Source organism: Myxine glutinosa, chromosome 8, assembly GCF_964187855.1.
Source record: "Myxine glutinosa chromosome 8, kmMyxGlut1.1, whole genome shotgun sequence".
NCBI lineage: Eukaryota > Metazoa > Chordata > Myxini > Myxiniformes > Myxinidae > Myxine > Myxine glutinosa.
Window position 1 is genome coordinate 20,997,239 of NC_136268.1, and position 56,515 is coordinate 21,053,753.

At 43.8% G+C, this 56,515-nt stretch overlaps 1 protein-coding gene across 1 annotated transcript; it reads right to left on the reverse strand.

The window, feature by feature from the left end:
* Nucleotides 1-1,045: 1,045 nt before the first annotated feature.
* LOC144893360 (uncharacterized) lies at nt 1,046-44,194 on the reverse strand. The gene is made up of 9 exons (XM_078783936.1): nt 44,169-44,194; nt 37,680-38,250; nt 32,479-32,615; nt 31,486-31,631; nt 22,940-23,094; nt 19,888-19,964; nt 13,834-14,117; nt 1,181-2,849; nt 1,046-1,095 (listed from the first exon to the last, which is right to left on the reverse strand). The coding sequence occupies exons 2-9, from the start codon at nt 38,237-38,239 to the stop codon at nt 1,046-1,048; spliced, it is 3,078 nt and encodes a 1,025-aa protein (XP_078640062.1). The 5' UTR covers nt 38,240-38,250; nt 44,169-44,194.
* Nucleotides 44,195-56,515: the final 12,321 nt, after the last annotated feature.

A 56,515-nucleotide genomic window follows, 5' to 3' on the forward strand; every position in this document is an offset into this window, starting at 1 on the left:
CGTAGGGCAGCTGTGCCCAGAAATGGCACTCATTGTGGATGGCGGTGACCTGAAGATATATCCAGTCTCCAGCACATGGTAGGTCCAAGGAATGTGTCTCTCCAAATACGTCCTCAGCCACTCCATCGAGGCCTGTAAATAACATCTTCTGTGACAGAGGTAGGTCTCTGTGTAGCAGAGGTTCTCCGAAACAATATATTTTAAACTATATCCTATATTTACAAGCAACCCAAATCATCTTGAACACCGCTTCAAAATAATGGGACGAACACTAAATGAAGAGTAAATGAACAGGTGAAAAGGTAACGCAAAACAAACTTGCAACAACAAGATCAGGCAACACTCAAACTAGATGTAGACCGAGTCCAGGATAATGGTGACCTTTCAGCATTTAAAAAGCCTGTTCAGGCAGGCGAAGAGCCTGAATGTTGAGGAGAACCTGCACCTCCAGCGAATAAACTTTGCCCCAGAAATTTCATTGGAAATCCCATTCAGCAGCTATGGCAGTAAACTCAATCATACTGAAAGAACAAATCATTCAGTGTGTGTGACAGACCGCATGTAATTGTACACCGGACATCCTGCAGAAATCAGAAACAATACAGGCCTTTTGATGGCTATACGTCAAAGACCATCCACAGATAATTAATTAATAAGCTTCACACCATATAAGCAGGGGTTTTCCTATAGTATTAACCCTACAGATAAACCATGTGAAATAAACCATGTTTCTCAGTGAAAACATCCTTTAGTGAGGTTAAGATAAACACACCTGTCCGGTGAGGTAACAAATGCTCATAGCGACAAGCTGCTCCACTCCAGCACCGTCCACATCTCCACAGACTGCAAACGTTTTTCTTGTCTGGCATCACAGAGGCAGCCGCAACAGGCACGCCCAACGGCTTCACAATTCCCTCATAGCATAAATCTTGGTGCGTGGGATTCCAATGTCTAAGGTTATCGTTTGGATGTAAGTCAAGCGCTCGACATGCTGGCTGGACTCCTGCTGTCGTGCAATCATTCCTCACCCTCCCAGGCTGTGATGCTATTGGAGTGGCATCATGTAACATCCTTTGTAACTGCCATTTTGCTGCCCTGTCATCGTGAAGGGTTTCTCTCAGCAGTGCAACTGCCGCTGCAATATTGCACTGCATCGTTTTAGGTCGCAACTTTTCTGCACCGAAATCGTGCTGTGCCAGCGTTGGGGCAAAGTCGCACGGCGTCCAATATGGCTGCGTCACTGGCACATCATGGAACGATTTATCTTTCTGTATTACTGCTGATCCGACATTGCGAGGCACAATTCCCGGATGCAAAGCAACTTCTCTGACATCATGTGGATTACGTTCTGGCTGTGTTGGTGGTGCTCCCGCGTTGCTTGCTATCTTCTCTTGCCGCACTACCGTTCCGACATTGCAGGACGTTCCACCCGGCTGCGTTATGTCTGCTCGGGTGAAGTGCTGCACGCATCCAGACTTTAGGCCTGTGGCACCAAGTTCCCATAACGAGGTGCTTGGCTGAACCGCTGTTGCTTCAACACCAAACAATGTCTTATCCATCTGCATTACTTTAGTTTTGTCACAACGTGACATTTCCAATGGTTGTTTTATTGTTGCTTTGACATTGCATCTCGTACTTCTTGCCTGTAGTTCTGCTGCTTCAATGCTAAACTGCCTCCTTTGTTGTTGCACTGTTGCTCCAACATTACACCATGGAACTTCAGGGTGCATTTGTAATACTCCTACATCACACCACATTGGTTCTGGACTCATTGTCCCAATATAGGAAGATGTACTCATTGGCTCGTTTACTAATGTGTCCATGTCATGGGGCATCCTTCCTGACTCCAATGCTGCTATCCCATAGTCGCATGGCATCTTGTTTTGTTGCACTGCCGCCATGATGTAGCTTGGCATACTTTCCAGTTGTGTTGTGGCTGACGCTACAGTGGTCCTTATGTTGTTTCCTGACTCCATTATGCTTTCTTTGACATAGTCTGCCGGTCTTTGTGGCCGCATCAATGATGCTTCAACCGCATGTGTAATCCAATCTTCTTGTCCTGCTGCTGCATCCACTTCACAACGCATACCTTTTGGTTGCACTTTTGCTCTTTGCATGATACATGGTAAGTATACTGTCTGTTCACCTGCTGCTTTATCATCACAGTACATCCTTCCAGGATTCATCATTGGGGTTGCATAATGCCACGGTGCCCTTCCAGGCTGCATGTCAGATGGCCTGCTCTCTAGTTCCATCGTTGCTACTCCAGCATTGCAAGACATCATTTCTGCATGCAGGGCGCCTACTCCAACATTCAATGGCGTCTTCTCGAGATGCGTATCCACTACTTTCTTGCTCAATGATATCGAATCAGGATGGCTTAATGGCACTTCAACATGATGTGGGCAACTTCCTGGATGCATTGCTACTGCAGCTTCTACATCATGCAGCACACTTCCAGACTTCTCCATTGATCTGTTGTCACATGGAACATTGCTGGGTTTCACAGCCACATCTGCGGCACAACTGTTTCTCTCTACCTGTGCTGCTGCTTCTGAATCATTTGGCATCTTTCTTGGCTTCTCAGCTGCTGATTTCCAATCCTGCTGTGTCAATCTCGGCTGCATTACTGGAGGTCCAACATTCCATGGCATTCTGGAGAGTTTCACTGATGCTGCTTTGGTATTACAGTGGATTATTTCCGATGGCACTGCTGTACCTCCAACATCGCAGTGAATTCGTTCAGGCTGTGTTGATGCTGCTTCAGCATCTTCATTCAGAAAGTATTTTTGTTCCAATTCACCACTTCGGGAAACTTCCACACCCCCAGTACGTGTTGTCTGGATCATCTGTAAGACAGGCATCTATTGGTTTATGTTACTAGACACATAGCCAGGTGAAAAATGCTCGCAAAAGGTAATAATTAAGAGGAAAATAATGAGTGAGAGTGAGAGTGAGTGAGAGTGAGAGTGAGAGTGAGAGTGAGAGAGAGAGAGAGAGAGAGAGAGTGAGTGAGAGAGAGAGAGAGAGAGAGAGAGAGAGAGACACTGAGAGAGAGACACTGAGAGAGAGACACTGAGAGAGAGAGAGACACTGTGAGAGAGAGAGAGAGAGAGAGAGAGAGAGAGAGAGAGAGAGAGAGAGAGAGAGAGAGAAGGTTCGTATCTTGTTGGGTGGTGTGAAAGTTTGAAGGAGCTGAGTCAGGGATGATGAGAGGTGAAGCATGAAAAGGGGACTGGACATCAATTGATTAGTGATGAAAGCGATGAAAGTTCATGAGTGATTAAAGTGAGATGACAAGCTTATCAAATTGTTGTATATTGCTTCATCATCTAGGCAAGAGTAGATAAGGGATGGGCCAGCAGGAGAGAGGTTATATGTAGGAGGTAAGGAAAGGCTGTTGGTGGAGTTTCGGATAGGACAGCAAGAAGTAAGGAGACATCCAGAAAACCTAAGACAAGGTAAAGCACCAGGGCAAGATCACATGCTTCTAAGAGTGTTACTGGACGTCAGAGAGCAGATGAATTGGATAATCGTTGATCTCTTTAATATCTCACTTTAGACAAAACAAACAGCAGAGGATTTAAGTGTAGCAAGTGTAAGGAAATTTTAAAAAAATCGAGAGAAGCATTGGAGAACTAGAATGGCACTCGGTTGAGCATATACCTCCTTCCGCCAGGCTGAACAGTTTACGTTTTGTATCCATCAATCAAAATTGAATTGGCTTGCTTTTGTCACCGACCACAATCATCCACAAAGTTTTGTCATAATCCATCCCCAACCTTTTGAAATATCATGCTTCATATCGTTTTGCCCCATCTCTCAATTGTGAAGATTCATTGAAAACAAACAAACAAGTAGAGCTACATTGAAAGTACACCACCCCCATGCCAAATAAATAAATACCATATCCTCCAGCACGCAACAGTGCCGGGCACCTACTTCGCCTTTGGCGCCCAGCAATGCCACAGTGCAGCACATTGAGATGGAATTGGGAGGAAGCGGTGTACAATAAATGGATTAATTGTGTAATTAAAATAAATAAATAATAACCGTAAAATAATAAATTTCTTAATCCTAAACCTAATTGCATACCTAAACTATCACTGTTTTATCCGAATCTGTAACTTTTTGAAAATTAAATAATAAATTCATTGATTAATTAATAAATCCAAAATACTTTTTATAGCCAAATCACTTGGTCACTGTCATGTCCAAATGTCAGCTTTCAAGCTCGAAAGGTGCCTGAGATTACCCAGCTGAGAAAGAAAATAAATAACTGAACTGAGTTGATAATTCGCAACTGAAAAACAATTAAGTAAAACAAATAAATTATAATAATAAAATAATTAATTTCTTAATCAATTGGCTAATTGCATCCCTAAACCACCACTGCTTCATCCAAATCTGTAACTTTTTGAAAATTAATTGAATAATCAATCGAAAAAATTAAATAATCGATTAATAGATTCATTAAGAATTGATTGATTAATTGTGTAATTAAAATAAATAAATAATAATCGTAATATAAATAATCTCTTAATCAATTGGCAAATAGTATCCCTAAACGACCACTGCTTCATCCGAATCTGTAATTTTTTGAAAATTAATTAGATAATTAAACAAAAAAATAATATTATTTATTTAATTATCAATAAATCAAAAACACCCTTTATATCCACATCACTTGGTCACTGTCGTGTCCGAATATCAGATTCCTAGCTCAAAAGATGCTCGAAATATTGCCTAGATGAGAAAGAAAATAAATAAGTGATTAATAAATCAAGCAATTGATTAATCCCAAAAAAACCTTTTTGCCAAAGCATCAAAATGGATTATTTTTTTTTAGAAATGTTTACAAAATAATTAAAAATGAAAAACAGAAATATGTAATATACATAAGTATTCAACCTCCTGAGTCACTACTTTGTAGAAGCATCTTTGGCAGCGATTACAGCTTCAAGTCTTCTTGGGTATGTCTATCAGCTTCACATATCTGAATTTGGGGAGTTTCTCCCATTCTTCCTTGCAGATTTGCTAAAGCTCTGTAAAGTTGGATCTTCTCAAGAAGTTCCAGCTCAAGCTCTGTAAAGTTGGAGCGTCGGTGAACAGCAATCTTCAAAGTTTTCCACAAATTCTCAATGGGATTCAAGTTTGGGCTTTGGCTGGCTTCTGTCTGGCCACTCTCCCGTGAAGCCTAGATGTGAAGTGCTGCAGAGACTGTTGTCCTTCCGGCAGGTTCTCCCATCTCACCCAAGGAACTTTGTAGTTCTGTCAGAGTGGTCTGAGTTTTTGGTCAACTCCCTGACCAAGGTCCTTCTTGCCCGGTTGCTCAGTTTGGTTGGATAGCCGGCTCTAGGAAGAGTCTGGGTTGTTCCATATTCTTTCCATTTCCCAATAATGGACCTCACTGTGCTCTTGGGAACTTTCAACACTCTATGAATTGTTTTTTATATCCTTCCCCAGATCTATGCTTCTTCACAATTCTATCTCGGGGTTCTACAAACAATTCCTTGGACTTCATGGTGGAGTTACTGCTCTGACATGCACTGTCAACTGTGGGACCATATGTAGAAAGGTGCGTTTCTGTCTAAATCATGTCCAATCAATTGAATTGGCTACAGGTGGACTCTAATCAAGTTGTGGAGACATCTCAAGGATGATCAAAGGAAATTGGATACACCTGAGTTCAATTTGGAGTGTCATAGCAAAGGGTTTGAATATTTATTCAGACAAGACATTTCAGCTTTTCATTTTTAATTATTTTGTAAAAATTATCTTTAAAAAAGATTCTACTGTGACATTATGGGGTGTTATGTGTAGATCAGTGACAAAATTCCTCAGTTTAATCCATTTTAAATTCAGTATGTAACACAACAAAATGTGAAAAAAGTCAAGGGGTTTGAATACTTTCTGAAGGCACTGTATCTCAGGAGGCAAAGAGGATAGGAATTGGGCAGTTCGCCGATGTGCATTAAGAATCTTTGAGGATAGATGCAATCCTCTGGAGAGGTATGACAATATCAAATTTGTGTGCCTTTGCCTTCATCTTCATCCTTCTCCAGAGTTCTCAGAGGTCCCTGGCAGAGGATTTTGGGCACTCTGGGAAATGGGCCACCTTCCTTTTTACAACGTCTTCCCAAGCGAGCTGCTTTTTAGCTCACCTGGAACTAAGTTCAGGGGAGCTTATGCGATGGCGCGTCGTCCGTCCGTAAACACTTGAAACTTCTTCTCTGAAACCGCTGATGGGATTGCAACCAAATTTGGCACAAATGATATTTGTTGTGTTGTGATTAAAAAAAAATTCGCAGCATTAAAAATATTGGAGTTTAAGGGGTCTACTGTGGGTCAAAGTGGATCCAGGTTTGACCCCCCAAATAGGAATTTGCTTTTTCCTCTGAAACTACACACACTATTTCGATGAAACTTTACCACAACCTTCATCACCCGTGATGTACCCATGTTTGTTCAAGGCATTGGAAACATTAGGGTCGAAGGAGGTACATGGGGTTGGAGGTGGGATTGCCTCCAAAATAGGTATTTTTTTGTTTGTTTGTATAAAGTCTTATGATTATGTTAGTATGATTCTACATACTGCCCTGTCTTCTAGCAAGCATTGAAATTGGTTTAAAATACCTTTGGTCAGTGAAGTATACTGTTTATTCCACCAGGTGGGCACCAGGGGTATTGCCCCTATGTTTCTTGCTTGCACCCATGTCTCTTCTCCTGCATTGGATTGTTTCTTGGTGAACCATGATTACTTCGATTAAACCCATTTGTTACTCCAATGAAAAATTGTCCCATCTTTTCTCTCCCTAGATGTCATTGTTGGAACACACAAACTAAAAATTGACGTAAGCAGGGCCAATGCAGAGTCATTACGGTGAATTGTTTAAGTAACTTCTTACATGGCGCAATGAACAAAATAAATGTTTAAAAAGCACTGAATCATAACTTAGGTGCAGGTAATTAATCGGCTGTTTCGGCTTTTACAACTAATTGGCTGTTTATCTCCCTTTGTAAATTGCTATCTCAACGGGCGATTAGCTGCGTGCGTACAACGAGGTTTTTTGTCACCATTTAAGGGTTAGGCATGTGTCAGCAAGACACTCGCTAAGCGCCTTTCGTAAATTCGGCCTTTTAGGTTTTGAATCCCACTAATAGGCCGGGTCTGGATCCGGACCTGAACCAAAATCAAATTGGCCTGTTCTTGTCACCTAACTAACTCATCTACCTAGTTTTGTCATAACTCATCCGCAACCTTTTGAAATATCGTGCTATACAGGTATATCATTTTGGCCCCATCTCTCAATGGTGAAGAATCACTTGAAAAATAAAAAAACTGTCGTATCCGGATCCGATTCTTCAACAGAATCGAATCTATGTGTCCTTATCACACACCCAACCAGTCCACCAAATTTCGTCCGAATCCGTCTACAACTTTTTCAGGTATCCTGCACACAGACAAACAGACAGGGGTGAAAACATAACCACTGTCCACCTTCGTTGGCGCAGGTAATTACTCAACAATGAGTTCAACTTCGATAGTGGACGGAAGATATTTGAAACATCGATTAGGGATCAGATGGTGGTGGAGTATCATGGCTGAGGCAGGGCAGCAGCTTGGTGTCATTGGACCTCACCCATTATAAAGGGAAGATGAGGAGAAGTTTTTTTTTTTTTTTTTTTGGATACTGAATCGAGGCTCGTGAAAGAGCTAGCATTTATTTCACAAACAAATCAACCAGACAAACAAAATATACAAAAAGAGGGAGCGGAAGACAAGATGGGGAGAGAAGGGGAAGCACACAACCACAACATTTGAGAGCAGGGAGAAGTGTGGGAGGGAGAGGGCTTGGGGGCAGGAGGCGTGGGAGGGGGGGGGGGGGGGGAAAGGTATAAAACACAAAGGGACCGAAATTAGCAGGGGTAGAAAAGATCAAGGTTTTGGATGGGGGAGGATAAGAGATGGTGGTGAACAGCTGTTTTAAAGACCTGGAGGGTGAAGTGGGATTGAAGAGAGTGAGGGAGTTTGTTCCAGAGGCGGGAGAAAAGAGGAATGAAGGAGTGAAGGTGAGCAGAAAGTCTTGATTTTGGCAGTTTAACCATAAGAGGGTTGCAGGCAGATCTTGTGCGACCTGTAGGAGTATTTGGGGGACAGAGCCCAGAGAGAGCTGGGGGGGCAAGGCCAGAGAGGAGTCGGTAGAAGACGGAAAGACCACCAACCTGCCTGCGGTGAGTGAGTGAAAGGCCCTTGGAGATAGCTTCATCGCGGGAGATTCCAATGATTCTGAACGCTTTGGTTTCAACAGCGTGAAGATGAGCTAGGTGTGAGGCAGGAGCACCAGACCAGAGGGGAGAGCAGTATTCCATAGAGCTGCGGATGAAAGCCTTGTATGTGGTGAGGAGCTCAGGTGTGCCAAGGAAGGACTTCGCACGACGGAGGATGCCCAGTCGGCGACTGGCTTTGGAGGCCAGATTTGAAATGTGGTTTTACCAGGAAAGATCATGGCAAATAGTGAGACCCAAAAGCTTGAGTGACAGAACTTCTTGGAGAGGATTATTCAGAAAGTGGATGGGAGGGTTTTCCAGTCGGTCTTTTCGGAGAGACATCGTAAGAGTGTGAGATTTATCAGGATTGAAAGACATGTTCCATTTGTTTGCCCAGTCTGTGATTTTGTCCAGGTCTGCAGAGAGTGAGGAGGCTGCAGACTGCCGATCTGAGGGATGAGGAATGGAGCGACAGCGAGTAGAGTCGTCAGCAAAGAGATAGAGAGGATTTTCAAGAGAGTCAGAGAGATCATTGATGAAGACCAGAAAAAGCACAGGGCCCAGAACACTACCTTGGGGAACTCCAGCCTGAACAGGAAGAGGAGATGAGAGAAACCCATTCAGGGCCACACGTTGACTACGACCAGAGAGGAAGTCCGCCAGCCATGTGTGGAGATTTCCATGGATACCAAAGGAGGAGTTTGGTGAGCAGAGCAGGGTGCCAGACCGTATCGAAGGCACGTGAAATGTCAAGGGAGACAGCTCTAATTTCCTGTTTGGCGTTGAGGACCTCCATCCATTGTTGAGAAAGCAGAAGCAGCATGTCCAGAGTAGAGTGACCAGGTCTGAAACCAAATTGATGATCAGAGATCAAGCCATTGGAGAAGAGGAAAGATTTCATATCTGAAGCAATGATGGATTCCATGACTTTGCTGATAATTGGGAGAAGGCTGATTGGTCTGTAGTTGCTAGGATCTGTTTTTGCACCTTTTTTGTGCAAAGCGGTGATGTTGGCTGATTTCCAAGCAGATGGCAGATGACCTTGAGCAAAAGAGAGGGTGAAGAGAACAGAAAGAGGGAGTGAAAGAGCGGAATAACATGATTTTAGGACCCGTGGGCTGATGCCGTCAGGACCAGTTGCAGAATCAGAGTCGAGGGTTGACAGAAACTTTTCAACCTTGTCAGGAGGAAAGGATACAGAGTCCAGGAGCAGCTGGGTACGACTAGGGACGGTGGGTACAGAGAGGGATGGGTTTGGGACACAAGATTTAGAGGCAAACACAGAGTTGAGGCATTCAACTTTTTCACGTGCGGAGTCAGCCGTTAAGCCGTTTGAGGTGAGGGAGGGGATGGAGGGGGAACAAACACCAGAAACAGATTTGACCAGACGCCACCAGGATTTGGAAGAGGGAGACAGATAAGAGAGTTCGGTCTTGAGAACGGTGAGATATTGTTTCCTGGCTCTCCTGAGGGAGGACACACACTTGTTTCGGGCTTTGTGAAAGGAAATGAGATTTCCTTCCGTTGGATTTGCTTTCCAGGAGACGAAAGCAAGTTGTTTCAGGGCAACAGCCTCACCACAAGTTTCCGTGTACCATGGACGGGAGGAAGGGTATGACAACTGAAGACGAGATGGGATAAATCTGTGCATGAGAGAGAGCAATTTACTTTGAAAGAATTCCCAGGATGAGTTGATGTCAGAGGCGGTAGAGATGGGAGACCAGTCCAGATGATTGATGGCTGCTTGAAGACCGTGCCAGTTGGCCTGAGTGAAATGCCAGACTCGTCGACGCTGAGGAGGCTCTCTGAGAATGGTCGGAGAGATGTCCACTTTGACAAGCACATGATCAGATGAGCCGATTGGAGCAGAAGAAGAGCAGCAGACATTTTCAGGGAAGTTAGTCATAACCAAATCCAGAAGAGAAGATGCTCCGTTGACTGAGATCCGGGTCGGGAAATTGACAGATTGTGTCAGTCCCAGTGAGTCGCAGAAGTCCTTTGCTGAAGAGCCATGGCTGGTGAGAGAGGTACCCACACCCAGCCAACTGGCATGGTGACAATTGAAATCACCACATATGAGGAAGAGAGAGTTGGGATGGGTAGATAGAAGTTGGTCCATATTATCAGACAGCGAGATGTAGATGGAGTCATCACTGTTTGGTGGACGGTACAACACACATATGAACAAAAGGTGGGAGCGAAGGGGAAGCCGTAGCCAAAGGTATTCCTGGGGGTGAGGTGGAGAGAGGGCAGTGGAGGGCAAGTGAGGAAGAGAGTTTTTTATAAAGATAGCAACCCCACCTCCAGGACGAGGCTCAGGTCTATCATACCGGAGGAGGGAGTAACCTGGGAGAGATACCAAGGCATCAGAGACATCATGAAGGAGGAAAGTTTCTGTTAAGCAGATCACATCTGGTTTGTCAGAAGCAACCTGTATGGAGAGATCAGTCAAGTTTGAGCGAAGGCCCCGGATGTTTGAGGTCCATACCGTTAATGAAGAGGAAGGGGGAGCATCGGGTACAGAACAGGGGGGGGGGGGGGGAGGGGTAGGGTAAGATGTGGAAGAGGAGGAAGAGGTAGGGAGAGCTGTTGAAGGTGTGTCAGAGATTTCAGAGATTTCAGAATAGCTTGGAGAAAGGGAAGAATGGGGCGGACAAAAGGTTTGATGGAGATTGGGTGAGGCACAGTGAGGTGTTATTTGAGGAGGGGGAAGAGCGAGGCAGAAGGTTGGGGGAGATGAAGGTGAAAGTTGGAAGGGGGAAGAAGCAGGGAGGATGCTTTGAGGAGGAGGGGTCGGAGGGGAGTCTCGGAGGGGAGGAGCGAGGGAGAGTCTCGGAGGGGAGGGGTGTGGGGGGAGTTTAGGAGGGAGGGGAGGGAAGGGGCAGGGGGAGAGATTTGAAAGGGATAGGTGATGGGGAAGTGTTGGAGGGAAGGGGGGATGGGGAAGATTTGGAGGGGAGGGGTGAGATTGGATTTTGAAAAGTGTACGATTCATGGGAAACTAACATTTTTTGCAAAATGAGTTTGAGACCTTCGAGTCAAAAATACGTTTGAGGACACTGAAGGAGGGGTGGAGTTCTGGATAGTTTAGGGAAAGTAGAAAGGAGGAACTGTAAGAGATGGTATTATTATTCTTTTTTGGAATGAATAGATTTGGTGAGCAAGACGAAAGCATCCTTTTGTAGGAGAAGAAGAAAAAGGTGTTATAATATATGAGAGAAAATAGTTGTTCAGGGGAGAGATTATACATTTCTAACCACGTGATCGCGTACAACGTGAACGAAGAACGAACGAACAAGTAAGAACAACAAATAAACGAATAACACTTGAGAAGGAAATATTTTTTGGGTTTTTTTTTTTTTTTGAGTAGAGATATTAAACAGGGAGGTATGGGGTGAACGACTGGGACGAAACAGAGAACGAAAATAAATGCAGCGCATTCGACGAACCACTGAGAGAAAAACAAAACCACAAGGTCGGAGACGGTACGGTAGCCGAAGCCTACGAGTACTAGGCCTCAGAATACTCGATACGCATTAACCGACGATTGTGTATACATGTACGAAAAATTAGCACCGAAAATTTTCCAAAAGATACGCTATAGGTACATACACTGAAAGGTAGATACAGTCTCGACAAAAACACAATTGTGAAAGATCACTTAGCTTCGAAAGCGTGAGCGCATGGAACAGCTTCGAAAAGACGTGACCTCGCCGTGATCTCGCGAGATCCTGTCAAGATGAGAAACCATTCAGATAAATGTAATCATTTAAACTAAATAGGGTTTACGGGTTTACTAAATCAATATCTTGTTTAACAAATGTGTTGTCATTCTCCAAGTCACTCTAAGTACATGAAGGAAGTGCATTTAATCTATCTATAATTCCAGTAATCTCTGTACGTCTGTACGTCTGTACGTTTGTCTGTGACCGCTGTTTCTCGACAACCACGGGTCCGATATACTTTTAACTTGCCAGGTATATTGCTGGGGACCCGAGGATGTGCCTTTTCAAGGTTTCATATTAATCGGACAATTACTTACCGAGCTATGTCCAAAAAACGATTCAACCAATCAGAGAGCAGCGAACGATCGCGTGTGCCGAACGTGGCGGGCACACTCTGCCTCGGATGGCACATTTGAGAGCGTATTCATTTATTTCACGTTTGCAAACTATGTTGGCGTTAAACTATGTTTTACAACTAATAAAAACGAATTTGCGATTCATTCGCTTTCCTGCGCGTTTGTGCACGCGATGGCGATTTCTTTACCAAACTCCGGAAGCCGTTCGCTTTGGACCAAACCATTGCATGTAAATAGAGGGGGGGGTTCTGTGGTCGTTGCGAATGGACCAAACCATTCATGTAAATAGAGGGGGGGGATTGTCACTGTACTCGCAAGCCGTTCGCCGTTCGCTTTGGCGTTGCGAATGGACCAAACCATTTCATGTAAATAGAGGGGGGGGATATAATTTTAGATATAGATATAGTACGGGCAATGCCCTAGTTGATATAATACACCGAGACTTGCAGCGTTTGACAAGGTAACCACCAAATGGCGACCAGTTAAGGTGTGGCCTTAACTCTAAACCTGAAAGAGAACTGGGGAAGGGGCTATGAATTGAAGAGTGGTCATCACTGGGAGAATGTCACATTGATCTGAGAACTTTTAAAGTGATTCTTCACCATTGAGAAATAGGGCAAAAAAACTATATACTGAATAGCATAATTATCTCAGAACTGTGTACGGATACGGACGAAACCTGGTGGACAGGTTGGGTGTGTGACCAGAAAGAATTGATTAAATTTTGGTGAAGATCCGGATACGAGAATTTTTTTTAAATTGATTTTATTCACCATTGATCGGGCCAAAAACGATATGTAGCATATTTCAAAAGGTTGTGGATGACTTATGACAAAACTTGGTGGATGAGTTGGGTAAGTGACAAGAACATCCGATTAGATTTTGGTTCCGGTCGGATCCAGATCTGACCTATCAGTGGGATACAAAACAAACTGTTGAGCATGGTGGAGGTATGCTCTCTACCCGAGTGCCATTCTAGTTTTACCCTCTATTCAACCTTGAGCCTCGATCTTGTACTGAAAAAAAAAACATGCCAGTCATTCTCAGAATCTTGTTCAACATACCAAAGCAAGTTATACTTTTGATAATTACGACAATAAAAAAAAATCTTAGCAATGTGATACAATCTAAAGTGACATTTCATTGACCATTGTCTATTTGTAAAACTAAACTGCATCACTTGGACTTGCAAATAATCTACCTCAGCCTTCATGATTTCTGAAAACACACAAGTTTGGGATGCCAAATCTGATGAAAAATGACAACATCCTTGGTTCCTTTACATTCGCAACACAAATGTTTCGGCCCGAGAATCATTTTGAAGCAAAATTTCTCTGCTGAGCTTTCCATGTACTTCTTAAGGGGCTTCAAACCTTTGAATAACTGAAAATATGCCTCGGTCATTGCATTTCCTCAAAATGGTACAACAAACAAACAAACAAAAAAGGGATGGTGTACTGGTGCCCTTTTATGACACTTACCATGACAGGAGCACTCGGTGAAGTGTGCCCAACTTTGATCCCATCATCACCGTTTTGAACTAAGCAGTCCTGTCCCCATGATGACGAAGTTTCACTTTCCTGAAAACTTTCACCACCTGCCAGGGATGCCATAACATGACCCTCAAGAGATGTGTGATCGTCATTGTGCCGTAGACATTCTTGCAATTCACTTTCTTGCTTTACAAAGATCCACAACCAGCAAGGGTTTTTGGAGATTGAATCTGAGTGTTCTTCTTTTGTAAAACTCCTATGCCAGGAAGAGCCTATACACATTAGATTGAACAGTTACCATCATGATAAAATTCATCTTCAAACAACAAAAACAAAAATTTATCTTCAGACTAGGCCTGTGCATATCCAAGTATTTTGATAAATGTGTACACGGTCCCTTTGTCCCTTTGTCCCTTTGTTGACGTGGTGCAAGTCACTATAAAAAACATTTTAGTCCAACCTCAGTTTAAAGATTTCTCTAACAGTAATTGCGTTACATTAAACAACATCAACAACAACCGGTAAATGTAGTAATTGTTTCATTTATTTTGCAGCTTTAGCTGACGAATTAATCTGCTATGAGATGAAAGAAAAAGAAAGATGAACTGATTATATAATATATTTCTTATGTATAAAATGTATTTTATTATACATATTAAAATGGTAACATACCTTTTATTATGCATAAAATACATTATACTGTTCTGTCGGTGGGTAGGGCATATATAGATTTAGGTAGATCTGTATAGATATTATGCTCCGGTTGTCGTGGGTAGCTAGAACCATCTCGATGTAAATAAGTAGAGGACCTGTCTAGACCGGATGTCGGATAAGTTGGGCATGTGTCCCCGCCATGAGGAGGCGGGGCTTGTTAACTACCGTAGGGATTATGCCAATTCCATTGTGTGTCGTTCCCTCTGTGAACATCCCGGTGTCCCTTATGGCAATACATCCCATAGACATTAGATAGGCCCATTAGCACAACACATTAATTTATCCCTCGCCGCCACAATGATCGAAAAGACCAACAGGAAGCGGCCGCGTACAACGGCGCCATGGCAGGCAGACATCGTGCAAGGCAGGTTGAGGCCACGCCCACCGCGCGATGGATTGACACCGAGGGTTTGGTGGGCGGATCGCACGGCTGTTGGGAGGGGACTCGTGGATTGGGAAAAGGCCCGGATTACGTCAGAGCAGCCCGGACAAGATACTTGGAGCGGCGGACATTTTGTCTCTTTGGTCCAGACTTTGGTGGTGAACGGTTGTGTGCCGACATTTTCCAGCTTCCCGTCCCTGGATTGATCCTGCCCGGACCTCTGTCTCAACCTTTCTTCTTGCCCTTGTTCTCCTACCCTTGCCTCGTCCCTGCTCGTTGAAGAGACGTGAGTGCCTGGACCTTGTTCGCTCCTACCCTTACGCGTTCCTTCACCTCGACTCTCTCCCTTGCGACCCAAACGTTGAGTGCATCGCAGCATCGTGCCGAATCCGGGAGGAGATTGCCTGGTTGTGAAGACGGGTTGCACGCTGCTCGCTTGGCGCGAGAGGGTGTATCGAGGCCTGGTGAACGGGGACGCATCGATCGAGGCCTTACTCCCCGCCAACATCGGAGCCGCGGTCGGACGACTGCGCTCGGAGCCGGACCATCCTTGACGACTGCAGACTACTGATCGAGCTAAGACGCACCACAGAACACAACAAAACGTTTATTTTCATATCCTTTCCATTTGTCGCGTGGTCGAAGTCTGTGTGTAAGAGTGCCTTTCACTTCAGGCAAGGTTTGTGATTTAGTTTTTACCGGCGCGTTCCTTTGTTCTCGGAGTCCGGCAATAAAGCGGCGTATTTTTGTACAGCAACTCCGATTTTGTTCGATTTATTAATTTGCAGATGAAGACTACGCGGGGCCGTCAGGTAAGCCACGGCATTATCCCCCAAACCCCCCTTCACATGTATAATCCGCCATCAATTGGAAACGCCTCATTAAGCTCGATTCCATCCATGGACACTCTGTCTTACCTGAGAGCCGTCCACACGACAATACATTTTATACATAAAACATTTTAAAAGTAGAACGACACTCATCGACCTCACAATGTCGACCAATATGCCTCCGCCCACATTATTACATCACGATACATACTTGTACCAACTTTGATTTTAAATCCATTCTACTGTTCTCAAGTATCACATTTTTACCTGACATGACCTCTGACCTCACCAAAATCACAAAATCAACTCACTCCTCACCTTTGATGCCAACATATAATCAGTTCATCTTTGCATTATAATATATACTTATACCAAGTTTGGGCAAAATTCCATCACTGGTCCACAAGTTATCACGGTAACAGGATTTTTACTGAACATGACCTTTGACCTCTTAACCCCAAAATCGAATCAGTTCCATCTTTACCTCATTATAGATACCTGCACCAAGTTTGACTAAGATCCTTTCAGCCGTTCTCAAGTCATCACAGCAATGAAAACCTATAACGGATGGACAGTCGGAGGGACGGTCAACTAGTGAGACTTCTCTGACATACTGGAACCTGGGAACATTACAAGATGGTCTTAAGAGCTAATGTATTGTTACGTTTGTACGAGGTAGTATTTGTGATTACCTTAGAACCAGGTAGAGTGTATAGATTAGCATGCTCCGATTGTCATGAAGAAGAAGAACCACCATGTAATAAATGGGGAATTTGTTTAGCCCGGATGTCGTGTATTGTTACGTTTGTACGGGGTAGTATTTGTGATTACCTTAGAACCAGGTAGAGTGTATAGATTAGCATGCTCCGATTGTCGTGAAGAGGAAGAACCACCATGTAATAAGTAGGGAATTTGTTTAGCCCGGATGTATTGTAAGGTGTATCTTCGTCCTGATTACGAGGAGTGGGGTATGTTAATGAGCTCAGGGATTATGGGTAAATTATCCCTTGTATGTCGAAACCTCTGTAATTTATTTCCTATGTCCCTTTTGGCACCCCATCAAAGACGCGAGCAGAAATTGCGCATTTAAACTCTAATTAAAAACCTACCAGAAACCAGGACATTGAGCGCTGCCGCGGATGACTGACTTTGGAAGCGCACGGGACGAGCGGGCCTAGGGCCACGCCCAGAAGGGCAGTGACTGGTTAGTGGGAGTGCGAGGTGCTTGGGGATTGGTGGAAGGATGACGTCAGCAAGAACGTTCTGGAGCGGGTGAGTTGGCACGGACTGGTTGGATTAGGATCAGGATGATGTCAGAGCCTGGGTGATAAAAGAACGTGGCAACGTAAAAGAACGTCTCTCTTCGTTCTTCTTCTTGGCTTGACGCGCTAGTGGACATTCTGTTTTCTTCTCCTTGGTCCCTCGCTCTGACCGATTCCCTCTTGCACCTGCTCGTTTTGAACTTTGTTGGTAAACGATCACATTTTTATCTCTCTCCACATCAATGCCTTTCTGGTTCTTCTCTGATTTAGGATCTTATCACGGGCAGCCGTGCGCCAATATCTTGCTGGTGGTTGTGAGGAGCAAGAGCCACGACTTTCCAAGCAAGAGCGATGGGTGGACGAGCACTGCTGGCTCGCTGCAGTGCGACACACAGAGGCCTGGGTTCCCGCCAACAAACGAGCGGTTCCCGCCAACGAACGGGCGGTTCCCGCCAAAGAGCGAGGGCATTTTACCGCGAAGGCCTGGACGAGTTCTGACGAGACGCTGGTCGAGTCGAGCTAAGTGCAATTAAATAACCCGTTTTTCTTTTACCATTCTATTTCCCATTGTCCGTATTTGATTCTGTGTGTGGGAGCACTCCATATAGAAATTTTAGTGTTACCGTGTTTTATTTTGTTACCGGCATTCTTCAATAAAGCCGGTATTTTTGGACATTTTAATTTTGTGTTGGTTTAAGTTATTTATTACAGGTGGAGATGTCGAGTGGGATCCGTGAAGGTTAGTGCTCTGGTTTCTCCCCTTCCCTCTTGCTTCCCCACGCGTATTATCTGCCATTTGATTGAACGCCTCGGAGTAACAGCTCGTTTGGTCATCCGTGCTACCCTAAGGTGTTCACCAAGGGTAGTCACGCGACAGTATTGTCATAGTTACTAAGTCTCATTGTATTTCATGTTCAGTGGACTCAACGTTGTGGAGATGGACAGACTGAAGTTGGAACCCATGTGTAGATTGGTTACTTGAGGTTTTGCAATTCATTGTTATACAGTTGATTAAAGGCAAAAGGAAGTCAAAAGCTTCATACAAAATGTCCTCACGAGGATAGGTGGACAATTTAGGCTTTCTACACCATAACATACGCCAAGTTGGAATACTGCTTCATACTGGATGTCCTAATGGTTGTTGTTAAGTCGTCACTTGAACTTGCTATGACTTTTGTACTCCCGAGATTTATGGAATATACAGCAAATTGGCATATCACTTTGTTAATGATGTATTTAAAGAAGTTTTGAGGAATAATAAATATATTTATTTTTTCAAACTCCTTGCTTTGAAGATCTGCGCAAAATGTGGGATTCTTGTGACATTGCGTTCGTGACATTAAACATACGACTCGATATAGGGATTATGGGTAATTCCTTGATGATGTCATTTGTTATGTTACGTGTGAACAACACCAAGTTGCATCCTTCAGCCTCTTATGAATGTTAATGCTCAATTTTAGGTTCATTTGATTGATCATTGTGGAAATGAACTGGAAAAGCCAAACGGCTCGTCAGTCTTTCTTTGTCAAATCAATCACATGAGACTGACCCTCTCAGATTCCAAGGAGGCATCCATATTTGAAGTGTTCATGATCGGCCAAAATGGGTGACTGGGTGCAGTTATGCAAGAGTGGTGTTCACACAATGTAACTGAGGTATCTGACGTGATAATTACGCTGCCACTGTCAGACGCCTGATTACCCTGTCAGGTGCCCAGTAGTCAGGGTCGTTAGGGATATTTTGGTTCAAATTCTTCCAAAAGCATCAAATTTGGTGCAGATGTTGCCCATGCCATACTCTTTCGATTTTTGACGGGCCCCAAGGGCGGTATGATCCGGGGACCATACCGGTCCATCCCGCCATGTCACCTGACCTATGACGTCATAATTAGGATATGCATCCAATCACATGGCGTACTACAAGTGGTCAAAGTTCAAAATGAATCGATCGAAAAATGAAGGCAGGGATCTATTTTTAAGGTTTTCATAAAACCAATATGGCCGCCAGGTCACGTGACCTATGACGTCATATTTATGACATGTATACAATCATGTATACATGAACCCGGATCATGATCGCACAAAAATTAAACACAAGGATATAGCATACAGTTCATAAAACATCAAAATCCGTACCTTTGTAATTCGACTGATGAACTGCATATGCCTGAAAATTAGGAAATAGACATGTAAATATTTCCTCTAATTGTCAAAAATAAGGTCAGAGTTCGATTACCCAACCCAGAAACATAAAATGGTGAACCTCGCGTAAATCTCGACAAAAAACTCAAAAACCGACATGTTTGACTCAAAAATGACATTTAAGATGACCTTGAGGGTTGACCTTGACCTCAAATCATCAAAATAACATCATAATTGGATTCCTCGACCTTGAAAACCCCTGAAAAGTGGTATCATACATGATTCCAACCCTTTTGGTTATTTAACTGATTTTCCTCCAATCCGGGTGGTGGCCATTTAGTATTTCGCCAATATGGGGCCCCCGGGGGGGGGGGGGGCGCCCGTCTTGGCACCCGTCAAAAATCGAAAGAGTATGGCATGGGCAACATCTGGGCCAAATTTTGTGCTTTTGGAAGAATTTGAACCAAACGGCCCCAAAATATCCCTAAGGGCCCTCACTACCAGACTCAATCAGCCTGTTCACCTGAACAACCTGCTAACCACCACCAAGGTGTACAAGGTAGCAGGGAACCAAAGGATGAAGACGTTCCCACCTAACAGTTATGAGTACAATGAATGAGACCGACTCGTGTGAAGCACGAGACAAAAACTCCGGTTCAACCATGTAATGTATAGTATATAAACAAAGGGTGGGAAAAGGCAGCACAAACCGGAGTATTTCAGGATGAAACTGCAAATTGCCAGGCCCTCCTTTCGCATTATGGTAGCGATGCATGACGACTGCACTCTGTAAGAGAAACCGAAGAATATCTGGATCAGGTTAAAACAATCTTCGCTCAACTAAGGCACAGATTTATCCACAAAAACTGTTTTGCAAAAGAGGAAAGATTGATGGCAAATAATTACCCCCAAGGCCAAATGATTCACATGGCCGACGTGCTTATGGATAAAACCAAACCCATAAAATGCGACTTCAATAACTCAGATGTTCATTAGCTTCAAATGCAGCGGGGTGCCAGAGAGGATGTCAAAGCGCCCGGTCGCAAAAAGATTTCCCGTCACTCTATCCCACCAGGCCAGCAGATATGCCTACCCCTTTATATTATTTTTATTCATTTTGAACAACATTCAATATCTCCTGGACGATTTTTTCCAGAATACATTGCAAGAACAAGCCGGACAACTTTGTATCACCATGCGCTGCTCGAGACATTAGGCATTGCAGCCCACCTCGGACTAAGAGCTCAATTCGCCAGCTAGAAAAATGACCAAGACTGCCTGGGCATACTAGTCGAGCCAAAGGCCTGAGGTGTGCTGCAAGGCCTGAGACAAATGTTACAAATAGCATCTTGAAACATGATTTGTTGTGGCTGTAGATGCCGCACAGAATCTGTGCATTCTTAACTAATCACGGTTAAATTAGACAACTTTCATGATTGATGGCTAAAACCGATATATAACATGATATCTCAAAAAGTTGTGGACGAGTTATGACAAAACTTGATGGACAGGTTGGGTGCATGATAAGGACTTTGGTGAAAGTTCTAATTTGGTGAAGAGCCGAATCCGGATACAGATACGAGAGTTTTTATTTTAATTTAAACAAAAATTTTTAATTATGCAGGTTTTAAGGTCCAAAAACATGACTTTCTGATAAATGCATCAACAGCATGTTATTTTACGAAGTCGTTAAAACAACATTTTTACTACTTTTGGGGGTCTGAATTAATAAATATTGCTGCCAAGACCAATGTGAACATGACATCATATAGTTTGTGTTGTTTTTTTTACTGTGTAAATGGGTATTTCAAATGTAACATACAATTGGTGTATACTGGTGTTTTGGGGCAGCGGTTCTCGGTAACGTACCACGATATCGCTTGTGAAAAAAAACAAGATGTTTTGGAGGTCATAAGGTTTCATCCCACACCCTTCTTGCCAAATCCCTAGGTTCAGGTCATGAAATCAAAAAAAAAATAGATATCCACCCTATGGCCCTGTGTCTACTAGGGAAGGGACTTGCATGAGACATATCGTTGAGGGGAAAGGGGTCGGCGAGTTCCCCATGTAAACACCGCTCAAAATAATTTACTAGATTATGACGTCATTGGCATCCAGATTGGGAAAAATAAAGTCAAACAAGTCAGAAAAACGTTTCATAAAAATAAACTGGAACGGCAATGTTTAACGCCAAGACGTCACCGATAGGCCTCCACCAACATTATTACATAATTATATATACTTGTACCTAATTTGTTCGATTCAAATCCCATAAGCTGTTCTCAAATATCACATTTTTACCTGGCATGACCTCTGACCTTTGATGCCAAAATCTAATCAGTGCATCTTTTCATCATAATAATATACTTGTACCAAGGTGGCTCAAAATCCCATCACTGGTTCACAAATGATCTTGGTAACATAATTTGTACCTAACGGGACCTTTGCCTTCTTGACCCCATAATCTAATCAGTTCATCTCTCCATCATAGTACATACTTGATCTAAGTGTTATTGAAATCCCTTCAGCCATTCTCAAATTATCGCGGTAGTGTAAACCTATCACGGATGCACGGTCAAACGGACAACCCAAAAACAATGCCTCCGGCGACTTCGTCAACAGAGGCACAAAAAAACAAGTAGACATGTAATCACCAAAAACCAACCAAATAATATAGGAAGGAATGACAAGATACGAATGACAAGATAGGAATGACAAGGTAGGAATGACAAGGTAGGAATGCCACCACAATCCTTTTACGGATTTCCACCATGACTTATTTTGACATTTTTCCATCTCAATTCCACAAAAAAATACAACACACAAATCAATTACACCAACCCACAAGACAAATCTACAACTACCTCAAACATAGAAATCTTCAAATAATTGTTCCTATTGCCATCTATAACAAAAATATCAAAATATGTTGTGATGGCAATCCAAAAAAGGATTGTGGTGTAGTATTGTGGTCATTCCTACCTTGTCATTCCTTCCGACCTTGTTTGGTTGTTTTTTTAGGGATTCCATCCCGACAAGAGGCATAAGTGTTCGGAACCATTGATGTTTCTGCAGTAGAGATGGTCTAGCCTTGCATAGATGTTACCATAGCAAAGTAGTAAATAGGCTAAATGTGCATGTCAACATACCACAGCTCTTCCATGAACTTTAGATTTTTTTTTTAAAGCCTTCACGCCCGTTTGGAATTGGGCATGCAAACTGTGGTCTATGCTGACACAACAGGTATCAGACTATCACACCATCACTGTCGATTATTTGTGTCTGGCACGTAACCTGTGTTGAGCGGTGCAGTAAAAATAGCCATTCTGGGTTGTGAGCTGCTGCTCCAACAAACAAAGCACACGTCTCACAGAGCCTCGTATATTTTCACTTGGCCAGACGATGTCAGTACGAAATGTATGATTATGACAGGAAACGAGTTGGGTTCTTGTTTTTACTGTAATTTACTATAATCCTTCTGCATATAATTTTCTTGACTATTGAGAACATTTGGCAAACAAAAAGCAAAGTTTGAGTGGTGCTTGGCATGTCGGTCTCGGTCGCAGTGTCTTCATAACCGTGATCTAATCCAAAGGCGAGCGATCAAAGCTCGTGGAGTGATCCAGAGTGCAGGTAAAACTTTCAAAAGTAAAACCTGAACACTGCTTGCCAATTTGTACGCTCTAAGAACAAAGTGAAAGGAGTGAACACATGAGTATTCAGAAGGTCCTAAAATAATCATCACACACGAGTTTGACAAACCTGTACGAGCCGTCCACCTTGGGCTCATTATATAGGGTGGCGAAACGTGCATCTTGTAAGCAGTGGAAAACAGCGTAAATGGTATGGTTCAGCACTTTATTTCTGAACCACTCCACCTGCTGCCTCGTCCAAGACACTTCCTGTGGTGGAGACACCTGCAACGCACACGGCTCGCAAGTCTCAGAATGGTCTGTTTGAAAACGATTTTCAAATAAATTGTCCACAGTGCAATTCTGTGATTGTCAATGTAATGCATCAGGAACATTCACTGGTACTGCATAATGTGATGATTCTATTTTGTGGTCATCCGTTCATGCACATTAAAAAAGGCCACCATTACTAGTCTGGTTTGTGCAATAAGCAATCAAGCTGTGGACAAGCACCTCTTGTAAAAGGGCTTTCAGATATTCTCCAGAACCTTAGACAGTATGTCACTCTTAATCGCATCTTTCTAGCTCTCCTTATCAAAAACAGCATATTATGCAGAGCTACACGACAGTCATTCCTTGAAAAATCAGAGAGACACAAGGGCTTTGTCTGTAGATCAATGGAGTACAGCTCCTCCCTATGGACTGGTGCCCAAGTCATTCATGTCTATCTGGAATTTGCAGAATCTAAAGCTCTCAACATCAATGAAATAATCCACGATGAGGCTGAAGTACAAGGCTTGTTGCTCTCACATCACAGGCAGGTTGGTATCGGCCACTTTTATTTACGGCTCTCCTCTGGTCTAGCTCCCACTGCTCTCTTAACCCTTCGACCATAGCTCCTCAAGGATGTACACAGGCTACCACTCACCTCCTGGTTAAACTCCAAAAATTGAAGCTTACCATAGAACTACAGCAACAAGCTATATTAAAGTAGATCCAAGTGCAGACTCACAATCAAACATTCAATCTCTCACCGACTGATTATAATAGCCTATCTCATCCCTTCGGAAACGGGTGAGGCTATCACAATAATTCAATTGGTAACCTACACACAATGTGGGGTAACCCCACACACAATGGATTTTAAACAAGGAAAAAAACCAACAACATAATTTACAGAGTAAATGAAACTAAAGTTCTTCTGCACGCACAAGGAATGATACAGAATTTACGAGACTGGAAACGCCTGCTCCCTATGGGAGGGGGAAATCATTCTAGAATGCCCTCATTTAAAATTAATTTGTATAATTTCCAAGAGTTTGACTTATTTTTTTCAAGATAGCATCTAGTTTTCAAGTGACTGCCCATTGGTGCAGGAATGGACGAGCAGGTATGATAGTTCACCTATTTCTATGATATATTTGGTTTTCTTATGACGAGTCCATACTTTCACTTAAAAGGTAAAAATACAAGGTGGAAATGGCCATCCAAGCTTATCAGAATATTCCCATGCACAGCCCTAGTCCAACCACCATGCTTCAACACATTTTGTCCAACAAACAAACAAGCAAACACGTACATTTCAATGCATGCTCTCCACATCTCTGATGACAATAGTTTTCATCATACCAGATATGATGGCCACCATTGCGTATATTGTCCGTATACATTATATGTATTTTAGAACGAGCTGGGACTTGTAATAACTCCAATACCAGGAGCAGAGCTACACGTCCACATTTACATTGAGAAGTCGCAGTTTAGCAGTGCATGCAAGTCAAACACAAATACACACACACATAAATAAACAAGCTAAATTATATATAGTGCTAGCAGGTAACCCGGTTCTACCAGGCTGTTGTAAGGGAATTAGTTTCCAATAGTGTGGAATATTTAAGGGAGGTGACATGAATGTGTTTTGACAGCGTAATGTCCTCAACACCTTTCTTCTTCAGGTCCGCATCTCTCCCCCTCCCCTTCTCCGCCCTCCCCCCCCCCCCCCCCCCACCTATCCCAATTCCAAATCCCTCGCCTTCCTAACTCAGCATCCTTTCCCCTGCCCCTCCCAACTCCAAGTCCAAGTCTCTGCCCCTCCCTCGCAAGGAGTGACACACATTAGAGCTGTAGTGATCTGGAGCCAATATGGATGGTATCACTATGGTTTCCACTTTTCATTCGTTTCATCTACTTTAGTTTTCAGTTTTTCATTATTTCGTTCATTTGTTCTCCTAAAACCCCAATTATTTGCGGTATTAGGACAATTTACAAGGCTGTAAGACGTCAGGAGCTTTCCTTCACCTTGGTGCCGTTCACAACCCTCTAGGATTCCATGCGCATCATCACTTCACTTCCGATCATGTCGAATAAATAAAATAAAAACTCGCTTTCGATCAGTACCAACTAAATTTTCATCATATACAATTTGCCACGGACTAATTATTAAGGGGTGCAAGATTCTGTTTGTAGGAGAATTAGTTAGTGTCCAAAAGAATGAAGTTTTCTCAGTGAAGTAAAATGGACAAAAGGAAATTATTCGTTGTTTTTTTCACCATGACTTTCCTTTAACAGCATAATAGTCACTAACTGTTAAGACTGATAAGGTTTCTCGGGAAAGTAAATTTATCGAAAGGTAATTATTGTACGTTGACAGAATTGACCAAATAGTTGGTGTTGTATCTTATTTTTCTTTTCTTTTTTACTTCTGGTGGGTGTGCAAACAAACAATTGAGCAAAAACACCATGTGCACAACAAAAATGTGTACAACTCGAAATTGCATGAATATCGATATTTGTAAACCTCCGTATGCACTGCCTGGACCCAAGAGCTATTAAACGAGGTATCATTCAGCATTATACGTGTTGTGATTACAACGTTTGTGCCAATCAGATGAAATCAGGCAACTTGCATGTATATATGTAGGGAGCTGTAATGCCCCTCCCCCTTTGTATATCCTTGCTGCTTTACCAATTACCAAGTATAACCAATTATATGTTTTGTTTTGACTTGCTACTGTACTCTTTTATGATACTGAGTTCTTTCTACTGCATTGAGGATGTGTAATATCCTAATAAGGAGTTCTCTGCCTGTGTGCTCTGGCCTGCGTGGGCACAATCTCTAGTTCCCCTTTCCAGGCCTTGGAGGCAACTCTTATCTCTCTTTGCCTTTTTCCTGACTTTGCCATTATCTTGCAAGTTGACAGTTTTACGAGTGTCCACTCCCCTTTGTACTTTCCCAAGCCAGCTGCTATACAGAAAGTTGTAAACATGTTGTCACATAATGCTGACCATCTCCTTATCAGAGCTAACCCATGACTGGCCTTGGATGAACTTCCTTTAATTAACTGAACAACAGGATGGGACTATGGTGGGGGACCCAATGAGCCCATTCTGTCTCTGTGTCTTATGAGCTAACTCCACCCCTGACTTTTCTTTATATAAAGCAATGTTAATTGAATTATTTCAGAGCATCTTGCTGTACTGTTGGTCATTTCTTGTGAGTTTCAGTGCAACCTTTGCTGTCCTCAAGCTTGAGTAATCGAGTTCTAATAAATATATCCGTTGCTCCTTTTCTCTGAGTCTTTTGAGTCCCAAGTTCTAAGTCTCAATCCGACAACTGGTGGCAGCGGTGGGATCAGTCTGGGCAGTCCGGGACGCGGTCCCAGGCAAGGGAGTGGTGAGAGACCAGCTGGCAATTGATCCGGGTCAGGTGAGCTGTGGTTTTCTTTTGTTTTTTCCTTTTTAGCCCGGGGGTCAGTCCAAATTGTAACCCACTCTCTCTTGCTCGGTCGCCGTACGTTCCGTTCCCTGCTCATACCTGTTCCACGAACCTAAATTTAATTACGGACCGCTTGGGTCCTGGAGCAACTGATTGTTTATGGACTCGTTAGGGTAACGTTACGTAAGGAGAAGTGCCCCACGTTGAGCGCCTGAGGTTAAGGGGTAATAGATCTCTGGGTTGTGAGGGTAAGGATAAGGGCGGCGTCCCGATCCGAGGCCTACCCGGGAGACGTTGGGATTTTAAGTAAGATCAGAACTATTATACGGGCGTAGGACGCCAGGAAAGTGCAGTAAGGGTAGGATAGACGGCTGTGTAGGCGGGCGAGCCTCTCAGGAGAGTAGGTAGCGCGGCCGTACCACGCGAGGCGGGCGAACCTCACGAGTACAAGGCTGCGAGCCTCTCAGAGTTAGGTAGACGGCTGTAAACGCGAGGCGGGCGATCCTCACGAGTACAAGGCTACGTCGGTAAACTAAATTTTCCTAGGATGGGTAACAGTATGGGTAATAAGACAGTAAAGGCAGGTGAACCGCTTAGACATACCCCAGCATTTTTTATGTTTAAGAGGTATGGCTATGCTGCTGTGAGACCAGGGAAGTCATGGGTTGCATTGACGAAGGATTTAGGAGAACCGTGGCCCGAAGGAGGGTCTTTTGCGCTGGAAAAATTGGACGTGTTGTATGAGACATTAGAAAAGTTCGAACAGGCCACGAAACACTTTCCGCCTGACTATTGGAAAGTCTTTGGCTGGTGGAAGGAAGAAGCGATGAAGCGACACGCAAAGTCGAAACAGGCCAGCTTGGCCGGTGAGGTAACAAAACTCAAGGGTCTGAGGAAACAGGCGAATAAAGAGCAGGATGAAGCGCTTAAGGAAATAGAGAGGCAGGCCAACGCGCGACTGATGCCGCTCGTTGAAAACCCAGACCCCGCGAGAGGGGAGGCAGTGACCAATCTACCCTCCCCAGCCCCAGTCCTAAGCTCTGTCCCGGGGTTTCAGGCACCACCTATCCTTTCTGCGCCCCCGCTACCACCTCCCTATAACCCCGCTACCATCGCGCCCCAGATACCCCAGAACCACCCGAGCCAGGGAAGGCCGTTTGCACAACTCGGGGCTAACGGAATAGATGACGGGACCGACATCGCAGGGTTCCCGCCACCGATAGGACCAAATGGGTTATACCCCTCACTGGTAGGTTGTAAGGGGAAAAGGACCTCACAAACTACCCCATCGGAATGTCAGGAAATAGAGGAAAGGAAAACATTGTGCCCTGTACAAGTTATCGGGGTTGACGCAGCAGGTCATGGGGTTTGGGAAAGAGTACCATGGAAAGAATCCTCTTTAACTGTAATGCGGGCAAGGATTCAACATTTGCTTATTGAGGATCCACGGCAGATAGTGCCGACCATGTCGAATTGGGTTTTGGATGGCGAGTGCGACTATCGAGACATAACCCATATGGGAGTGTCCGTGCTCCCACCCAAGGTATGGGAAAGGGCTAGACAAAGAGCACACTGGCCGGTGGCAGACCCAAGGGCTGGTGCAAACCCCCTGTTAACACAAGCGCAATGGGATGCTCTAAAGGTCCTGCTGCTAGATTCTATTGAGCAGGCGCTGTTGCCAGCAGGAGGTCCGGATTGGGGAAAGATCGGGGCCATAAAACAAAAGGCAGGAGAACCAATTGGAGAGTACCGAGAAAGGTTGGAAAAGGCCATTGCGCGCTGGGGAGGACTGGGTCCGATGCAGCTGGGAGGGCTACCCCAACCATTGGTAAATCAATATCTAATCGAGGGGCTTCGGCCGGTGTTAAAGAAACAGGTACAGACCGTCCTCTTCGGCTGGAAGGGAATGACAACCAACGAATTATGCGACAAACTGGAACAATGCCCGGGCTCCTCCCTAGAGGAGAAGAAGGATATTAAGGAGGAAATATTGCAAATGTTTGTCCAAGAGAAACGGGCTCAATTTAATCAGAATAAAAAGGGGGATCAGAGTCAGAACTACATACACGAACAGTGCCAGAAGTGGGGACCTGTTCGAGGTCCAGAGGAACATAGGAGGAGTTGTTATCCTCTTTTCTATAAGGGCCAATTCCCCAACGGAGAGTGGATCCACAACGAAAATGAGAACTGCGACGGTTGTACTGAGGAAGATTTTGGACTAATTAATATGAACGAGGTGAAACAACAATGGACAATACCACCCCCTCTTCCCCCTCCTCCTCAAAACCCTCAAACTTGGACTGTGCAAGGGCCCCCTCCCCAAAATTGGTATCCACCAAGACCCCTTCTCCAAAACCCCGGACCACCCCCCAATAGTGGGATGCAGAACGGACCAAGGGGGAACTGGGCCCCGCCTCGGGGTCCGCCGCAGTGGCAACCAGTGAACCAGTCACATTGGGGGCCGCCAGAACGCCGGCAGGGCGGAAGGGGCGCTGTAGAGGGACGACCTATGCCCTCCGCACCACCGGTTCCGCAGGAACCGTGCCATTATTGCAAGCAGATGGGACACTGGATACGTGATTGCCCAAAGGCTCGTAAGGGGTTTCAGCCCCAATACAATAGAGGGGCCTATTGACGGGACGCTGGCGAGTCGCCCAAGGAGTGTCCTCTCTTGACCATGACACCGGCAGAGGAACCAACCATGATGTTGGACGTGGAGGGAAGACAATTAGAATTCCTCGTAGATACGGGTGCGACTCGCAGCACAATTAACAAGGGGCAATTGCCCTCTTTGCGCCCTACGGCCAGGAACGTTCAAATACTGGGTGTTTCGGGTTTACCCCAAGCGCTTCCTATTTCGGAGGAAGTGCGAGTAACATGCGGCCCGCTGGAGGCTAAACATGCTTTCTTGATGACCACTACCGCCCCGACCAATTTGTTGGGACGGGATTTATTGTGCCGCTTGGGCTGTCAGATCTCATGTACCGAGGAGGGAGTTTTCGTAGACGTCGCGGTGTGGTGCTTTGAGTTTGTGTGGTGCTTTGGTACGGGACATTCTTACGGGGCTGCCTTCGCGTGATATGTTGAATGATTTTTCTGTTTTTGTTTGAAATAAAGGCCTTTGATTGGCTCGTAGATAACTTTGTATCTTAGATCCAAAAGGGCGGTATGTAGGGAGCTGTAATGCCCCTCCCCCTTTGTATATCCTTGCTGCTTTACCAATTACCAAGTATAACCAATTATATGTTTTGTTTTGACTTGCTACTGTACTCTTTTATGATACTGAGTTCTTTCTACTGCATTGAGGATGTGTAATATCCTAATAAGGAGTTCTCTGCCTGTGTGCTCTGGCCTGCGTGGGCACAATCTCTAGTTCCCCTTTCCAGGCCTTGGAGGCAACTCTTATCTCTCTTTGCCTTTTTCCTGACTTTGCCATTATCTTGCAAGTTGACAGTTTTACGAGTGTCCACTCCCCTTTGTACTTTCCCAAGCCAGCTGCTATACAGAAAGTTGTAAACATGTTGTCACATAATGCTGACCATCTCCTTATCAGAGCTAACCCATGACTGGCCTTGGATGAACTTCCTTTAATTAACTGAACAACAGGATGGGACTATGGTGGGGGACCCAATGAGCCCATTCTGTCTCTGTGTCTTATGAGCTAACTCCACCCCTGACTTTTCTTTATATAAAGCAATGTTAATTGAATTATTTCAGAGCATCTTGCTGTACTGTTGGTCATTTCTTGTGAGTTTCAGTGCAACCTTTGCTGTCCTCAAGCTTGAGTAATCGAGTTCTAATAAATATATCCGTTGCTCCTTTTCTCTGAGTCTTTTGAGTCCCAAGTTCTAAGTCTCAATCCGACATATATATATATATATATATATATATATATATATATATATATATATATATATATGATCTCGGGGAGGCCTCAGTGCCCTCACATAAAATGTTTAAGAATTTACAATGATCATGTGATTACGATAGATTGTCACCATGAAGAGAAGATAAAAAATCCACATAATATCATTACATCTTCAGTACCATGTATGATAGCTATCATGACGACACATTTGATGGTTTCCCAGTATCCACCTCCCCTCACATCCGGAATCTTGGCATCATCTTTGATCAAACCCTCTCCTTCGACAAATACACTAAACAAATCACAAAGACAGCCTTCTTTCACCTGAAAAACATCGCCCGTCTCCGTCCATCCCTCTCCTCCACGGCTGCAGAAACCCTCATCCACGCCTTCATCACCTCCCGTCTGGACTACTGCAACAGCCTCCTCTATGGTTCATCCTCAATAATCATCAATAAACTCCAACATTCAGAACTCCGCTGCCCATCTACTCACCCATTCCCGGACCCGTGACCACATCACCCCCGTCCTTTATAAGCTTCACTGGCTCCCTATCCCCCAGAGAATCCAGTACAAAATCCTCCTCTTGACCTACAAAGCCCTCCATAACCTGGCCCCATCCTACCTGACTGACCTCCTCTCCAGACACACTCCCACCCGAAACCTCCGCTCTGCTGGCGCCAACCTCCTGTCCCCCCCCCCCCCCCCCCCCATCCAGACCAAATTCAGATCCTGGGGGGACAGGGCCTTCTCCATCGCTGCTCCCACCCTCTGGAACTCACTACCTCACACCATCAGAGACTCCTCCTCACTCACCACATTCAAAACATCACTCAAGACCCACCTGTTCAACACTGCATTTAACATTTAACCCACAGCATTTAACCCCTGACTATCTCTTCTCCTTCTCCTTCCTTTTGCTTTGATTATTTACCTATTTATTTTTGTCTTTTTGCACTTGTTTTTGCACTCTGTCAAAGCGTCTTTGGGCTTCTTGAAAAGCGCTATATAAAATAAATGTATTATTATTATTATTATTATTATTATTATTTGCTGCAGATAAACAGGGACAGGCCTTCCAAGTGGTGCTCACGTAGGCCAGAGATGTGGCGATAGCTTGCTGAGGCAATTTGGCGTACTTGGCCTCCAAGACGCAGAGTCGGCTCAGTGGCAACCACTCTAGGTTTCCATAATCTATGTACTTTACGTGCACCTTGAGTGTCTGCAGGCTCTGCTCATCTGCATCCTCACAGACAAGCACATGAGCTGAGAACTTGTGAATGATCTCAGCATGGACAACGATCAAGGGAGTGGGGATTATACCAACCAACAGTGAAGTGATTTGCACATATTCGGTCATTCAAGTCTTCAATATACATTCAACCTTCAGCCTTGAAGATCACTGGCAAAGAAGAGTTTTGCATTTTGTATACGTAGACGTGGCAAATAAAAGGCAAGGCCTTAACTACAGGCTGGTACAAATCATCCAGTCCGATGTGGACTATTAATTATCAGGCCCCACCTGTTAACCGCACAGGCCAAGTCGGGTAAGAGATGCACGACCTTTCACAGAAATGTCATCAATTCAAATTCAATTGTGTGATTTTGTTTCCAACAGCACATACACCCCTTAATAAGGTTATACAAAGCAAAGAGATTAACAATGGGCATCACAATCTTCACCAGTTAACACATTGACCTCTCACCTCCCCCTCCTTTCCCCCCACCACCTCCCCTCCAAATAAACTACAGCACCATTTATAATGAAAGAAAAAAAACACAATTGATCAATTTCATAAACTGAATGGAATTTTATATGAATGGTTTATTATATGAATGGTTTTATATGAATTTGAATGGTTTTTTATATTCAGCATCAGGAATCAAACAGGTAATGGAGACGATTAAGAAGCAAGCCTGCTACACCGAGCTGTCAAAAGTCAATGAAACGTCATCTAACGGCATCACTTTCATCGTATCATCAGAAGTTATTCAATGGAACATGATGGGTGAGTTCACTTTTACAAAATAAAAGTACTGAAAACAGTCAAACCGATTGTGATCATCCAATGAAGATAAGGCTCACCAAAAGACAAATCGTTATCATCATCAAAGTCCAGCACCTTAGCTCTGTACCAGTACTCATCCTCCGTGAAGCAGGCCCAAACAAATGATCCCAGTGAAGGCAGGAAAAAATCCACTTTCCTTTTGCTGATCTCCCAACTGAAGAACAACCGTCAAAGCACCGATCTTTCTTAGACACGATATGCAGTTTAAAGGGCTATTAACACCATCTAGGGTGTAGTTATCTATCTATAATTCCAGTAATCTCTGTATGTGTGTTTGTTTGTTTGTTTGTTTGTCTGTGACCGCTGTTTCTCGACAACCACGGGTCCGATATACTTTAAACTTGCCAGGTATATTGCTGGGGACCCGAGGATGTGCCTTTTCAAGGTTTCATATTAATCGGACAATTACTTACCGAGCTATGTCCAAAAAACGATTCAACCAATCAGAGAGCAGCGAGCTATCGCGTGTGCCGAACGTGCCGAACACACTCTGCCTCGGACGGCACATTTGAGAGCGTATTCATTTATTTCACGTTGGCAAACTATGTTGCCGCTATGTTGGCGTTAAACTATGTTTTAAAACTAATTAAAACCATTTCATGTAAATAGAGGGGGGGGGGGGGATTGTCACTGTACTCGCAAGCCGTTCGCCGTTCGCTTTGGCGTTGCGAATGGACCAAAACATTTCATGGACCAAACCATTTCATGTAAATAGAGGGGGGGGGGGGTTGTCACCGTACTCGCACCCACGTACCCACGTACCCACGTACGGGCATTGCACCCACGTACGGGCATGCCCTAGTCTATCTATAATTCCAGTAATCTCTGTATGTCTGTGTGTATGTCTGTGTGTCTGTGACCGCTGTTTCTCGACAACCACGGGTCCGATATACTTTAAACTTGCCAGGTATATTGCTGGGGACCTGAGGATGTGCCTTTTCAAGGTTTCATATTAATCGGAGAAGTAGTTACCGAGCTATGTCCAAAAAACGATTCAACCAATCAGAGAGCAGCGAGCTATCACGTGTGCCGAACGTGCCGAACAGACTCTGCCTCGGACGGCACATTTGAGAGCGTATTCATTTATTTCACGTTGGCAAACTATGTTGGCGTTAAACTATGTTTTAAAACTAATTAAAACTAATTTGCGATTCATCGTAACTGCGATATGCGACCTTCCGGACAGTCAAATGAGGACGTCACTTCCGGACTTACGGATAGTCATAGTGACGGCGTACTGATGCTGAACGTGGCGAGCAGACGCTGTAAGGTACGATCGATTGTAGTACACGTTTATAATAACTCTGCCGATACAGGCCCTATTAACTGCAGCGCCATCCGAGCTGCGGCGTCGGGACGATACATTCATTGTACGGTCACATCACGCACTTACGGGCACGCCCATGGGCCCATGGGCACGCCCAGACATTTTTTTTTTTTTTTTTGGCAAGGAACGGGCACCCACGTACGGGCACGTCCTAGTTTTTACAATAGCTCATAAACAAGAAAATGCAAGTGAATATATTATACAAAAACAAAGGTTTTCCCATCATAAGATGTGTGAGCGAAGCCAGGTCGAATCATGACGAAGACATCCTTCTACAAGCTGCCTCGTGTGAACAGACCAAGATGAACAAAAGCTAACTTGGTCTGAGGGATGGGGAGGGGACAGCTAGACCCGAAGTAGAAAGGGCTTCACAAACAAGCAGGAAGAGAACAGCTGTACCATATATACTTGGTGTTAAATATAATAAACATTCCAAAACCAATGATATGTTCAAACAAAAATGATACGTGGAACAGCATTAAGCAAAAACAAAAAAGAAACGGCATTCAAGATGTTATTTAAATGGCAGAGCTATAAAATATATGCTATTAATAAATATATGCACACAGGTGTTCGCACATCATGTGTGAATTGTAGAAATGATAAAGACATATACGTCAGCGAACGTAAAGCTCCAGACGAACCAACTTCAAAAGCTGTACGCAGGTCTACACTTGTCCCCCGCACACGTCTCTCCGAATCTTCCAGCGGCCACTGGTCTCTTCACACATTGCACACCTTTAAGTCCCTCTTTGAACCAGCTTACCAATCAGATGGGTTCATTCAAACTACAACAGCGAGTATGAACCAGACATGGAAATGCATATTCAAATGTCAGGCCCTCATCAGGCTGGCATTTGGGTGGGTTGTGGGGTAAATAGTCCATTCAAAAAATGATTTGGAAGAGAAAAAAATTGCACAAAATTAATTTTGCCACAACGCATTTCTATAATTGGTTAGTTCTGAATTGCTGAAAACTTTGGCTTGTTCAACAAAGTTTGTATCAGTCTTGATTCTCTTCAAGACCAGACCCCTGCTCAAGCCGAACAGATGAGAAGTAGTTTCACAACCCAAGATTGCATGGACAAAGAGGATATTTTCACAAACAGAGGGGCCGAGGCAAGCTTTAAATGGTTTGATGCACCACACCCTTTTCCTAGAGGATTGTTTGCGCTCTGATATGAACAGGTCGTGAGATCCAATTTTGGCACCATAAAAGTAGGAAAACGAGTGCATTTGTGTCGTCCCCTCTTGGAATAGTGGTTTTGACCTTTGCTGAAGCTATAGCTGTTTCCACAATAAGATCAGCATCATGTTTGGCATGGTCAGTGCGGCACCCAGCATGCTCCAGCTTGTCACTGAGAAGATGAATAAATCGTTCTTTGTTTTGCTGATTCTTCAGGATATCATCTTTCTTGGACTGAATAACCATGTCACCAGAAAAATGAACTGCAACACCTGGCGTCATTGTGCATCTCATGTGTGCAGCATTCTCTTGTTGTTGGTCCATCAGAGTATTGAGGGTGGAATTGATACAGGATAGGTCATTTGGGTCCAGGTCAATCATGAGGAGGTATCTGATAGAAGACCAATTGTCTGGATACTGACCAGTCTAACATCTGCAACAAGTGCACAAACTTATTATACAGTGTCTGTTATGTAGGTAGATCTCTGCTATGAAAATGCTGAATATCGGAACTTTCACCAGTGAACGACAGTGTACAAAATGCAATTGCTCAGTAAATATAAGAGATATGAACCAAATTTAAAAACTGCTGTATTTAGAACACCTGTCGCCTTACTAAATGTCTAACTGAGTGTTATATGCTGATACCAGTTTGAGGTCGCACTTGTGCTCAACCCTACCCCTTAATTGCCTATTTTCACAGTATCGCCACTTGCATATGTGACTGAAAAAGCACAACAAATGTAGGTATATTAATTATTTCCACTTCATATTGTCTCCTGATGTTTTTATTTCAGAAAACTACTTTTAGAAAAAAATTAATTATCATTGACTTACTATATGAGGGTAGATGCAAAGGTATATGAAAATCTGGGATTTTGGCCACCATATTGGATTTCTGCAAATTTAGCATACTAGGGCATGCCCGTACGTGGGTGCAATGCCCGTACGTGGGTACGTGGGTACGTGGGTGCGAGTACGGTGACAATCCCCCCCCTCTATTTACATGAAATGGTTTGGTTCATGAAATGTTTTGGTCCATTCGCAACGCCATGTCCCTTGGGCCATGTCCATGTCAACGCCATGACGCCATGTCCATGTCAACGCCAACGCCACGCATATGTCCCTTGCAAGGATTCCTTGGGACTTTTAGTGAATTTGTTGTTCTAGGGACCTTATAGAAAAGCATTGTGGTAAAATAAATTCTGTTGCAATTTTTTCCGAGAACATGAAAAAATGAGCTACTTTGATTGGACTATAAAGTGGAGACTCAATAGACAATGGACTGAACTAACCAACTGAGGCAGAGTGACAATCCCACTGGTATGGCTCAACAATTTTCTCAGCTCATTAACACCGAGTACAAATAGCATTTTGATTTAATATCATTCAATTGTTGGATACATGATAAACCATGGATGAACAATGGTTTACGCAGGTTCATAATACAGTGTGATGCTGTCTTTCAATTGGGAGATGATGCACACTGCAATCTGTGTAACAAATGTCATAGAGCAATAAAGTTTATGAAAAATAGTTGTCCCCACACTGTTTTGAAATAAAGCCGGGAGATATTATACTCAGTTCCGTCTGTCTGTCCATCCGTCCGTCCGTCTGTCACGCCATCTCCTCCTCAAAAGTTGGGCTGAAATTCACCAAACTTTGCAGTTATGATCATCACATGCAAGAAGGTGCAAGAGCTGTGACATTTTTGCCCCAGCCTCTTGGCGAAATTTCTTCAATATTTTAAGAAAATAACACCAGCTGGCTATCTAACACGGTACGATGTTATATGGCCAGGCCAGCAGGTGTTAGTTTATTTAAACAACACTACTTGAATCTGTAGGTGATATTATTGCAATCTGCCATGAAGCAGCACTCCAGAGGGTTGTAAAGCACTGGCTCGGCCTTTAGGGCTGTACACACAACATGTCACTCTTTTATGGCAGTTTTTTGACACCTTACCCCCTCCTCAGCCTCCATCCGAAAAAGAAGTGTCACTGTGACCGAGAGAAATGTTGCATTTAAAAACTTTCGATCAGCTTTCTTTCTGCAAATAGTTTTTTAATGACTAATCGGTGACATCCGACAGCTCAGTCAATGAGACAGTGTTGCTCCTCAGCTCCATCCAAATTTTACAAACTTCTAGTTGAGCTTCCTATGTTCTCCTTTTCGGAAATGCCCTCTCATCGCTTCAAATTAATGATTTAAACAACACATCTGCCATTTTTGGACGAATTCAACCGAAAGCAAAGTCGTTATAAATTGACCCGTCCTGTCGTGGTGAAGGGAAATCCAAGATGGCTGCCCCATGTATTTGAAGTCACGTGATTGCGGCACTGACACCCTCCCTCCCCACCCCTCTGATGCATTGACACACTGATGCTCTGGGAAACAATACCCACCCCCCCTCCCCAACCGCCAAAAGCATCACATATTTTGTAGCAACCCACAAGACCATGCAGTGCAGCACTGTCATTAACAGGATAAGCAATTGTTTGATGCACAGGACTCTCGATTTCAATAACTCTGCAGGTTACAAATGATAGTTATACAATGTCATCCACAATCACTCACACGACCTGGCATTACTACAGCAACATATGGCTTGAAGAAGATGAGGGCCTACATGCACTACTTGTCCATGGCATGAAGTTGCACACGAAAAAGGCAAAAAGAAAAGAAAAAAGTCAAAGTGCACTCACTTGAAGGCTGACATCATTTCGTAAAGTTCAATGCACGAGAGCGGCTGAAGGTAAAAACACGTTGGACTAACAACGTGCGTCACAGTCGTCTCCATCTCCATGTGGTCCTTCACAGGCAGTTCAGGGATAATCAGACTCGAGGGATTGCAAGCAAAAAGCTTGCTTTCCTCAGTCTCAGTCAGGGACGGACTCCACAGAACTTTGGTGTCCTCTTCAACTGGAGGCAAGTCCAGGCTTGTTTTCCTGCGCTCAGGTGACTTGATCTGACTAATGTTTTCAATATCCATCAATGAATGGACATCATTTTGGTCCTTCACAGAATTTTCATGCAAACCATGCATCGTGCTTTCAAGCTTGCTGGTGGAGTCGAGGCATTGAGCAAGATTAGCTTGGGGAGAAAAAGTAAATTTATTTTTCTTCTTTGAATCGTCTTCAGCAGAATACAAAGCAGCATTGCAAGAAACTATTGGTCCTGGATTGGCTTGCAAATCCCTCAAACCAGAGATTTCTACAGCGCGCTCTTCTTCTTCTTCTTCTACTTCTACTTCTTCATTCGGCATCACTGAACAACCTAGCATCAAATAACGGCAATTATGCAAAAAAAAAAAATTCATACAAATGTAAATTATTAACTTCATGGCAATTACATGCAATACTATCAAAATGTGAACGAGAAAAATCAATTACACACAAGAATACACAAGGAACTTGGACACAGGAAGAGGCTATTTGGCCCATCAATGTACATTCATTAAATCTATCAGTTCATCAAATTAATATCACTGGAACGGACCAGGGGGTGAGGAAGGGCACAACAGTGGGGTGGGGAGACTTCCCCAGGGTTTCTATTATTTATTTTGGGTGGAGAGGGAGTGAAGCGAGTTGTAGAGTTTAGGCATGAACACAGGTAGCAGGACATTCACCTTTTAACAAGACCCTCTCACAGACGTCACAATCACTACACATGCACACAATCACAGATCCATAACCAAGACACATACCATTCCTGCAAATGTGCATGTATTCCTCAGTCTCCAATGCTTCTGGGTATCTATCTAATTCCAGTTTAAACCAAATCTACTGTTTATGCTGATACTAACTTGCCAGGGAGAACATTCCATGCATCATCCACTCTGAGTGAAAGACCGTTGCCCCACTACAGTCTTAACTCTCCTTTTCTTCACTTTCAAGCAGTGGCCCATGATCCTATCACTGTCCATTCTGCTGAAAAGACTCCTCACTTATTCCTTCCATACCCTTAATTAACTTAAACACCAATCAAACCCCCTCATAATTATCTCCTTTTTAATGTACTAGCATTAAACAAGTTGTTTCACTGACAGTAGTTCAACATAACTTCTATATGTTACACTAAAGTGATACAATCTATTGACAGTCAATATTTGCATTTTTTTTTTATTCCAGGAATATTTTGTTTAATGCTAATAACCCAGCGTTAATTTCACTAATACACACACCTATTCAACAAAAAACAATTCCGAATTCGTTTTATGTTACAAGGGATCAGATGCTATGTCTTTTTGTTTTTTTTTGCAAAATATATCAAGTTTGTTCTCATTTATAATGGTGAACAAAAGTGACAACTAGAACGTCACTCGGTAGAGTGCATACCTCCGCCAGGCTGACCAGTTTATGTTTTGTATCCCACTGATAGGCCGGATCTGGATGCGGACCTGAACCAAAATCTAATCTGCATGTTCTCGTCACCTAACCAACCTGTCCACCTAGTTTTGTCATAACTCGTACACAAAGTTTGGAAATAATGTGCTATAGTCTGGTGTTGGCTTAGCGGTTAGGGTGCCGGCTTGGGATCCTAGGATCCTGGGTTTGAATCCCGGTCGATCGCTAAATTAACACCAGGGGGGTTGACTCAGCCTGTCATCCTTCTGAGGTCGGCAAATTTGAGTACCAGCTTGCTGGGATGAATGATCCCGGTGTGTACCCCGATTTAGAATAGGTACAGCGTATCCCTGCGCATCGTAAGAGGCGACTAACGGTTGGCGTCAGGATGGGCATCAGGCCATAAAAACATTGCCTCAAACAGGGAACCATGATTGTCATGGGGCCGCAAGGCTAACCCCCACTCTAACGGGGAAAATGGCCTCAAAATTATCATTCATTCATTCATTCAGTGTATAGGTTTTTGGCCCCATTTACTCAATGATGAAGAATCACTTCAAACAAATAAATAAATAAATTAAAAACTCGAATCCGGATTCAAAACTTCACCAAAATCGAATTGATTGGTCTTGTCACACACCCAACCTGTCCAACAAGTTTCGTCCAAGTCCGTCCACAACTTCTTGAAATATCCAGTTCACAGACAGACAAACAGACATACAGACAGGGGTGAAAGCATAACCTGAGCCCACCTTCAGACAGGGGTGAAAACATAACCTGAGAACACCTTCAGACAGGAGTGAAAACATAGCCTCTGCCAACCTTCAGACAGGGGTGAAAACATAACCTCTGCCCACCTTCAGACAGGAGTGAAAACATAACCTCCGCCCACCTTCAGACAGGAGTGAAAACATAACCTGGGCCCACCTTCAGATAGGGGTTAAAACATAACCCGAGCCCACCTTAAGATCGGGGTGAAAACATAACCTCTGCCCACCTTCAGACAGGGGTGAAAACAAAACCTCTGCCCACCTTCAGACAGGAATGAAAACAACCTCCGCCCACCTTCAGACAGGGGTGAAAACATAACCTGAGCCCACCTTCAGATAGGGGTGAAAACATAACCTCTGCCAACCTTCAGATAGGGGTGAAAACATAACCTCTGCCCACCTTCAGACAGGAGTGAAAACAAAACCTCTGCCCACCTTCAGATAGGGGTGAAAACATAACCTCTGACAACCTTCAGACAGGGGTGAAAACATAACCTCTGCCCACCTTCAGACAGGAGTGAAAACATAACCTCTGCCAACCTTCAGACAGGGGTGAAAACATAACCTCTGCCCACCTTCAGACATGAGTGAAAACATAACCTCTGCCAACCTTCAGACAGGGGTAAAAACAAAACCTCTGCCCACCTTCAGACAGGAGTGAAAACATAACCTCCGCCCACCTTCAGACAGGAGTGAAAACATAACCTCCGCCCACCTTCATACAGAGGTGAAAACATAACCTCTGCCCACCTTCAGACAGGGGTGAAAACATAACCTCTGCCCACCTTCAGCCAGGAGCGAAAACATAACCTAAGCCCACTTTCAGTCAGGGGTGAAAACATAACCAACTCATCCATAACCAACACCAGGTCCATCAGAAAAAACGTGCTGTTTATACGTCTCACGTTAGTTTATACGTTTATACGCCCACATAACAAATGTTACGAATTGATGATTATTATTAACGTTACACTATTATTATTACGATAACATTAAAATTAAGAAATGTTTCTGAAATAATACAACGCTTCTCATCGATTCGTGAAGAATACACCACCATAAAAGCCTAGCTTAGCGCTCTCTTTTTACTGTTCCTCTTATTCTGATGTGTCCTGATCCATTCAGTGCTCTAGCTCTTCCACGAGCATGGACTTTGTATGCAAAAAAAATTCCTTTGGCTCGTAGTGGCTGGGTTTGCAGATTTTCAGGTTGTACACAAGCATCTGCATGATATTAGAAGTATGGCGGACTCTCGAGTTTGTGTGTGTGTGAAGGGATTTCTTTGCACTTGCAAACCAGGATCGTCATCTGCAGAGTAATGGTTGCCTCGAAGCTCCTTTGTTATCCCTCTATAACCTGCAATTATAACCTCTATAATCACCACCATCTCTTATCTTCCCCCATCCAAAACCTTGATCTTTCTACGCCCGCTAATTTTTTTTTTTTTTTTTTTGTACACCGACTGAATCGAGGCTCGTGAAAGAGCTAACATTTATTTCACAAACAAATCAACCAGACAAACAAAATATATAAAAAGAGGGAGCGGAAGACAAGATGGGGAGAGAAGGGGAAGCACACAAACATAACATTTGAGAGCAGGGAGATGTGTGGGAGGGAGAGGGCTTGGGGGGAGGAGGGGTGGGAAGGGGGTGGGGGGGAGAAGTATAAAACACAAGGACACCAAGGATTTCCAGGACAGAAGTTGGTATTTCAAAAAAGTGGATTTGGGGTGAATTTTGGTCTGAATTCAGTGGTCTGAATTTCACCCCAAATCCACTTTTTTGAAATACCAACTTCTTTACTGCAAGCCCTCCCACACATCTCCCGATAACCCTGCTCTCAAATGTTGTGTTTGTGTGCTTCCCCTTCTCTCCCCATCTCGTCTATCGCTCCCTCTTTTTATATATTTTGTTTGTATTTTTGATTTGTTTGTGTGATAAATGTTAGCTCTTTCACGAGCCTCGATTCAGTATCCCAAAAAAAAAAAAAAAAAAAAAATTGTCGAAAAGGATGGATGCAGCGAGATACTGTCCTTTATGCTACCTTCTCTTCCCAAGCCCTCGATACTCCACGAGCCAAGGCTAACCATGGAGATAAGTGAAGCCATGTGGGCTTTTCCATATGCAAGCATTGAAACGGTCGTAAAATGATGATATTGTCGTGTGACTACCCTTGGTGAACGCCGTAGGGTAGCACGGAGGACCAAACGAGCTTTAACACTCCGAAGCGTTGAGTTCAAAAATATAGCAGAGAATACTCATGGGAGCAAGTGCTGGGGGGGGGGGGGGGAAGATGAAGAGCTTACCTTTACGGATGCCACGGGCAGTTTTCAAACCTGCAATAAATAAACTCAGACGAAAACGAGTTTATGATGTACAAAAATAAATACCGGCTTTTTAGAAAATGTAGGTTACAAAATAAAACGTGGCAAAATAAAACTATAATTCCTAAATTGGGACGTCCCCACAATCGACCTAAACACAGACAAAGGTAAAAATAACTGGAAAATAATTATGTGTCATTTATGTAGGGGACTCAACTCAAATCGGCTGGGGTATCTCGTCAAGAATCGTCCAGGCCCGTCTGATGGCTTGGCGGGGAAATGCGCTCGCGCACTGCTAGGCCTCACCACGTGTCCGTTCACTCCTGGCCTCGTCATGCTGCAGCGAGCAAGCAACGCTCGTTTGCGCACTGCGAGGTCTCACCGCGCGTCCACTCACTCCTGCCTCGTTACGCTGCAGCGAGCAAGCAGCGCTCGTTGTTCTTGCTTGGAAAACCGACGGCTCTTCCTCCTCACAACCACCAGCAAGATTTCCCAACACGACCGCTCGTGACAGCGTCCAAATCAGAAGGGGCAAGAGCGGCAACAACGACCCTTCGCTATTGGTGTCCAGAACGAGAAGGAAAAATGTCCGCCGCTCCAACTATCTTGTACACGCCGCTCTGACGTCATCCGTGCTGGCTTCACCAATCAGCATGTGCCACCTCTTTGTAGTCCATCTCTGCTCCTATCAGCAAGTCCCATGTTACCCGGGCATGTGCCAATCAATTTCCCCCACCCAATCACCGCTCTTCTGGGCGTGGCTCTCGGCCTGCCTGTCCTTGTGGTGATGCGGCTGCGGCGCCAGCTGTATTGTTCGATCTGAGTTTCCAGTTAGTTTTATGATTAATTAGTATCGTTTAATGGGCGATTTTGGCTAATGTCTAGTGCGGTATCATAAGGAACAAAAGTATAAATTACAGAGGCATCGACACACAGGGAATTAATTAACATAATCCCTAAACTAATTAACATGACTCCACCCCTCGTGATGCGAACGAAGATACACCTTACACGACATCCCGGCTAAACAAGTACTTATTACATGGTGGTTCTTCTTCTGTATCGCAACATAGTGCATGCTAATTAATGCAAATCTACCTGGCTTTAAGTTATCACTACCCCCTACAAACATAGCAATATTGATGATGATGATGATGATGTGGGCTTGTCCCCGTCTTTGACCATTACCAGTCATGGAAGGTGTCGCCGGTGAGGTCGCCAAATGATAAATAAATAAAAAAACTATGATGATGGATCTCTAGAGACAGGTATGTGACGAATGGCTGTGCAGTTGGAATTGCTCTTTAAAAAGTGCATTGTAGATCGAATGCCTCATGAGCAGCACCTCCGTTTGCTCTTTCAACCCTTTCCACCCCTAATAACGCCCACACCCTCCCTTCCTCCAACTTAAATCCCTCCAATTTTATTTTTCAGCTCCTTGTATCCAGACACAAAAGGGCTATGTATACAAATTCAATTACACAAAAGGGCCAATTATTATTATTATTATTATGATTTTTTAAATTATTACACGCCACTACAATTTTTATTATTACCAAATTTGTACCGGTAATTTAAATTTTGGGAAAGTAAGCAGCTGAGCACTTCATGTGTTTTATTGTGCATCTCATACACTACACCTCTGAGATAAGTTTTACCTTTAACTATGTTCTACAACTAATCAACCAATTCCTTTAAAAAAAAAAATTTTTTAAATAAAAAAATATATAAAAAAACAATCTAGAATCGACTCACTTTTCCTGAAAGAGTTCAAAAGGTTCAAAAAGAAGCTCAGAGTGCGAGAATGCTGCTCCAGTCTTGCTGTGATGCCTTCCAGATGTTTATGGGATTTTGGTTGGTGTTTATCAAGCACCACAAGCACATCCCGTTTTAGCTAAAAGGCGAAAAGACAAATGAACATGATTAAAAGTTCTTTGTTTATATTTAAGGAAATAATATAAACAACAAATCTAGATAGAGCACAGTTCTGAAAAACGAGGAAATGAACAAAACCATTCATTATGGTCATCTGGGTGTTCTAATGGGTTTGAGCTATGAGTGGGAAGCATGGGCAGGGAGGAATGTAGATCTTCACTTTGAGTGCAGCACCACCACTGGTATGTGGGGGAAAGGCCTGTCAAATTGTAAAACTAAAATTCACCCCTCACACATCCCCACCTCCCACACACACCGAGGAGTCTTGTGCCCACACCTCGCACCATCCTGGCCCATACCTGCATCCCACCACAACCCGCCCCAGGCCACCACCCTGTCCAACAGCTGCAACTCTTCTCCCATCCTAGTTTGGGCAACCAATATTTAAGGTCTGTTTGGATGTCACCGATCTCTCCGTTCATTTATTTTCTCTGTTGCCCAACACAAATCACCTCCGTCTTTTTCATGCTCAATTTCAGCCAATGTTTCTCAAATGCGACCTTCCACTCCCCCAGTACTTCCTGCATGTTCTGCCCACTCTCCACCACAACAACAACCAGATCGCCAGGATACCATATCCTCCCAAGAATATCTTTCATGTTCACCTTCCTGCTTACCAGCTCCACATAAGTGGGCTGAGAATGCTTCCTTACCTCAAACTGATGTTCACATTGACCTCACCCGACATCGCAGGACCAACCAAAATTCTTTCCTTCGTTCCCTTGTACATCCCTTCCACTAACCTAACTTTTGCCTCTGGGACTCTCATCCATATCAGTGTCGCCATCACCTCTCTTGGGATAGTGTTGTAGGCCTTCTCCAGATCCACAAATCCCAATGCCAATTTCACCTTGCACCTCCAACCTCTTCTCCACCAGCTGTCTCAGTGGAAACATCCCATCTGTCGTTCCCCTACCTTTTTCTAAACCCATGCTGCTCTTCTCCGATCTCCTTCTCCACACTCTTCTTTATCCTCCCATCCAGAACCCTCTCCAGCACCTTCATGACATGACTAGGGAGTGTGATGCCCCTGTACTTTCCTGGATGTTGAACATGCCCCATCCCCTTCCACATCGGCACAATTAACCCTGTCCTCCACTCCTCTGAAAATGACCCATCTCATACATACATTCAACAACCTCTTTGTCCACCTGCAGGGTTCGAAATAAGCGGTGTTCCCGGTGCCGAATGCCAACAAAAACTCCGCCGGGCCACCAAAACCTAGTCCTGGGTGGCCCGTGAGGACACTTGTGTCAAATTATTTGATACATCTTCATCGATGTATTCGGTCGATACTTATCATGATGCAATCTCAATCAACTAAACTTGCCAAGGGGGCTTACAGGTCAGGCAAAGGTTGTAGCGACTTCAAATGCTCCCCTCATGTGGAGTTCCGAAGGTAGAGCCACGCATATTGTCTTTGTAAACGTGTATCGTGTATCGTCTGGCGCTGCTTCCGGTGGTGGTGGGAGAGGGTATTATGAGTGATGCTTCAGAACCTTCAATTGTATCACAACTAAGAGGACTCCCTCCATGCTATTATCACTCGTTTTAGACTCGATTGCAAAAAATCCAGAGGAATTTCCATGTTTTAATGCCGTTTTCCACCTTGGGAAGGTGTATAAATATGTAGCAGCTTGAGCGTCGTTGCACGTTATCATGGAATTTTTCGCAGGTCACTTCAAATAGCGAAAGTAATAACAAGAGTAATGATAATAGCATAATAATATTAACATTGCAGTACCATATTGTAAAATAATAATCTAAATAATAATAATAGTAAAACGATGATTAGTATTACAAAACGTTAATAGAAACGTTAATATAGACGACAACAGACACATTAAGGGCATTTCCATAAAACAATTAAAAAGAACCAGAAAGCTTTTTGTTAAGCCACTTGGCCAAAGAACCAAAAGGTGCTTAAGCCACTTGGCGAGCGCTCTACAACAAGCAGCTTGGTAATGGAACACCCCACTGTTCACCCTTCTCTTACCTTTCAGTTGCTTTACCTTTTATCTCTTACCTTTTATTTGTCTTTTGACTTTGATGTTCAACATTGAGTGCTATTCTTACGTCCGTGAAGTTAAGGGCGCATTTCATTTTACCTGCTTCGCGATTCAAAGTGTGGATTGTACCATTACAAAAAAGAGGGAGTTGTTGATTGTACAATTACAAAAAAGGGGGGTGCTTATAAAACCTCATTACTGTGCTGTACTACAGTATTAATCACAAAATAATAATTGTATGTGCCCCTTGGGCCCTAACAACTCCACACGCTGCCTTCGCTTCCCCTCCCCTTTCCTCACGCTGCCTTCACTTCCCCTCCCCTCTCCTCACGCTGCCTTCACTTCCCCTCCCCTCTCCTAACGCTGCCTTCGCTTCCCCTCCCCTCTCCTCACACTGAATTGGCTTCCCCTCCACTCTCCTCATGTTGCCGTCACTTCCCCTCCCCTCTCCTCTCCTCACACTGCCTTGGCTTCTCCTCCCCTCCTCATGCCGCCTTTGCTTCCCTTGCCCTCCCCTCCAGCTGCCTTCCTCCCCTTTCTCCCCCTACTGAATTCCCATCTCCTCACACTGCCTTCCCTTCTCCTCCCCTCACACTACCTTCCATTCCCCTACACTCACGCTGCCTTCCATTGCACATATCTCCTCACTCACGCTGCCTTCCATTCCCCTCCTCTCCTCACTCACCCCTCATCCCCTTCCTCTCTCTCCCCCACCCATTTCTCCTCCCTTCTCCCCTTCACTCAATCTTCCTTCTCTCCCCTTCTCTCCCCACTACCCTCCTCCCGGCTCTCTCTGCTACCCTCCTCCCCTCTCTCTTTCTCCCCCTCTTTTAATATTCCCGTCACAAAGCAAGCCTGCGTCATCCTGCAATGCCGGGTACCTTTGCTCCTACTAAATAAATAGCTGACTAATATTTGCGAGTCTGTACTTTGACCTGCACAGTGAGGAGGCGCATGATGTCCAACCCCAACATTCACAATACATAATCACACAAACCAAAATTATGACATAACTTTGCAAACATCCGAAGCCTGAGTTCTCCCACAATATTACTCACAAATTGAAAGAACTTCAACAGGTTCACAGAAAGTTGCTCCTTCATCAATTCTATTTCATCCAACTCCTCCATAAGTTTATTTTTCCACTTACTGTCAAGGGAATTCGGCATAATGTCTACAAGGGGCGAATGAGCACAAAGGAGAACAAATCAGTCACAGAGTAAATTAAATCGTTCGGAAACACGATACTCGCACAGTTTAAGTATACTAGGGCATGCCCGTACTATATATATGCCCGTACTATATATATATCTAAAATTATATCCCCCCCCTCTATTTACATGAAATGGTTTGGTCCATTCGCAACGCCAAAGCGAACGGCGAACGGCTTGCGAGTACGGTGACAATCCCCCCCCCCTCTATTTACATCAAATGGTTTGGTCCATTCGCAACGACCACAGAACCCCCCCCTCTATTTACATGAAATGGTTTGGTCCATTCGCAACGCCAAAGCGAACGGCGAACGGCTAAATCGCCATAGCTCGGTAACTACTTGTCCGATTAATATGAAACCTTGAAAAGGCACATCCTCGGGTCCCCAGCAATATACCTGGCAAGTTTAAAGTATATCGGACCCGTGGTTGTCGAGAAACAGCGGTCACAGACAAACATACACACATACACACATACACACATACACACATACACACATACACACAGAGATTAATGGAATTATAGATAGATATACAGCACTTCAATTTTAACACATGCTTTTAAAGATCGTTAAATACATCCGGAAGTTTAGCGCTGTTGAAGCAGTCTTATTCATTTCCCTTAGACACCACGCTATAGGTATAGAACATGTCCACGTATTGATAAACTGGAGGTTCTCGGAAGTACGTATTATGAATGTGATTTATGTTCCACAATGTTCAAGGATATAGTTCAATCGACTATGAATGGATGAGGTGTGTGTGTGTGTGTGTGTGTGTGTGTGTGTGTGTGTGTGTGTGTGTGTGTGTGTGTGTGTGTGTGTGTGTGTGTGTGTGTGTGTGTGTGTGTGTGTGTGTCAAGTTTTTTTGTGGAGTTCTACTAGAGCTTTCTGATGTGGATTGTGATACACCAAAATGATCGTCATGATAGCCTGAGTTCATAATTAACTACAAATAATCCGGAAAATTCCAATGTTTCTAAACGCGCGCACCATGTTAAGGTGGATAGAGCAGATTAATAGGGCCTCCATGGCATGGTATTCCAATTACAAGATAAACAAGAAAAAGAGCAATCAGAGATTGCAAACCCTCGCCAGGATGTATTTTCAGTGGTTTTTTCAGGCTTTTGTATTAAAACAAAAATACGGCGGCCGAACCACGTGACTAATGACGTCATCATTTTTTTTTCTAAACTAATTTATTCCTAGATTATGCTCAAGAAATTTCATCTTGATCGGATTAGTTTTGTACTTGTCAAATTATGACATCATAATGGAGGCACCCATGACATCATCATTAACATATTTTATTCCCCAAGGAGAGTTCTTTACAATGAGCCATGTCTCAATTTTTTTCTATTCAGCGCTTTTGGAGATATGGAGGTGCAAAGTTTTTCGGTTTATCCAAGATGTCAGCCGAACCACGTGACCGATGACGTCATCATTATTATTTTTCTCCACCAGTTTATGCTGACATGGCGCTCAATAAATTTCATCTTGATTGGATGAAGTTTTGTACTTGTCGAATTTTGACGTCATAATGGAGGCACCTATGACATCATCATTAACATATTTTATTCCCCATGGAGAGTTCTTTACAATGAGCCATGTCTCATTTTTTTCTATTCAGCGCTTTCCGAGATATAGAGGTGCAAAGTTTTTTGATTTTTCCAAGATGGCGGCCAAACCACGAAACCTATGACATAATTATCATGAAAAAATTCAACAGGTGGAGTTGCAATTCTATGGTGAAAATTTCCTGTCAATCGAACCAACGGTTGCAGAGAAAATCACATTTATTCTGAGCGGACAAACAGACAAACAAACAGACAGACAGACAAACGGACTCGAATGCAATACCCTCTCCTCTGGCGAGGGTAATAAAAACAATGACAACATTAACAAAGCATAATTCATTAATATGAATAACATTAACAACAATAACAACATTAGTATAATTTGATAATAGTAATTATTGGGTAAAATGCAAGGGGCATAGAAAAGGCCCCTTTATATAAGGATATGTGCCATGTGGCAAAGTATAGAAAACAAGGGACATTCCATAAAAAACCACCTTTAGAGGCCATTTTTTCCCCGCAAGAGGGGGTTGGCCTTTTTCGGGGACCGTGGTTGTTGTTGTTTTTCGGTCCCCTTTTTGAAGCAATGTTTTACGGCCGGATGCCCTTCCTGACGCCAAACCTTTTTGCCGCCTTTAACGACAAACAGGGAATTACCAGTGAACTGGTACTCAATTAGCCGACCTCGGAAGGATGACAGGCTGAGTCAACCCCCCTGGCGTTAAATTCAGCGATCGACCGGGATTCGAACCCAGGATCCTAGGATCCTAAGCCGGCACCCTAGCCGCTAGCCCAACACCAGGGCTCCATAGCTTGTAGAAAATGCCAAATACAAAACAAGCATTCTGAGTATTGCGCTGCAATACACGTCCCCTACCGGCAGTCTGTCGTCCGGAAAACTGTTGGGGAAATTACCAAAGTTCAAAGTGCCATAACTTTGTCAAAAACGATCGGAATGTCGTGAAGTTCGAACTTGTTCTGGAGCTTAACATGAGGAAACCATGTGCCAAGTTTGAAATCATTAGCATTAAGAGTTTAGAAAAAAAAGTCCGGAAAACTGTTCTTTGCGTGACGGACTGACAGACGGACAGACTGACAGACTGAGTGCAAACCTATAGTCCCCTCCGGTGTACACCGGTAGGGGACTAATAAGGGGCATTCAAAAAAATATCGTGTGCACGCTGGACTACCCTTGTGTTCTGAGGAGGAACCAAGTAATGCTCTAGAAAAGTTCATTCCTTTAGGCTTTATCCATTAGGCCATTGAGCCAGCACGTTAGAAAAAATAAATAAAAATTTGTAAGGTGTATAAAGTGTATATACCAGTAGAAACCGAGAAACAAATTTTCAGTCTCCATATTAAATTTGCATTCAGAGAAACCGTCCCAAAAATAGGAAGGGGCGCCTCCCTTGATTTCCATACAATTTAAGCAATTTGATGTGGTACAATACTCATAATGACGCTGAAATTCAGGTTTAAGAATAATTACGTTTTAAATACGAACACAATGCATTTGCTCATTGTACAAGATGTTAATTTGTTCATTATTCAAGACGATATAAAAGACTTGAAAGGGTAGGGGAAAAATATATTCAACCCAGATGGGATTCGAACCCACAACCCCCAGCTTGGGAGTCTGGTGCTTTATCCATTAGGCCATTGGGCCAGCACATTAAATGTGCTGCCAGCACACCAGCACAGCCAGCACACACCGTCCGTCCGTCCGCCAGCAGTGTGTATATATATTTTATATATTTATTTGTTTATATATTTATATACATTTAATAATAACGCAAAAACGATAGCACTTAGGTGGAATTTGTTTCGAAAGCCATTAACCAGACCTATTGCCCGATGTATATTCAGCTAGTCTCAATGTATAGTCCTTGAGATATGAGCACCAACACATTTTGGGCGGACGGACAGACGGACGGACAGATGGATGGATGGACGGACACCAACGTAAGTTCAAGGGTTTTCTAAATACAACAATGAATGTCACAATGAATCCGCGGCTTTTAAAGCACGCAAAATCTGGGTCACCCTCAGGTAGCAAATGCCATCCAAGCTGTACAGCCTGGACAGTTCTGGACAGAACGGCGTCTCGTCCAGTACGAGTGCGGATCTGGCCGGAATCGACAGCACAATCTTCCAGATGATCCATCAGTGCGATAATGGATCCTGGTGTAGGCGAATCACCAACGGATTCTGGAAGGGGTAACCGACTCATGGCATCTGCATTTGTGATAGACGAACCGGGCTCATAACACATGGTGAATATTTGCAGCTTCATATATGAGTTTGTTTGCCGCACAAAATAAATATGATTTTCTCTGCAACCGTTGGTCCGATTGACAGGACATTTCACCATAGGTGCACTTCCTATTGTACATTTTTTTAATGATAATTATGACACCATAAGTCACGTGGTATGGGCACAATCTTGGAAAAATTGAAAAACGTTGCACCTCTATCTCCGAAAGCGCTGCATAGGAAAACTAGAACGCCACTCAGTAGGGCGCAAACTACCACCGTGGGTCAAGTTGGAGCCCTATCTTCCAATGGTAAAAAATCCTTCAAAAAATTCCTGGATCCGAAATAATATCCTGAGCTTCACCAAAAACGAATCAATTCTTCCTTATCCCAAGGGCGATCATCCCACCAACTTTCATCCAAATCCGTTCAGAACTTTTCCAGATATCTTGTTCACAAACACACGAACACACACACGGATGGACACGATCGAATCCATTACTCCCTGGCGGGAGTAAAAATTGAGACATGGCTCATTGTAAAGAACTCTCCATGGGAATCACATATGTTAATGATGATGTCATACTGTTCCCCCCTCTGGGCTGGTGCTCCTGCCTCACACCTTGCTCGGCTTCACGCTGTTGAGGCCAAAGCTTTCAGAATCATTGGAATCTCCTGCGATGTAGTCAACTCCGAGGGCCTTTCACTCACTCACCGCAGGCAGGTTGGTGGTCTTTCTGTCTTCTACCGACTCCTCTCCGGCCTTGCTCCCCCAGCTCTCTCTGTGCTCTGTCCCCCCAATATTCCTTCAGGTCGCACAAGATCTGCCTGCAACCCTCTTATGGTTAAACTGCCAAAGTCTAGGCTCTCTGCTCACCTTCACTCCTTCATTCCCCTTTTCTCCCGCCTCTGGAACAAACTCCCCCACTCCCTTCAATCCCACTCCTCCCTCCAGGTCTTTAAAACAGCTGTTCACCACCATCTCTTATCGTCCCCCATCGAAAACCTTGATCTTTTCTACCCCCGGTAATTCACCCCAGAGTCCTTGCAGTGTTCATATGTTTTAATCCTCTCCCACCTCCCGATGTCCCTGCTCTCAAATGTTGTGTTTGTGTCCTTCCCCCTCTTCCCCCTCTCTTTTGTGTCCTTCCCCCTCTCTCCCCATCTTGTCTGCCGCTCCACTTGTTTTTTGTGTTTTGTGTCGGTTTGTCTTTTTGTGTGATTAATGTTAGCTCTTTCACGAGCCTCGATCTTGTATACAAAAATAAATAAATAGGTTCCTCCTTCATGATGTCATAATTCGACAAGTACAAAACTTCATCCAATCAAGATGAAATTTCTTGAGCGTCAACTATGGATAAATTGGAGGAAAAAAAATGATGACGTCATATATCACGTGGTTCGGTCGCCATATTTGTTTTAACCCAAAAGCCTTAACAACCACTGAAAGCACGTTTCTCTTTCTTGTTACTTTTGTAATGAGAAGCGGCTATGGAAAACGCCACAAAAAACGCCTTGTAAGAACTCCATGGAAGCTGTAGCAAGGGTCCTGCTATTATTCCTTGTGAGGTATATAGACTACAGTAGATCTACGATCAGGTGCGTTCGTCGACGTAGCTCGAAGTGTTGGCCCAGATGGACCACGAGTTCTAATAAATCATTCTTCCTCTTCGAAAGTCCCCAAAAACATATGTTTTCACATCAAATGCCTTGTGGGCAGACCAGGGTCACAACTCGGGCCTACCCAAAAACTAGGACTAGGAGCCCGACGTTCACATTTCTGATTTAGGATTACTGGATTTAAGAAGTGCTGCTCACGGGAATATCGATGTTCAGAAACATATTACAAATTTAACTCTGAACCTTCAAACAAATAAATTATATCCCAACCTCAAAGAATCGTATTATTTAAATAAATTATCTACTCAAGTTGAACTCTATGACGTAAAACATCAATAATATCCCTTCAATGTAAAAATAGGTGTGGAGACTCCATTTTAAAAATTAACATTTTACATTAAAACAACTGGTGATGTTTTATAATCGTTATAAAATCGTTCCACATCTTTTGCTGATCTCAATCGTTTTTTTGTCCCGTTCCCGCGTCTCGTTCTGACGTACCTTGTCCTTTCCCACTAATTTGTGGAGTTCGCCGCCTCAGCCCCCAATCTCCTCAAAGAAACAGCGATTTCCGCTTTTCACTCATTCTTCAACCCTTCTCTGCCTGAACGCCACAACATGTTTTCTTTTTAATAGTGCACGGGCCTGTTGGACTTGTGGTTGTGCGGACGTGACGCACGCGCGGTTGCCGGAGCCACGCCCTCCGAAGAGGGCTTTTGGCTTTATATAAGCATGCTGACTTCCGTTTTTTTTTTTTTGTTTTTTGTTTTTTACAGAATCGAGGCTCATGAAAGAGCTACCATTTATCACACAAAAAAATCAGACAGACACACAAAGTATATAATAAGAGGAGCGGTAGACAAGATGGGGAGAGAATGGGAAGCACACAAACACAACATTTGAGAGCAGGGACATCGGGAGAACTGTGGGCGGGAACGCGCGTAGCGCGACGTGTAGGCAGGTCACCATGACGACGCGGCCTCACACACACTCCAAAAACAAACGAGCAAACTTGTTTTGTTTTGTTTTTCTCCCTTGCAGTAGCTTTGCTTGCGTTGAAGCGGCAGAAGCGCTAGGAAAATCGACTTCAGCAAATTGATGGGGCCCTTACAAAAATTGAATATCAACGGGAGTCCTTACAGAATGCGGCGCTTCGCTCCCTGGAGTTTGCTCCAAAGGCGTGGGAGAATGTCCACAAGGATATGTGCGTATGGAAATGGACATGTTTTGGCGTTATGGAGGAAAAACACACACGGATTTTATTATCTTTTTGCTCTCGCATGCACGGATATTGATAAAGTCGATGGGATAATGGATAATATACAAGAACAGCAGGAATTTGGGCAGGAAATCTCTGATGCCATCTCTCGGCCAGTTGGCTTTGCACAAAAGATAGATAACTTGTGGCATTTTTCAACTTTCACCTTTTGTGTATTAATTCTGCCTAGATACACCCACACAGCAGATTAGAAGTTGGTACTTCGCTTATTTTTCAAGATATTCCGCTCACAAGGTTCAGACATACATCGCGGCGGCCATCTTGGATTTTGACGTGGCGACCTAATTTTCAATAGGGTTCTTCCATATGCCTAGTGGCACCCACACATCAAATTAGAATTCGGTCCTTCGCTTACGCACGCTGGACACGTTGTTGGACACGAGGCAAACTAAACAATCCAGCACACGAAACTCCGTTCGAGTTTACTGTTTAGTGTGCTGGATCTTGCTGTTACAATAAACCATCTTCGAACCCTACGAATGGCCTCGTTCTCTCGCCTTCCGCGACTCCTAAAATCCCATGAAAGTTTCCGTTTTCGAACGAAATGATTTCTCAAAGACCTGTAAAGTGTAAAATAAAGCCCATTCATTGAGAGTCACCCTCACGATTTTATCATGACCCTCACGTCAGAAATAATTGAGAATATTCACGCACACACGGGAAATTGCCGAGATATATTTATAAAAATCGCGCCATATTGATACACGAAAATACACCGCCTAAAATAACAGTCGGGGAAAATGTCGACATATTTTTAAAATTCGCTTTTTCTTTTCCGTTAACATTTATTACTTTTACGTTTTATGACAGTCTGCACAAAAAGGACATATATCTCTCCGTTCTTTCTTATTCCATTCAACATTATTATCCGGAAGTAAAATATGTTTCAGGAAATTACTGAGAGATATTTCTTCGTTTTTTTTTATTCGTTATGTGCGCATACACTTTAAATAGGTTTATTTGAAATCTTTAATTTTCACAATGTAATTTACTTGTCATTTGATGATTACGAGACACTTCTTCTTGAGGATCGTGACAATTCATGCGTAGCGTGGAAACTTCCATTTACAAAATGAATGCGACGGTCGATGAAGAACGCAGACTTGAACAGGATGCAGCAAGAAAACGAATGAGACGGGCGAACGAGTCCATCGACGAACGTCAATGCAGACTTGAACAGGATGTAGCAAGAACCGCACAGAGACCGCACGAGACGGGAGAACCGCACAGGATGCTGCTGCAACAACGGTGAGGAGGGTTGGAGAGGAGCGAGGGGTTGGAGAGCGAGGTGCTAGGGGTTGGAGAGTGAGGAGCGAGGGGTTGTAGAGTGAGGAGCGAGGAGTTGGAGAGTGAGGAGCGAGGGGTTGGAGAGTGAGGAGCGAGGGGTTGGAGAGTGAGGAGCGAGGGGTTGTAGAGTGAGGAGCGAGGGGTTGGAGAGGAGTGTGAGGGGTTGTAGAGGAGTGTGAGGGGTTGTAGACGAGTGTGAGGGGTTGTAGAGGAGAGTGAGGGGTTGTAGAGGAGTGTGAGGGGTTGTAGAGGAGTGTGAGGGGTTGTAGAGGAGTGTGAGGGGTTGTAGAGGAGTGTGAGGGGTTGTAGAGGAGTGTGAGGGGTTGTAGAGGAGTGTGAGGGGTTGTAGAGGAGTGTGAGGGGTTGTAGAGGAGTGTGAGGGGTTGTAGAGGAGTGTGAGGGGTTGTAGAGGAGTGTGAGGGGTTGTAGAGGAGTGTGAGGGGTTGTAGAGGAGTGTGAGGGGTTGTAGAGGAGTGTGAGGGGTTGTAGAGTTCTAACACAAGTGCAAAAAGTGGTTTTCAACACCAGCACAAGTGCGGAAAATGGTTTTGCAACACTAACACAAGTGCGAAAAGTGGTTCTGCAACACTAGCTCAAGTGCAGAAAGTGGTTTTGCAACACTAACACAAATGCGATAAGTGGTTTTGCAACACTAACCCAATTGTGAAAAGTGGTTTTCAACACTAGCACAAGTGCGGAAAGTGGTTTTGCAACACTAACCCAATTGTGAAAAGTGGTTTTCAACACTAGCACAAGTGCGGAAAGTGGTTTTCAATGCCAGCACACATGTGGAAATTGGTTTTCAATGCCAGCACACATGTGGAAATTGGTTCTGCAACACTCAGACAAATGGGAGTTGTGGTTTTCAACACAAGCGCAAGTGTGGAAAATGGTTTTGCCAACACTAACACAAGTGCGAAAAGTGGTTTACA

What these genes read in the sequence shown, in the direction of transcription:
- LOC144893360 (XM_078783936.1), bottom strand. Translation starts at nt 38,239, where the DNA reads ATGCCGAATGAAGAAGTAGAAGTAGAAGAAGAAGAAGAAGAGCGCGCT. An exon ending in TGATAACGATTTGTCTTTTG is followed by an intron (nt 31,632 to 32,478) that starts GTGAGCCTTATC and finishes GTGAGGATGCAG; the next exon opens with ATGAGCAGAGCCTGCAGACA. An exon ending in TTTCATCCTGAAATACTCCG is followed by an intron (nt 14,118 to 19,887) that starts GTTTGTGCTGCC and finishes TAATGTGTATAG; the next exon opens with GCTCTTCCTGGCATAGGAGT.